The 72089-nt window shown below is 46.1% G+C and overlaps 2 protein-coding genes across 6 annotated transcripts; one reads left to right on the top strand and one right to left on the bottom strand.

Moving 5' to 3' along the window:
- Positions 1-21901: 21901 nt before the first annotated feature.
- On the bottom strand, positions 21902-45989 carry LOC142796305 (uncharacterized). 5 transcript variants are annotated; one of them, XM_075886614.1, is made up of 4 exons: positions 45789-45989; positions 45590-45726; positions 40787-40970; positions 26540-26882 (listed from the first exon to the last, which is right to left on the bottom strand). In XM_075886614.1, the coding sequence occupies exons 2-4, from the start codon at positions 45683-45685 to the stop codon at positions 26764-26766; spliced, it is 399 nt and encodes a 132-aa protein (XP_075742729.1). In that variant the 5' UTR covers positions 45686-45726; positions 45789-45989; the 3' UTR covers positions 26540-26763. The 5 variants fall into 5 exon arrangements, with proteins under 5 accessions (XP_075742731.1, XP_075742729.1, XP_075742728.1 ...); XM_075886616.1 differs by lacking the exon at positions 26540-26882 and adding an exon at positions 21902-22188 and having other exon boundaries at positions 45590-45988; XM_075886613.1 differs by having other exon boundaries at positions 45590-45988.
- Positions 35180-37201, top strand: LOC119171768 (piggyBac transposable element-derived protein 4). The gene is made up of 2 exons (XM_075882629.1): positions 35180-35446; positions 35500-37201. Exons 1-2 carry the CDS (start codon positions 35180-35182, stop codon positions 36916-36918), a joined length of 1686 nt encoding a protein of 561 aa, XP_075738744.1. The 3' UTR covers positions 36919-37201.
- Positions 45990-72089: the final 26100 nt, after the last annotated feature.

The raw sequence follows: 72089 nt of genomic DNA, 5'->3' as shown, positions 1-72089 counted from the left end.
CCGACGACTCGCAGGAGACTGTTTCTCTCTTTGTTATCGAAATGATTGTGCATGGGGCTCCTGACACGTTGTACATCACTTCAAGGAATGGTTGCTACTTGCGTGATAAGCCACGTACCACGCCACCACACAAGAAGTGCGTGCCCGGGTTGTTCAACAGGAGGAGGCTCATTACTTACTCGGCTCCGAGTCCTGTAAGCCCGGCTGATTTAAGGAAATTGTTGCTCCACTCTCCACACAGAGTTGTGTATTGAGTTGCCTCCTTGTTGCAAAGAGCATGTAACTTCTCTACGTCTGTCTAGTCAAGTTTAGGCAACCTGTGCTGCGGTGAACCTTGGGGTCAATCACTGTATTTTCTATGGCCAATACCATTACATCACCGCTGTCTCTTTAGCCTGTGAGATCCACTGTAATAATATAAAGACTACATGCATGTATGTTGGAGACACGATTACTTATTTTTTCAGTTTCTCAGCTATTTTGCTGTTTTCTATCTTTCTATGTACATTCTCTAAGGCTTTGAAAGCAGGCCTGAAAAGTTCACTTTGAATGTGTGGGTGTCATCTTGCATGCCTTGTGCATGTATTAAAAGCAATGTAAATTTCTCAGACAAAAATTAAAGACAAGGCTTATTTTTAGCCATAAAGTTTGACGCAGCTGTTAGCAAAAACCTCTTATTTTTTATCTATGAATGGGGGCTTATAGTCCTGCTGTACTGTTTCTACCATAAAATTAACTTCCTGCCTTTTAAAAGGGGCCTTGTTGTAACAAACTGTTGAATACTCGTTAATAAAATGTTAATTAACCGAGATTGGGGACACAAAAAGGACATAAGCACACTTGCAGCTTGTCTGTGTGTCCTCTGGGTGAGAATTGACCACAATTGAAGTGATGATAAAATTTACCATTACTTTTTGTGATAGTTATGAACGATTCATTGCATTAAGTAAACAGACTGTGGAAGCTCAACTATGCTCAGCAATTTTTTTGTAAATCAAATAATTTTCATAACATAACTACCAATGATAACTAGAGCTTGTGCCATGGCAAGCTCGACAAAGTCTGTACTGTCTGTATATAACAGTCGGCACAAGAGCAAATGATACAGGTTTTAACCAAAGTGTAAAGAAATAATCAACATTAGAAAAGAGCGTACCACAAATTAAAAAAAAGGGACGAAAATTGGCAAAATGTCAGAAGTATAGCCATTCTCACAGAAATTGTTATTGCCCTTGCTTGCGGCAAGTCTTTGCTATACCTTTTCAGGTATGTAAAAATTGCCACATAGAATTCTTCACTGAACATCCTCACATCCCCCTTTATAACTGATGTCTGTAATAAGCATTAATTTTCTGACAAGGTTTAATGTTCATGCCTCAAGTTTTGCTATGTTATTGTAGTTCTTTTAACAGCTGCTAGTGAATCTATAGGGGCCACAAATGTCGTCTGTGATGCAGGGAGGGTCCCTTTATTTTTTTAAACCCTGCAAATTCAAATATAGTATTGTGCTCAGGAACTAATGGTTATGATTTTCTTGTACCATTTCAGATTTTTATTTTAGATGATGTTGCATTCACTACTGGTTACCTGCTGCTCAGCAATGAATTGATCAATCATTCATCATTTTATGCCAGCTATGTACCTTTTATGGGTGCCTTGGCAAAGAGATGCCTTTTTTTAATGTCTCAATATCATGACGCTTATTTACATTTGTCATCCGATTTATATTTGTACAAGCACTTGTGCGCTGCCAAAGTTCTAATTTCTGATTATTGCACTGCCATTTAGTAGCAGTAGAGAGCTTCATCTCACAAGATATTTTTTACCACAATTTTTTTCTGCTTTTTGCCATGTTTTCTCGTAAGCCGACACGCGATCGCAGCTACTAATGACTTCATTGCTTATGCAATTTTTCGGTCTTTCAGAAGTGCTGCTGGAATATTTCTCTTCTGGTCCATAATCTCTCGCTTGTATTGTACTTGATGCTAATTTTCTCATGTGCAACTGAATGCATCTTGAACGTCACAGGAGTTTATTGTTGTTCTACAGACATACTCACATGGAGAACTTGGGTAGGGGGGGTATCTGCCAATAAATCTATGGCATCCTGTTCTCACCGCTTTAGTGCGCCTTGACATGTAGCCTCAATATTATAACAGTTTGTATTTGCTCTCATTTCTAAGTTTTCTTCTGTAGTCTTCCCTTTTTTAACTGTATGAAAAGGACAGACCTTCAGAAGGTATTTTTGCACAAGACGTGAAATATATTGTTGGTTTTAGATCAGATGAAGTTATATTTACCTGCCGGTGATGGCGCAGTGGTCAGAGCATCCGCCTCGCATGCAAAAGGCCCGTGGTTCGAATCCCGGCACCGCGCAGCTCCCAACCGGATAAAAAAATTCCACGTGATGATGGAACTGCATTATAAGGCACGGGTGCAGCCTCACCGGTAACCACCACCGGAAACGCACTCCCTCACCAGAGAAGGATTGGCCACCCTGGTACAGTATCTGGCCACTACCTCCCACATGCATACGTCAATTAACTCACGGCCCTCAGTCCCCAGCAGCTGCGAAGCAACTGACCACGGCGGCGGTCAGATCTGCAACTCAGCAGAGGGTGCTAAGGAATCTCTGGATTCGGACAGACTGCCATTAGAACCTGAACTTGGCAACAATTAATGCTAAAACCTTATTTAGTGAGGGAAGTCTAGCTGTACTATTCGAGGAGCTAGAGGATGTTAAATAAGATGTATTAGGGCTAAGTGAGGTTAGGAGGACAGATGAGGCCACGGTGTAAGAAGGAGAAGTGACCGAACGACTGCGGCGAGCGGCCGCGACGAGCGCACTCCGTAGCGCTCGCAGTTGGCCGCCTCTCCACTAGATGACGGGCGTTGTTCTAGCCCTCCCGAGCAACCGCTTGTTGAGCGCACCCCGTAGTCGAGTGTGACAGCAGCGTCGGCTTCGTTGCTTTGTTCCCGCTATTTTATTTGCCACACCTCGCATGCGTGCTTTATGGCCTCATAAGGCATCAGTGACATGGGGAAGTGCTTCGTTCCACAGTGCAACAGCGGCTACAAGTCGTGCAAGAAGAAATTCTAGCTCTTCAAGCCGTCCGCAGACGCCGAGAAACTCGCGGCATGGAGGCGGGCGATCCCACGAAAGGATCGTGTTCTGACCCAAAAGGACCTTGTGTGCGAGCGGCATTTTGCGCCACATTTCGTGGTGAAGACGTGGAGTGCCGAGTACAAGGGACATATCCTCATGCAAGGTGAGCGTAGAGCTATGTTGGCGAAGGACGCAGTACCATCAATTTTTGATGGATGCCCCGCTTACCTCACGAAGGAAATGAAGCCTTCGAGAAAACCGGTGAAGCGGAAAGCTAACACCAGTGAGCTGCCAGCCAAGTCACGCCGCCTGTCTCCCGGGAATGGAGAATGCAGTCATAGCGCAGCAAATGCACTTGACAATCCACCGGAAGGTGATGACAACACGCTTGACTTAACAGAGAACAGAACTGGAACTGCAGAGCTTCGCCCATCCGCCTTTGACGTACTTTTTGAAAGTGCACAGTCCGCGCGTCTTCCCGAATCCTCATGGGCTGTACATCGCGTAGATATGGAGGTCATTCGAGATATTGTGTACTCGAAAATGGCTGTGAAGCAAGATTCTGCGGCAGCAAATCTCTACATATCTAAGGCAGTGCACATCAAAAGTGACATGAGTGTGAACATTGTTCTGCTCGGGAAGCCCCTCAAACCTGCTGTTGCTGGGCTAATTGCGAGCGTGACGACCCTTTCTGATGTGGAACAAGTTGTGAACGCTGTAGAAGCAATCAAGGTTTGCTCAGGAGGACCTAGCACCAAGGAATATCCCAAAGCGGAGCCCGAGTGTGCTTATGGCGATCTTCTAGGAAAATGGAGGCATTCAAGGTGCACAATGACAGTGGCCGAAGGAAGTGTCTGCAAGGCTTGCAGCTCTCTTTGTGACACCCTCCGCATCCATACGTCTCGTCAGGTGGCCAGAAAGAAGGGACGGAGGGTGCTTCAGCGCATTAGGATACCGGTGCAGTCTAAAGAAAGGGGAAAAATTGAAACACTCTGAAGGGCTAAGACGTCACTGACAAGGTCAAAGGCGCGCCTTTTGGCAAGGAACAAGGTGCTATTGATGGAATTGAAGCAGTCGAAGAACAAGATGAAGTCGCTTCAAAATGAAGACCTCCAGCACCGCCTGCAGCAGCAGGACATTCCGTCAGCACAGCTACTTCTCATTTCAGAGTGTCTTTCAGCAGCAAAATGCACAAATAAGAGAAACCGAAGATACACAGATGACTGGTTGTTACTGTGTCTCCTTCTTCATATCTGCAGTTCCTCTACGTACTCGTTCTTGAGGAACAATGACATCCTCCCGCTGCCCTGTGTCACCACCATCAGGAAATACGTCAGCATGATGGGACTGAAGTGCGGCTTTGATGAGCGGTTTGTGGCAGCCCTCACAACAAAGATGGCAACCAAGAGTCCTATGGAACAAAGAGGAATGCTGGCGCTTGATGAAATTCAAGTCAGGAAAGAACTGGTCGTGAATTGGAAGACCATGACATACTCCGGGTTGGTTGACCATGGGAAGGACGATGGAGACTGTAAGGAGCTTGCCGACCATGGACTTGTATTTGCTTTCGCTCCATTGGCTGACAGCTATCTCCACCCTGTTGCAGTTTTTGCATCGAAAGGACCAACGAAAGAAACTGTGCTTTCACAGCTGCTCCTCCAATGCATCCTAAAACTTGAACAAGCTGGAATACGCATCGATGGAGTTGTTTGTGATGGTGCATCAACCAATCGTAGCATGTGGAAGCATTTCGGAGTTAGTGGTGTTTTGGGAAGTACCACCAACTCTTTTGAGCACCCATCTGACAGTTCAAGGCAAGTTTACATGCTCTCAGATGCACCGCATTTATTTAAATGCATTAGAAACTGCCTCTACAGCAAGGAGTTCTACATCAATGAGAAGTGTGTACGGTGGTCACGCTATGGCGCTTTGTATGTAGCAGATACAAAGCACGCAGGGGATGAAAGAGCATGCCCGAAAATCACATACAATCATGTGAACCATTCAAACATGTTGAAGATGAGAGTAAAGCTGGCAACGCAGATATTTAGCGAGTCTGTTGCCAGGGGCTTCAGTTCTGCGCTAAGCGGGGTGCGCCCCGCTTGTATGATGTGGAGCCCACAGTGCAGTTTACTCTACTCATGAACAATCTGTTTGATGCCTTGAATCATTGGTTTCCGGCTGAGGGAGTGCCACTGGGTGGAAATGACTTCCAAGTCATTGAAGACGCATTACAGTGGCTTGACAAATGGGAAGAAGAAGTTGTCAGTGGAAAAATTCACAAGGACTTCTTTTTGACTCCCTCTACTGCAGAAGACCTCAGGGTGACTTTAAAGTCAGTTGTTCAACTGTCAAATTATCTACTGACTGAGTGTGGCTTTCACTACATCCTAACAGCAAAACTGAATCAAGACCGCCTCGAGTGTTTCTTCGGAACGATTCGGCAAGCTGGAGGTCAGAACGAACACCCCACGTTCACTACATTTTTCCAGTTTTATCGCATGCTTTCTTTGTACACCCTTCTCAAACCACCAAAATTTGGGAACTGCACAGTAAATGCCGAAGAGAAAAGACATTGCATCACTTTTGGTGATATGAGGTTGGCATTTGAGCCAGATGAGCAGCAAACGAGCAGGCTTGACAGCCTGAGAGCAAGACTCGATGGATTCATTGAGGAAGGAAGTTGGGAATGTGAAGATGTCCTGGAGAATGACTACAGGATGGCAGATATGGTAGATTGCATAATCTACTACGTCACCGGTTATCTTTGCAGAAAGATTGGTAAAAAGATCGTGTGTGCTACCTGCAGAGATGGACTCATTAAACAAACTGGATTCTGTGGCATTCCAGAGGCAGATCTGGTGAATTGCAAAACGCGTGGTAAGCTCATCCATCCAAACTTGAACATATACTGAAGGCAACGGAAAAGGAGTTTGCAAAACAGCCCAGCGACAACTGTGTGTACAGTAAGACACTGAACCATGTGCTGCTTACATATCCTTTCAAGTTCCCATGTTCCCTGCACAAAGCAGACGTAATGCCGAACGTGCTGCACTACTACATTTGCATGAGGATGCGGCAGCACTGCAAGCAGCAGCGACAAAAGGAGGCAAAGAAAAGCCAAGAAATGAGGAAGCGGTCCAATCTTGTCTGAGTTGCTCTGTGCTTTACAATGACCTTGTGAAGGTGATCTTTACAGTGACCTAGCTGTGCTACAGTGACGGAAGTGACCTTGCTTTTTGCTTTGAAGGCACATTCAGGCAATTAAAAGCGAGAGAATCTGTCCTATTATTTATATGCCACCAAAAGCATAGAATAAAAGTCCACCATTTCCTTATTTGCATTAACAACAAGTGAAACCCGCCAAAATACTATGGTCGGATGATTGATTCACGATACTTGCTAACATTCAGGAAGTATATGTAGCTTGTTAGTCTTCGTAAATTAGACTCGGAAACCAACAAAAGCGTCTTCCCAGAAACCCGCTAGCGGTAGCGTATATATTTATTGTAAAACTGAAGTAGGAAGTTTTAGCAGACGATGTTTCGAGCGCAGAAGGCGAAATGCGCGAGACACCGCGAACTGCCCGTTGCGACTGTGCTGATGATCGTTGTGAGCGCCAGCAGCTAGCGAGATCTGTGGAACTAGTTGCGCGGCAAGCCCTCGTTTGCGATGTAAGGAAAAATCTACGATCATAATAAACCCCAATGGCTTTTATTTGCGGCTTAGCAAGCCGCAAGCCCTCCGTCCTGACAGGGCCGCTTCGCGAAGCGATGGGCCGGAGTTAGTGGCGCCATGTGCTATCACGCCGGAGAACTCCGTCCATCACGGGGCCCCGCTACAGGAGCGCCGTTCGGTCACCTCTCCTTCTTACACCGTGGATGAGGCCTATACGGTGGTACAGAATGGGCATGTCCTTTGCTATCGGGACTTGGCTGACAGAAGAAAACTGGGAGTGGACAAGTGGACTATCATAAGCATCTTCCACCTATTTGACATTGTGTTAAGCAACTCATGGATGCAGTACATTCAAGACATGCGAGCGCAACAAAAGTGCCAGAAAGAGATCGTGAAATTCCTGGAGCTTCGTCTGTCTGTTGGTAAGGAACTAATCGCGCAAGCTCAGAGTCAAAATGAAGCGGAGAGTGACTCCGACGAAGAGTGGTGCCCACCACCAAAAATGGCTCCGTTGCCTCCAGTCGAAGCAAGAGCAAAGACCCTAGGCAATTTCCCATGGCTGACAGATGTTCCGAATGCGGCCCGCTGTAGGCTCGAAGGATGCAACAAGAAGACGAAGTTCTTCTGCACAAAGTGTGTCATTTGTTCTTTTGCATCACCAAAGACAGGAGATGCTTCAAAAATACTCACACCAAGTGAATGAAGGAGCTCGCACGAAGTGAACAAAGCAGTTTGTAAATAAAATGTTCTTCCGTTTACCTGATCAAAATATTTATCACAAAAAAACATCTTGCGTGTAACAATACCACTGCATTAGAAAAGACCGCATAGAGTCCCAATGTCCAATATAAAGGACAACGGCACACACGTCCGAAAGTTCGCAGTGAATAATAAGTTGTTATTATTATATCCAGGGGCCCTCACAAACTAATTTTGAAAGTTTCACAAAAATCCGTTGCACTAAAATCAGTCTGGGACTCGGCAGGACATTTGCCACAGCTTGCTTTATATGCGAAAAAAGTAATTCGTCTGGTTTGAGACCCAATACCATGAGCGTTGAGTTCCAAACTGGTAGCTCTTGCTGGATTTTGACTTTTGGATACAGACACATGTAGCTCTGTACATAGTTCAGTTTTAGGTCAACGTTCATGGCATGTAGTCCTGTAATGTCCTTGTTAGCTCCAGTGATTCTGTGTTGTCATGAAATGACATGTGTGCTGTTTAGAGCTTATGAATGGCATTTGCACACCATACTGCCGTTTTTCACAGAAAAGCTTTTTGAAAAGGGGGCCTGTGTAATGAGTGCAGTGCGCACGTTATGTGATGTGCACACAAAAGATTGGCAGTTCTCTGGCGTCAGGTGTAATAGAAGATGAAGATATTGGTTGTGCTGGTGCAAAACAGCATGAATACGGCGAGTGGCCAAAAGTAATAAAAAAGACAAGGAGTACACGTGCAAAGAGAAAAGCCCAGTGAAGACAACGACGGTGAAGAGAGGCACGAGGGCGCTACATCAACAATAGAAGAGCAAAGTGGCCCAATCAAAAGTCAACACGAAAGTTTTAGGGGCCAATTACTTGCTGACGCAGCAACCCAGCAAGCCCCAATGAGAAGTCGACGATTCTACCGGAGGAGTGCCACAGCAGTCAGCAAGGGGCTCTTGGTTCGGGCGGAAGCAGGGTGGAGGCAGCTCGCCAACATCACTGTCGTGGTTTGCCCCGAGCGCCTGGAGGAGGTCAAGAGTTGTAGCGGGCTGCTTCCCTTGACCTCGTGCTTCGACGGTCCAGGGAGCCAGCAGAAGCTACCGCAGTCACTTGGCCCATTGTCGGGCGTTAGCCACAGTGCTTGGCTGTGGCCCCTTGGCTGTGGCCCCTTGTCTGCGCGTGCCAGAAGACTGCCTGCCTTTGTCGGTACTGTCTTCGGCACTTACCTGCTCCATCGTGCTCTCATCTGTGCGTCGTTCTGCTCCTCGCCACATCCCTCCGACGATAGCCGTCCATGTATGTATGTGCTCGCCATAAACGTCTGCCACACCTTAGCATACTAGCATTCACTGGTGAGACTTTAGGTTACGGCTGGACTAGACTGATTTTTACGACTTAGAGCTCTGTACATAGGTGTTAAGATGTTTTATTTCCATTAGTGTGTGTTGTGTGTTTCATGTTCGTGGGTTCTTATCATAAAGTGGGAAGAACAGAATAAAGCCTTGCCTTTCTTATTGAGAGTGTTGCTGTCCCTGACGCGTCTACTTATTACAAAGAACCCTATCACAATATTGCACGGCAAGGCAAAAGAGCAGTGAAGCACTTCTTAGGTCTCTGCACATATTTTTCACGATTCACTGACAACTTTTTGACTTTTGTGACACCTTTCCTATAGCTCACCCAAGAGGATGTTCCATTCCTTTGAAGCTAAAAGGAACAAATGGCATTCAACGAGTTACACCATTGCTGCCACACCAAGTTCTTGCCCACTTTGACCAAGAAGCACCAACAGCCCTTCACGCTGTCGCCAGCAATGTAGGCCGGGCTTTTAGTTTACGGACGCCGCATTCTTTAGGAGTCGTGGACACGGACACTATTTCACAAGAGATGCGCAGTGACCCTGACCTGCTTCCGCTTATCGACTTTTTAGAAGGACAACGTGAAGACGTGTTGCGAGTGTTCACCAGAGAACTGCAGCCTTTTTGTTTAGAGAACGACGCTCTATACAAGAACTTTTCTCTCACCAGCAGCTAGTGCTTGCTCATCTTCCCTGCATCGCTTCGAAAAGAAATTCTGGAAGCCTGCCATGAAGTGACCTCCAGTCATCTCGATACATCCGGACACTATCCCATCTGCAGAGCGATTACTACTGGCCGAAGCTACCTGCTGCTGTAAAGCATCATATGCAAACTTGTCAACTGCCACGGATGCAAACCACCCCTCCGACAAACCGGTGGGTCTGTTACATTTCGTCGCCGGCTAGTCTATTACATTTCGTCGAAGTACCAGCAATGTCATTCGTTGAAACTGGTATGAATTTTCTGGGCCCATTTTATACTTCTGCTGCAGGGAACCGATGAATCTTTGTCGCTACCGATTACTTCTCTCGCTACACTGAGACTAAAACCATGCTGAGGGTGCTGATCTAAACGAGTCATTTGTAGCATAGAATTAGCGGCTTTGCTGTTTTTCAGTAATAAAGCACGCCGACATTACAGTATGTCACAAATAAAGCCCCTGACCAAGTGACTATGCTAAAGAAAGCAGTCTTCAATTGACCATGCTGAGACACTTGGCAGTGAGCTTCTCAAACCAATCTGTCTGCTAGCAGTTTAGCGAATGAATACAATACTTAGCGTGAGCAGAAACCACTATGAGAAACCTTTGCAGCAGCCACGATTTCACATAAGTTGTGCGGTGCGAGTCTTGTATTCCTTTGCGAGTCAACATTATTACCTTGGGTGAATCTCTTTCATTCTACAAATATGCACATGCATGGTAAGATTCCATGCACATGCCATTATTTCAACTGGGTGTGCTTCGACTTCACAAAATATTTGCTTGCACAGCAGCATGAGAGCATAAGAGAGTTTTACAATTTACCAGCAAACACTGGCTTTCGAAAGAAAGCTTCCCCATATGGGATGCAAGTAATTTGTGAAGGAGATTTGTGAAGGGTGGCGATCAAGGCTGGCTGTGATCTATATGTTTTGAAGGCGCGATCACGAGCTGTTGCTACAACAGGGAGATCAAAGCCTTCAGGGTCCCAGATCGAGCAAAACTATGACAAACGATGCCTGCATGTTGGCTAGCCATCTGCACGTTCCATACAGATTCGAAGTGGGCATTGTAGAAATAAGATAGCTTAGTGACCTGAACACGGCTGCAACAAGCACGTGCTGACGAACTAACCATGCACAGCTATGGTGTATAAGTAGTCTTACAGCTTTGCCTCAGTTTTTCTTTTTGCGAAGGCAAGTCATGTTGGCAGCGAGGGCTTTCTGAGGTGCGGAAACACATAAGGAATTCCATCACTGTTCAGTCGCAAACATGTGCACTTGATTGTCTCTACCAGCGCCTGCATGAGAGGCAGTCATCGTACTTAGTCGTCGTCACAGAAGTCACTTTTTGTCATAGGTTTGAACTGCAGAGACCCATTCTTTGAACTGCAGAGACCCAATTTGCAGCTGTCTTCTCATCCCAAGGAAACCTGTGAAAAGTGACCTCATCGCAACCGTAACTGCTGCGGCAGCCATATGCCACGCAGTAATTCAGCATCGCGAGTCCACCTTATCAACACCATACACACACGACTAGCAAATGTCAGGTGGCAAAAAATTTTTAATCAGAAGGAAACAATGATGCAATGGCAATAAATCCCTACGAACAGGCAGAACTGCTGCTTCATAAGGTAGCAGATCGCAGCTGAAACGAGGCACGATCCCGAAGCTACCAGGCTGAGCAGCCCCAGCGGCCTGGCTTGATCCCGCCTCTGATGTCACCACCCCACTTGTATTTCTCTCCCACGCTCTTCTTCTGTGTTCCTCGTGCGCTGAGGGGAATGGCGCTGAGGGGAATGACGGGAGGGGAATGTTCAGTGAAAGTTTTCTAACTTATAGGGCCATTGTTTAATCGAACATCACAAAGAAGACCTTCGTAGAAATGTTGTAAAAGGTCGCAGCTACCGAATTCGCAATGAATTCACGAATACAAAACTGCTTTAGTGTTCGTCTGAAGAAGTACTTACACAATTTTGGGACATCGCAAAACGAACGTTTGTTTCCATGGTAAGCAATGCTAACACTGTCCCCACAGCAGTGTTGGACAGCATGTGTCAAATATTTTCCTGTGATTATAAGTTTTTACTGTTGAGCATTTACAAACCGGCCCCAACACAATGGCCATTATTCCAATGAGCCGACACAATAGGTGTCTGATGAATCAAAGAGCGAAGAATTATTGAATGCGCCGTCTGCTAACCGTTTACGGTTCAAGGCAAGTACAGTGAAATCTCGAAATCTCGTGAAATCTCGTAGTGAAATCTCGTCGTGTCATTCAAGCTCAAGTTGCAGAGGCGGTTCCACCTCCTGTACCACCAACGCAGCCTGCAGCGCCTCTCACCTGAGCTGAGGCCGTTACCCGTTCCTATGCTCGACCGTCGCCAACACCATGCGCCCCAGTCACCAACTTCTACTCGCCACTACGCCCTGTTCACCCAATACCCCCGGTACCCAATACTCCCAATACCCCCGGTTCACCCAATACCCCCTCTCGCCTCCCGGACCACCTCACAACCCTTGGCGCACTCCAGACAACAGGCCTATCTGCTACGCCTGCGGCATTCCTGGCCATGTTGCGCGTAACTGTCGTCGTCAACGCAGTGTTTATGCTAATGATTACATCCTATATGCCACAGCAGCCAGTATACCCTGTTTCCGCTGACTCATCCGGCACTTATTCGCGCCCTGCCAGTTCCCCCTCACGCTGATCTCCTCCTCTCTGGCGCCGCTCCATTTCTCCTATGCTCCGCCGTACCAACCTTACGCAAAAGGAAAACTAAGAGCCCCAGTTCCCAGGGTTACCAGATTGGGCTATTAATAGCCAAATTGGGCTACTTTTTGTTCGAGTTGGCGTCGAATTTTTCTGTTTGGCTATGTGGCTATTTTTGGGCTACATTGCTCTCGACTAGGCAAAAATTCCAAAAAGCTACAAACTGTAGATAATTTTAGTATCGGGGACCCCAAACAGCTTACGCACGCACGCTCTTGTGTTCGTTTGTACCTCCAGCCGCCGGGAACCCCCAGCAGCTGCAACCACGGAGAATACAAAGGAAAGCAGGAGCATGCGTACTAAAACTCTCTAGGAACTCTAATGCACCTTGTCAACGACGGCCCCCTGGCCGCCGCCATAAGCCCCTTTTGGCTGTTAACAAGCGTGACCCCCCAAAAATGCAGTACCGTGGCGCGACGTCAGCTTTTGTACTCCCGTGCAAAAGCTAAGAAAGGTGGTGATGGTTCTCTCTGTTAAAAAGCTCTATACAAAGAACGCCAAGGCTTACATGCATATCCCGCCATCAAAACATTCCAATGTGTTGAACGATCCCTGCACCTGGAGTACGTAGCCCAAGAAAGGGCTTCGCGTGTCTTCAGTTTGAAACCGTGTTGATGGCTACGTTTTCTCTAGACTTTCTTGACTTCTACTACCGTAAAATGCCGAGCAAGCACCCCCTCCCCTTCCCCGCACCACACAGTGAAAGATAATAAGAAAGATGTGGAGGGGGCCCTCTAGCTCAGTCCGAGACCAAAATCCAAGATAGCAGAGGAAGTGCCTCTAAGTAGAATGCACACCTGTGCTTCTTATGAAATGCTTTGTTGAATACGCGAGCATTTACAGTTTTTACTGAATCGGAGGGTGTCCGTCTGACATTGCATGTGTTATGACAGGAGTGGAAAGACGTTCTTCAAATACCCCAACAATTTGCGACAACCCGGAATGTGACCCTCAGACATCACACTGTACAAGTACTAAGAAATCGTGCACAAGACTCGCAGGAACCGCTGCTGCAGGATTATGAGGCGGAGAACAGATTTAAAAAAAAACGTCGAGGGGGGGGGGGTGGCGCTTGGTCAGTCATTGGCGCATATTTTCAAGTCTCCCGAAAAGGGGAAGGGGGTGCATGATTGTGTAAGCTATGACACGTGGGGAGCACCCATCCGAAGGTTGCAGGTTCAGTGACTCTGCCAGTAGCAGTTTGTCATTTCGTCCACTTAAATTTCATTGCGCTTCGGGTCTGAGGGGGCGAACGGACCCCCCCCCCCCCCCCGCTTCCTTGGATACACCACTGAATGCGGGGCTTGTTGACTACAGCTCTTCGTGTCGTTACACGTCTGATCACTCTTCGATCATTGTATTTGGAGGTATAAATTCGCGCTTCTTGCCGAGTGCTAGCAGTGCGTCTCGGGTCTGAGGCTCTGAGCTTGAAGAGACGAGCTCCAGGATGGGCAAGTGGGCCAAGTACGCGCGCAACTACAAAAAGGAATGGGAGAAGGAGCCGGACTTCAAAGGTAATATATTTTCTATCCTCGGCACAAATTGTGTCAGAATGCTTTTGTATGTAATTTAATGCCCTGTTTAGAAAAAAAAATGTTCCATTCATACGCAAAATTGAAATTTGAGGCATATGCATATGTGCAGTGAGTACAGTACTATTTTTTGTTTGTTTCTGAACGTGCAGACTGGCTATCGCCATCCAATTCAGGCGATATGGCCTATTGCCGAGCATGCAAGGTGGAATTGCGGCCCCACGTTCAAGACCTAAAGCTGCACTCCACTAGGGTCAAGCATGCAAACAACATGAAGCGTTCCGCTGGTCCAGCAGCGGGGCCTCTGGCATCGTTTGTGGACAGAAGACCCAGGGAGCCATGTTCCAGTTCTTCTGACGACCTCAAGGTAGCAGAGCTGCGCTTGGCTGCTCATTTGGCTGTTCACGGAAGCTTCCTGACGGCGGACCACTTGACGCCCGTGATCAGTGGGTGCTTCAGCGATTCGGTGTTGGCGTCGGCCGTCACCTTGGGGAGAACGAAGTGCGCTGCGCTAGTGACAAAGGTACTGGGGCCAACATTTAGAGAAGAGCTCTTGAAGGACATGACTGCTGCACAATATTCATTGATTGTGGATGAGAGCACGGACGTCTCGTGCACGAAGGAGCTAGCCGTCGTGGCGCGCTTTTTTTCTCGCAGCAAAAGGGATTTTCTTACAGCCTTTCTCGGCTTGGTGCCAGTGACCGATGCATCCGCGGAAGGGCTATTTTCTGAGTTGAAGGCGCTGTTAGATGCTTGCAAACTGAACATCAAATGTTGTGTGGGTATCGGGACAGATGGAGCGAGCGTAATGTGTGGGCAGCACAACAGCCTTTACACAAAAATGAAGGCAGAAAATGCGCGGCTTGTTCTTGTGAAGTGTGTGTGCCATTCCTTACAGCTTGCCTGTAGTGAGACAATAGATGTACTTCCCACGCACATTGACTACCTAGTACGCGAAACCTTCAACTGGTTCGCCCATTCACCGAAAAGGCAGCAAGAATATAGAGTAACATACGCCGCCATTACTTCGGGCGATGTTCCGAATAAGCTCATAGGCGTTTGTGCCACGAGATGGCTTAGCATTGCGCCTGCCTTGAGATCAGTCTTGAATCAGTGGGCTGCCCTGCGATCTCACTTTGATGCGATGAAAAGTAAGGAACGCTGCTACGCAGCAAGATTACTCAGCGAAATGTACGCTGATGAGCAAAATTTACTTTTTCTCCGTTTTCTAAGCCCAATAATCGATGAATTCGAGCGAATGAATAAGCTCTTTCAGTGCGAGGCCCCGGACCCTGTGAGACTCAATGAAGAATTGATTTCTTTTGTTAAAGCTTTAATGACAAGAGTTGTTATGCCTGGCTATGCAGAACCTGACAATGCGGAGTGGGAGCAGCACATATTGCATGTGAGGGCATGCAGCTTGGGCGTTATTTTTCTCGACAGTTTTGAGAAGTCTTCACTCAGCGAAGGTGAAAAAGTTTGTTTGTTGGAAAGGTGCCGCAAGTTTGTGATAGCATCTATTCGGAGTGTGCTCAAGCGGCTTCCCGCGAACATGAAGCTTCTCAGTGACCTCAAGCTTCTCGAGCCAAAGAGCATTAAGAAATACTCTTTCGATTTCGTGCATCGTTCATTCAATGCTTTTGTAGAGCCAAGTTGTATTTCAACAATGGAATCTGAGTATCACCTACTCCAAACCAGAGTCGACGATCTGACAGAGGGTACCCACTCCATAACCGAATTCTGGGTAACCGTACACAATGCAAAAAATGTTGCCAGGAACTCGATGTTTCCACTGATGTCAAAGCTGGCGCTCTCTTTGCTGTCACTACCAGTGTCAAACGCTGCTGTTGAACGAGTGTTCAGCCAGGTCTCGCTTACTAAAACTGACATTCGAAACAGGATGTCTAACGAGACCTTAGAAGCGCTGCTCCATGTAAAATTTGGTCTGGGGAGGAACGCTGGCTGCTGCAAAGATTTCAAACCGGGAAGAGAATTTTTGTCGCGTTTTAACTCCACCGTTTTGTATGGGCCGAGCAGTGCCTCGGCATCCAAATGAAGTGTTTAAGTTATCATGTTTAAGTTATTTCGCTTCTCCACTTTCATCTCTTTTGTTGTATTTTCTATTTCATGAGTTTTTGTATATATCTACTTTTTTGTAAACGCTACCTATTTCTACTTTTTGTAAATATGCTTCTATATTTCTTTGTGATTCCATTCATTTGTTTGTTATTAAGTGACAATAAACTTTTGTCTAGATTCTGCAGCCATCGCTCAATCATTGTGGATTGAATAGCAAAAAAAATATTACGCAATACGACGTATTCACACATACATTTGCTGATTTTGGCTATTTTTGGGCTACTTCAAATTTTCGCGTTTGGCTATGTTTGGGCTACCTCGGAGTCCAATTTGGCGGTTTGAGGCTCGCACCATCTGGTAACCCTGCCAGTTCCTGAGGCACGAACTGCGCCCTCTTCAAAAATTTTAAGGCGTCATCTTTCGCCTCCGAACGAGATCGCGGTTATTATTGATAGTGTCGCGACGAATGCTCTTGTCGACACAGGAGCTGCCGTTTGCAAAAGTGTACTTTTGTGCCGCAAACTGCAGAAAGTGACGACACCCGTTTCTGATCTTTTATTACAGACGGCGAGCTCGCAGCACATTAAGCCCAAGGCGGCGTCCACAGGCTTAACGCTTGTGGACGCCGCCATGGGCGTGAACGGGCGTAAGTTAAGCCCGTAGCGGCACGTCTTTTTATCAACGACGCATTCTACATTGTGGAATTCGTTGTCCCACCAGATGCGTCCCATGACGCGATCCTCGGCTGGGACTTCCTTTCTACACATGATGCGCTCGTTGACTGCGCTGGAGCTGGACTCGGTTTGTCCCCTTTCAGTACCAAAGTCATCGAGGTCCCGAGCCCACTGCCTAAATTTGTTATCGCTGTTGACGCTATAACTTCTTCGTTCTCTGCCACCTTAGTGTCCGTTTCCTCTGACTCAGTTTGTGATTTGACCGCCCTGTTTACACCGTCTGAAGACTGTGCACGCTGACGGAACCTCATACTCCCATTTGCCGTAGTTACCCTTGTGCATGGTGCCGGTGTGGTCTACGCGTGCAATCCCTTTCCTTGCTCCGCAACTCTGTTACGCGGCGAGTGTTATGACAGTTTTGAGGCCATCGTCCCTTTGAATGCAACGTGCAAAAAAACACTGTTGACGATAAATGCTGTCACCTCCGCCCCGGCTACCACCTCCCCTGTCGAAAACATCCTTCTGTGTAGCATCGATAACGCGCTTTCGCCAGTCCAGCCCACAAAGGTTGTTCAACTGCTTCAACGCTTTCTTGCCTCTTTCGACGTTGGCCAACCATTATTGGGGCGCACGTCTGCAGTGGCTCAGCGTATTGACACCGGTCATCATGCTCCTCTGCGACAGCGTCTCTTCCGAGTATCGCAGGCCGAACGCTGCGTTATTAGCGACAACGTCGATGACATGCTGAAACGTGGCGTGATTCAGGAATCAAACAGTCCCTGGGCCTCTCCTGTCGTGCTGCTGCGGAAAAAAGACGATTAAATAAGATTTTGCAATGACTACCGCCGCCTAAACAAGATTACATGGAAGGATGTTTTCCCCTACCCCGCATCGACGACGCCCTGGACTGCCTTCAAGGAGCCGAATATTTCTCATAACTGGATTTGCGCTCGGGCTACTGGCAAGTGGCCATGGCTAAAGCCGACCATCCAAAAACAGCATTTGTCACCCCTGACGGTTTATACGAATTTAACATAATGCCTTTCGGCCTTTGCAATGCGCCTGCTACCTTCAAAAGGATGATGGACACCATTCTCAAAGGCCTCAAATGGCAGACCTGTCTATGCTACTTACATGACAGTGGTTTTTTCTGCAGATTTCCCATCTCTTATCCCTCGCCTTGAACAAGTTCTCGAGTGCCTCACTAACGCCGGCTTGCAGTTAAACCTGAAGTATTGTCATTTTGGCGCCTGTCAGCTTACCATCCTAGGTCACGCGGTCTCCAAAGAAGGAATGTCACCAGATCTTGCCAAACTTCGAGCGGTTGCCAAATATCGCAAGCCCAGCACTCTAAAGGTACTCCGAAGCTTTATTAGGCTATGTTCATATTTTTTGCACTTCATCGGCAATTTCGCCTCCATTATATCCCCCTTGACTCAGCTTCTTGCCGGCAACAATGACCTCACAGCTTGGAGTGCAGATTGCGATAAGTCATTTACGAAGCTTCGCCTACTCCTCACGTCTCCTCCGATTCTGCGCCACTATGACCCCAATGCGCCTACAGAAATACACATGGACGCTAGCGGTGCCGGCCTCGGCACGGTACTCGCCCAGCAAAAACCAGACTTTGGCGAATACGTTGTAGCATATGCCAGTCCTACCTTCACACAGGCTGAGTCTAATTACTCCGTCACAGAAAAGAAGTGTTTGGCAATTGTTTGGGCAATCGGTAAATTTCGCACCTACCTCTTTGGGCGTCAGTTTCATGTTGTTACCCACCACCACGCGCTATGCTGGCTGTCGTCCTTGAAAGACCTGACTGGGCGCCTGGCTCGCTGGGGTTTACGATTACAGGAGTACGGTATACGTGTGATTCATCGCTCTGGACGAAAACACTCGGACGCTGACGCCCTATCTCGATCGCCACTGCCTTCCGACACAGCCGGCTCAGCAGTTTCTAGTTGTCATTCATCATCTCTGACCATCACCGACATGCCGAAAGAACAGCGCAAAGATCCCTGGGTCGCTTCCCTGCTGGACATTTTGTCTCAACAAGCCCAGCAAGCCTTCACTTCGTGAAGGCTTGCTGTATCGTCGCAATTACCTGACCGAAGGCTGCAGGTGGCTCCTCGTGATCTCTCGTCATTTGCGCACGAACATTTGCAGTGCCTTCCACGACGACCCTCAGTGCAGTCACGCTGGCTCGTTCAAGATGTACTCGCGTCTTCACCTCAGGTACTACTGGCGAGGCATGTATCGATACGTTCGCCGGTATGTTCAGTCGTGCCCTGCGTGCCAACATCGCAAGGTTCCCACTCACAGCACCGCTGGTCCTCTACAGCCATTGCCCTGCCCTGCCCGACCATTCGACTGCCTCGGAGTCGATCTCTTCGGTCCACTCCCGACCACTAGTGACGGCAACCGCTGGATAATAGTCGCTATCGGCCACCTAACACGGCACGCAGAAACATCTGCGCTACCAGCAGCCACTGCAAAAGAGGTCGCGTGGTTCCTTCTTCGTCATCTCATTCCGCACCATGAGGCCCCACGTGAATTACTTAGTGACCCTGGCCGCGTCTTCCTCTCAAATGCCATCAAGGCTCTTCTCAAAGAATGCCGCATTGTACACCGCACTGCTTCCACATACCATCTTCAGACTAACGGCATGACGGAACACTTCAATCGTACCCTTGCCGACATGCTGGCGATGTACATGTCGGAAGACCGCACAAACTGGGACTGCGTACTTCCTTTCATCACCTATGCTTACAACTCTGCTTCTGAAACTACCACTGGCTTCTCTCCCTTCTTTCTCTTGTATGGACGTGAACCTCCATGTTCTATGGACACCATTCTGCCGTACAAACTGGACGTTTCTGAGGACAAAGCCATCTCTCAAACTGCTGTTTACGCTGAAGAATGCCGTAAACTGGCTCGTTCGTACACCACGCAAGATCAGTTGCGTCGAAAATTCCGTCACGACACAGCTGCGTCTGATGCCCATTACTTCCCGGGAAAGCTGGTTTGGCTTTGGGTACCGTCCACAACTCCCGGACATTCCACTAAGCTTTTGTCACGGTACCACGGTCCTTCCCGCATACTGGAGCAGACATCTCCCGTAAACTACATCGTCGAGCCAGTCAACCCATCGCGCGATCATCGCTGCCGAGGCCGCGACAGTTCACGTCACGCGACTTAAACCCTGCTACGACCCACCTATAGCGTCTTTTCCTTAAGTCGCCGTCGCCAGGATGGCTTCTCTTTGTGCGGTGTGGAAATTGTACCGGTGCCCATCAGCGTTAGCTCTGTGCCATGGTGAGAAAAGACGGCGAAGTTCATGGGTCGCGCTCTCGGCCTCCTGTTTTCTGTGCTGCAGCTGTCATGCTTGCCCTGGCGAGTTTCTTGCTGAAACTCCTCTGAAGAACACGCTTGCTACAGTAGTTATTATGAATCACAACCTTATCTTCCCTTCAAGGTAATGAATTCGAGCTGTTCCTTGCTATGCATTGCAGGTGTACCTGCAAATTTCCAGGGCAATTGCGCCAGCCCAGCCCTCGAACTACGCCGCACGCCACCTCGGAGGCCATAATGGAGCAACCTAGCTACACCTCGTTGCTCGCGAGCCCGCAAGAAATGTGTGCAAGTGTACGTGACAGTGACAACGAAGAGGTGAGTTTTCTAGTTGTTGCCTTAGTTGCCTGCACGGGTTGTGTGTTCTCTGACGTCGCTTTGGGCAATTTGGATGTGTGCGGAACCAGCTGAACTTCAAGTGCGAATTTGTTCAACGTGCATATGTGGACCCGTATTGTGAAAGGACTGCACAATGCCTAATAGGCAAGTAAAGCATTGCCTGCTGAGTGTTGAGAAAAAACTTGACATCGTGACTGGCATTCAATGCGGAGCGGAAAAGTCTACGTTGAAACGGATCTGCGTTTTACCCTTCTTTTCTCATGAACATAAAGCTTATGTTTTTTATATCATTGAAAGTGTATTTTCCTGTGTTTTGCAGCAGCAACTGAATTGGGAAGACCAGTGTCACTGCTTCTAGCAGCATCATATTAACTGCATCGGTGATGCCCGGTTGCCTTTTTAGATCAATATAGGGCAAATTTAGGAGAGGGCGATGCGAGGATTGAGGCCAGCCAGCTGCCGTTGCAAGAGCTTTTTCACTTGTTCTGCAGTCCCATTGGTACGATCATGTCTTTTTTCTCTTTCACGATCCTACAGTGATGGGCAAGTGGCGCACGCGACAGCTGCTGCGATACTTGTCGCTGCTGCTGCTGCTGCTGCCACGCTTGCCAACACTGAAACGGCCAGCAGCTGAGGGTTTAACGGCCCGACTGCTGCAATTATGTTGTATTCCGTTACCCAATGCCAAATCTTGGCGACGCCGCGTGCCCATGTCGTGACACTCACTTGTTCTGCCGTCTAACACGTACGATCATGCCTTCCCTCTCTTTCGCAATCCTACAGTGATGGGCAAGTGGCGATTATGTTGTATTCCCTTACCTAATGCCAGGTCTTGACGACGACGCGTGCCGATGTGATGAGACCTTTTGCATGCAAGGTGGAAGAAGACTTTCTCTGGACAGCATCGACTCCTCTGCTTGGGCTCACCCAGATGAAGTTTGCTAAAGGTGCCTTGTGCCAACGACAAGCGCTTACCTACATTGCCCTTCCGAACCCTTCACAGAAGAGAAATGGGGTGAGTTCGCACGAGGTCATACTATCAATGATGCTACTGGCTTAAGGTGCTTTAGAGCATCTTCTAAAGCAGACAAAAATGGGTTTTGGAGCAGCAAAACTGGTTTTCTGAGCAGACATGTACATGCTACAGTTGCAGTTACTGCCCGGCGGTGCATGTACGTAACGTACGCTTGCATGCCGCTAGAATGTGCCAAGTGGCTATATTGGGGGTTTCAGTGCTCATTGTAGGTGTTGCAGTTGTGTTCCCACTTACAATCAAACCATGGCAGTGTTGAAAAGAATGGCGGTGTTTAGAACCCGCACCTCCCCTAAATATGTTATGAGAGGAGACCAACTCGGAAGAGTCGACACCAGAGTCGACACTTATATATTTACAGCCAGTTAAGCGAGCAACGCCAGCCATACAGATAAGCTTACGCCAGTCTATCTTCTTTGTCCTCTTGATCTGCATGCCACTGGTATGTAGCAGTATGCTACTAGGAAGGCTATCGAAGCAGTCGACATGGCTCAACTGGGGTAGCATGTATCGGCATGCTTGTTATCGATTTGCACAAAAGGGAATCGGATTACCTCTTTTATGTGAATACACTTGAAAGACAATGCATCGACTTTTACATCCATTCGATTTTAAGAGCAGTGCTTGTCTCTTGCTTATATTTTAATGCTTGCTTTTAAAAAAGAGGCTTATAGGTTATCAGTCGATTTTGCTGTTAAACATGGCTGGGAGTGAAAAGCTGCACGCCTTGTTATTGGCAAGGCTGAGTTGCTTCAAGGGTGGACGACTTTCATGAGGTGTGTTGTATCCCTTCAACACCAAGGCTTGGATGACCCCAAAAAACTATTTTAGGAATACGTGCTGCTGCTGAACCATCGCTTTCCTGCAAGCAGAAGAAAAGTTCTCATTGTTGACGACAATGCACCAATACAGGTGCAACATCACAACCTTTTTGACGTAATGCTGGAATTTTTCACAGCAATCACAACTGCACTGCCTTAGTCCTTGGACCAGGGTATCATTTGTTCGGTGAAGCACCTCTACTGAATAAACTTGCTACAAAGGATGCTTATTGCCATGAAAAATGGCAAAACATACAACATAAATAGGCTAAGTGGCATCTACTTCTTGGCCTATTCTTGGTAGCAGGCAGATTACTCTACTGCCCACAACTGCTTTGCAAGTGCACAATTCATTGCACTCACCCAGCAAACGAGCCCAAGCTAAGTGGATGCGACACAAGAAGACATAGACTACAGTGAACGTGAGGCGCTGATCACCAAAGTCTTGGAGCGAAAGAGGGCAGCGAGTAAGTGCCATTTGCTATGTTTTGTGACAAAAAACGTACACATTTATCCCACAGTGACATCGTCAATTCTGTCTGTGGCGAATCACCGTGGGCAAGAAACACTGAGGAACAGGACGATGACAACGCCAAGCTGCAGGATGTGCCAAGTCCTTGAGTGGCTAAAGCAACACGAGCACTGGATGTGATGCGAATGTTCACGAAAAAGACAGGTCTGACGAACCAGTTGGCCTTTCATCGGAATAGCTTTCAAGCTGCAGTCGTCACAGCGAGGCTGCTGAAGCAGGAAATGCGAGTGATGGGCTTCTGGCGTTCAATTTCTGCTGAATAAGTGTGTTTCTTGGTTTTCTTATGCAACATGTTTAATTTTACCCGCCAGTAGGTGGAAATTTCTTGCTTACATGAAGGCTGCGGGCCTGTTCAGCATCTAGTTCCTTCGCATCCTTGTCAGGTACAGTGTAATGAGGTTCCACTGTACTTTTACCTTTCTGAAGTAAACCCTCAGAAGCCAGCACTAATCTACATCGCCTGCCTTCCCCCGTTCATTTTCTTCCCACACAGTAAAATTTTCTTTCACGATAAACAATATTTCAAGAATTGTTAAAAAAATACAGAAGCAAACAACCCATTCTACTTTCAAGCAACATTTTTTTTTATCAATATTTTCTCTTTCTTGGACGGGGGGGGGGGGGGGGGGGGAAAGGCAAAGGGCAGCCACCTTAAATTTCAAGCAAGAGGGTCGCGTTTTTTGTGCTCCAGTGGTTACTTTTCTCCTCTTTATTGGGAGATCTGTGCCTCCACATCGCAGCCTTTTAAGGGCTACTAAGTGGTCCTTTACCAGCAAGACCCTCAACGCTGGGATTCAGTGATATTCACTTCAACGAAAAAAAAAAAGAAGGTTTCTGTGTCAGCACCTGCTTTAGAGGCGTCACCAACGCCCAGCTAGAAGTAACAGGAGCCACCAAGCCCTACTCCACAGTAAAGGCTGGTGCACAACGGTGACTAGCCGCGGTCGCGCGACCATTTGCGACTCGTCGCAACCAGTCGCGAACGGTCGCTTCCTGACCGATTTTTTGATGGCGCGAATGCAATCGCAAAACAGTTTAACCAATCAGCGAAGACCAGAAGTGACGTCAGCCTTTGTTTACATCCGGCCTCCTCGTAGGTTATATTTTTTTTCTCGTTGCGCTTGCCTACTGCCATGAGGTACAAACGACACGTACGTTCCTCCATGGATTTTTCCTCGCATCAGGCGAATGCCACCACGGCCAGCTGTGAGTACTCGGCCGAGCTCCTCATCGACGCGATTAAAATGTACCCATATCTGTGTGACAAGCGGCACCCTTCTTTTAAAGATCGGACAAGGAAGGACCGGGCTTGGGCAGAGATCGGAAGCATGTTCAGCATGTCGAGTAAGTACAGAGATTTTTTGTTTGAGTAGCTATATAAGCAAGAACAGGTGTGTACTGCATGGCTGGCGTTGCCAATGAATGAACAATGAAAATATTGGTATTTGTACTGCAAGGTTACATGGTTAGTTTGCATTAGATGTATTGACTGTGATGTATGCGAGCGCAGTTGTGTGCACATTTGTTCTCGTGACTTTCCGAGTTTAACATCGAAATCAACGTGACAGAACATTGTGTAGCTGATAATAAAGCTCAGACGTTCGAAATACTACTCGCAGTTGCCAACTCACCTAGCGCATGCTCTTTGCTGTGTTTGTACGTCATCGCCTGGCCAAGGGAACGTGTGCTTTTGTGAACGTGCGGCCTTTGCAATGCATAATATCTAGTGCGCGGTGAGGGAGGGGGAAGGGTGTTACGCTTTAATTCTGTCTATGTATTGCAGTTGTGCTGTTTTAAAAAAGAATGCAAAGTAGCTTCTGCTTTGAGCGCATTTCGTGCGCTCCATAGAGGAGCGTGTAATTAAGACAAACAAAACATGTTTAGCAGCACTCTCAAATGTCCGGATTTGGGAGTCAGACATGCTGTTGATGCCAAATGACATGAATCGTAAAAAAAAAAATTGTAGTGTTCTAGTAGCTGGGCGAACACTGAAGGAAAGCACAGATGGGGAAATTTATTCCTCTTTAATGTGGCCCATATCTAATCCTCATTTCTTCACAACTGTTCTTTTCCTCTCCTGTGTTTGTCTATTTGTGCCTTTATATTTCGATTATTCCTTTCTTCCCAGAGGTTATATCTCTTCGCTTCTAACTGCGCCTCGTTTTAGGGGCGAAACTCCTTATGGCGTGGCTTGTGCGTCCCTCGTAGTACGTAACCACCAGTGGCACATACCCGAAATAGCGGTCCTTACAATTTTGACCTCCAAGGTGGTTCCGATGAGAGATTTCTTCTGTGCATTGTTGAACAATAAAAGATAGTGCTCAATGCACATGTTAACGGCTGCTAAGGGGGAATGAGAGACAGCAGCATTCGGCCTTTAGGTAACGCGCACGCTGCGATCCCCATTAGCAGCTATTGGCATGTACATTGAGCATGATCTGACAAGAAAGGGTTGCTACGTTATACTCGCTGGGTGTGACCTCCTTGGTTTTAGAAAGATTTAGCGAGCGTTGCGCCGCATAGCCATGAATACAGTGAACTAGTATATACCATGAATTCGAGGTGGTGAAAGGTGGGAAGTAAACTCGAAGCGCAAGCCGTAAGAAAGTGTGCATGTGCCACCTCCCGTTTAGTCCTTGAAATGTCCGCTGGATTGCGGTGCTTCTATATGGAGAATATATGATGAAAAGATGCGAGATGGTGGTACTTGGAGTGCTGAATAGATGGACGAACGGACACACAGACAGATGCACGGATGGACGCATGAACGGACGCAGGCGCGAATGCATGGACGAACGCAGGGACGGATGCACGAACAGACGCATGCACGGACGGGTGGATGGACGCATGGACGGTTACACAGACATACACAGGAACGGACGGAAGCAAGAACGAATGGACGGACGAATGCTTCGCCCCACTCCCCATCATTCACTCCAAGGATATGCTGCCATTTTATTTGTTTTCTTTGTTCCTATATATATTAAAGTCAATTTTTCCTGTCTGCTTCTATGTGTTGGTGTGTTTTCATGTTTCGGTCCCTTTATTTTCTTCTTATATTTTCCTTCCTCTCGCTCTCTCTATGTTACACTTTGAGTCATATACTATGTTTGTTACATTTCTTTTTCTCAAAAATTGTCATCTTGCTCTAGTTAGTTTCCTCCTCCTTTTCAAGGTATTTAACATGTTAGCTTTTGTTTGACAACAATCACTCCCGCTGTACACAACAGTTGCGCTTGGCCGATACCAATGGTATATACTCACCTGTGGAGTTTTGCACAATGCAGTAATGCTTAGAAAGCTTCACTGTGAAGGTGATAAAGACATCATGTGCGGGTTCATGAAATACACTTTTTACAAGTGAACTTCAATTGCCGACAGTATAAACAGCCTCTTTGTTACAGTAGCTTGGCAGACATGCTTACCTTCAAGAAACAGTGTACATAACTCTTTGCTACATAACTCTTTGCACAACTAATCATTGCGTCAGCTGTGATGTCGTGCACATGTAGGTGGACGGTCCAAAACGCTAGGTGGGTGGCATTTCTGGAACCCTCGGCTGCAGGTTCCCTCAATCATGTCGTGGTTTCGCAATGTTTAAGCCCCTACCAATACTTCAGTTTAAATGGCATGTGATTCATTTTGATGCCCAATATTCAGATTTCTAGGGTGCTGCAACCGAAATGATCTGGGCAAAGAAAATAAAGATTGCTCACAATTGTGCTGAAATAAAGTAGAAAATTTATCAGCAATACAGTATGCACACGACATCCTTACAGCAAGGGTTTTGTTTTCAGGTGTCCTTGTTGAGAAACGATTTAAGAACCTGCGTGATATCTTCAAAAGGAAACAACAAGATATACGTGAAAAACAAAGAAGTGGAGCCACAGCAGCCGACATTCCAACAATAAAATGGCCCCATTTCGAGGCCATGCTTTCAAGCAGGAGGGTCACGTTTTTCGTGCTCCAGTGGTTACTTTTCTCCTCTTTATTGAGAGATCTGTGCCTCCACATCGCAGCCCTTTTAAGGGCTACTAAGTGGTCCTTTACCAGCAAAACCTTCAACGCTGGGATTACGCGACATTCACGACGACAAAAAAAAAAAGAAGGTTTCTGTGTCAGCGCTTGCTTTAGAGGCATCACCAACGTCCAGCCAGAAGTAACAGGAGCCACCAGGCCCTACTCCACAGTAAACCAACTGGCCTGCACAGGAGAGGGGGGGACAGTAGTTAATATGAATCACAACCTTATGTTCCCTTCAAGGTAATGCATTTGTTACCCGCTTAATCCGTAGCCGTTAATCATGTACACGCGAGTTAATGCGTACTATTGACTTGCAGGAACGCCGGTCACAGTTTTCAGTTGCAGTCTCGCATTCTCATGACCAACCAAAAATGCACGGAATTCGCGAAATTCGAGCTGTTCCGAGCTATGCATTGCATGTGTACCTGCGAATTTCCAGGGCCATTGCGCCCGCCCAGCCTCCGAACTACGCCGCACGCCATCTCGGAGGCCATAATGGAGCAACCTAGCTACACCTCGTTGCTCGCGAGCCCTCAAGAACAGTGTGCAAGTGTACGTGACAGTGACAACGAAGAGGTGAGTTTTCTAGTTGTTGCCTTAGTTGCCTGCGCAGGTTGTGTGTTCTCTGACGTCGCTTTGAGCAATTTGGATCTGTGCGCAACCAGCTTAACTTCAAGTGCAGAATTGTTCGACGTGCATCTGTGGACGCGTATTGTGAAAGGACTGCACAATGCCTAATAAAAAAGGAAAGCATTGCCTGCTGACTGTTGAGAAAAAACTTGACATCGTGACTGGCATTCAATGCGGAGCGGAAAAGTCTACGTTGAAACGGATCTGCGTTTTACCCTTCTTTTCTCATGAACATAAAGCTTATGTTTTTTATATCATTGAAAGTGTATTTACCTGTGTTTTGCAGCAGCAACTGAATTGGGGAAGACCAGTGTCACTGCTTCTGCAGCATCATATCAACTGCATGGGTGATGCCCGGTTGCCTTTTCAGATCAATATAGGGCAAATTTAGGAGAGGGCAATGTGAGGATTGTGGCCAGCCAGCTGCCGTTGCAAGAGCTTTTTCACTTGTTCTGCAGTCTCACTCCTACGATCATGTCTTTCTTCTCTTTCGCGATCCTACAGTGATGGGCAAGTGGCGGGCGCGACAGCTGCTGCGATACTTGTCGCTGCTGCTGCTGCTGCCACCCTCGCCAACACTGGAACGGCCGGCAACTGAGGGTTTAACGACCCGGCTGCTGCAATTATGTTGTATTCCGTTACCCAATGCCAAATCTTGGCGACGCCGCGTGCCCATGTCGTGACACTCACTTGTTCTGCCGTCTAACACGTACGATCATGTCTTCCCTCTTTTTCGCGATACTACAGTGATGGGCAAGTGGCGGGCGCGACAGCTGCTGCGATACTTGTCGCTGCTGCTGCTGCTGCCACCCTCGCCAATACTGGAACGGCCGGCAGCTGAGGGTTTAACGACCCGGCTGCTGCAATTATGTTGTATTCCCTTACCCAATGCCAAATCTTGGCGACGCCGCGTGCCCATGTCGTGAGACTCGCTTGTTTTGCCGTCTAACACGTACGATCATGTCTTCCCTCTTTTTCGCGATCCTACAGTGATGGCCAAGTGACGGTTATGTTGTATTCCCTTACCCAATGCGAGGTCTTGAAGACGATGCGTGCCGATGTGATGAGACCTTTTGCATGCAAGGTGGAAGAAGACTTTCTCTGGGCCGCGTCGACTCCTCTTCTTGGGCTCACCCAGACGAAGTTTGCTAACGGTGCCTTGTGCCAACGACAAGCGCTTACCTACATTGCCCTTCCGAACCCTTTACAGAAGAGCAGCGGGTTGAGTTCGCACGAGGTCATACTATCAATGATGCTACTGGTTTAAGGTGCTTTAGAGCAGCTTATGAAGCAGACAAAAATGGGGTTTGTAGCAGCAAAACTGCCTTTCGGAGCAGACATGTACATGCTACAGTTGCAGTTACTGCCCGGCGGTGCATGTACGTAACGTACGCTTGCATGCCGCTAGAATGTGCCAAGTGGCTATATTGGGGGTTTCAGTGCACATTGTAGGTGTTGCACTTTTGTTTCCAGTTACAATCAAACCATGGCGGTGTTGAGAAGAATGGCGGTGTTTAGAACCCGCACCTCCCCCAAATATGTTACGAGAGGAGACCAACTCGGAAGAGTCGACACCAGAGTCGACACTTATATATTTACAGCCAGTTAAGCGAGCAACGCCAGCCATACAGATAAGCTTACACCAGTCTATCTTCCTTGTCCTCTTGATCTGCATGCCGCTGGTATGTAGCAGTATGCTACTAGGAAGACTATCGAAGCAGTCGAGGTGGCTCAACTAGGGTAGCATGTATCAGCATGCTTTTTATCGATTTGCACAAAGGGGAATCGGATTACCTCTTTTAAGTGAATACACTTGTCGGATAATGCATCAACTTTTACATCTATTCGATTTTAAGAGCAGTGCTTGTCTCTTGCTTACATTTTAATGCTTGCTTTTAAAAAAAAGGCTTAGAGGTTATCAGTCGATTTTGCTGTTAAACATGGCTGGGAGTGAAAAGCTGCACGCCTTGTTATTGGCAAGGCTGAGTTACTTCAAGGGTGGACTTCCATCAGGTGTGTTGTATCCCTTCAACACCAAGGCTTGGATGATCCCAAAAAGCTATTCTAGGAATACGTGCTGCTGCTGAACCGTCGCTTTCCTGCAAGCAGAAGAAAAGTTCTCATTGTTGACGACAATGCACCAATATAGGTGCAACTTCACAACCTTTTTGACGTAATGCTGGAACTTCTTACAGCAAGCACAACTGCACTGCCTTAGTCCTTGGACCAGGGTATCATTTGGTCGGTGAAGCACCTCTACTGAATAAACTTGCTACAAAGAATGCTTCTTGCCATGAAAAATGGCAAAACATACAACATAAATAGGCTAAGTGGCATCTACTTCTTGGCCTATTCTTGGTAGCAGGCAGATTACTCTACTGCCCACAACTGCTTTGCAAGTGCACAATTCATTGCACTCACCCAGCAAACGAGCCCAAGCTAAGTGGATGCGACACAAGAAGACATAGACTACAGTGAACGTGAGGCGCTGATCACCAAAGTCTTGGAGCGAAAGAGGGCAGCGAGTAAGTGCCGTTTGCTATGTTTTGTGACAAAAAACGTATACATTTATCCCACAGTGACATCCTCAATTCTGACTGTGGCGAATCACCGTGGGCGAGAAACACTGAGGAACAGGACGATGACAACGCCAAGCTGCAGGATGAGCCAAGTCCTTGAGTGGCTAAAGCAACACGAGCACTGGATGTGATGCGAATGTTCACGAAAAAGACAGGTCTGACGAACCAGTTGGCCTTTCATCGGAATAGCTTTGAAGCTGCAGTTGTCACAGCGAGGCTGCTGAAGCAGGAAATGCGAGTGATGGGCTTCTGGCGTTCAATTTCTGCTGAATAAGTGTGTTTTTTGGTTTTCTTATGCAACATGTTTCGTTTTACCAGCCAGTAGGTGGAAATTTCTTGCTTACATGAAGGCTGCAGGACTGTTCAGCATCTAGTTCCTTCGCATCCTTGTCAGGTACAGTGTAATGAGGTTCCACTGTACTTTTACCTTTCTGAAATAAAACCTCAGAAGCCAGCACTGATCTGCGTCGCCTGCCTTCTCCCGTTCATTTTCTTCCCACACAGTAAAATTTTCTTTCACGATAAATACTTCAAGAATTGTTAACAAAAATACAGAAGCAAACAACCCATTCTACTTTCAAGAAACATTATTTTATTAATGTTTTCTCTTTCTTCGACGATGGGGGGGGGGGGGGGGGCACAGGGCAGCCACCTTAAATTTCAAGCAGGAGGGTCACGTTTTTTGTGCTCCAGTGGTTACTTTTCTCCTGTTTATCGGGAGATCTGTGCCTCCATGTCGCAGCCCTTTTAAGGGCTACTAAGTGGTCCTTTACCAGCAAGACCCTCAACACTGGAATTCAGCAACATTCACGTCGAGAAAAAAAAAAAAAGAAGGTTTCTGTGTCAGGACCTGCTTTAGAGGTGTCACCAACGTCCAGCCAGAAGTAACAGGTGCCACCACGCCCTACTCCACAGTAAACGAACTGGCCTGCACAGGAGAGGGGGGACAGGATACCAGGCAACCCCTCCCAGGCAGTAAGCGAGGATTCACACTCATCTAGCGTGCCCTCCTCCTCCTCAGAGCATACAACTTTTCTTTATTTATTGCCACGCATGTGGCATTCTGCGAGAAAGAAATGCCTCACATGAACACCTGGCCCATTTCTCTACACCTCCGGACTACCGAGCCAAAGGCAGCACCCCCTTGTACTGCCACTGATGCAACCAGATCAGTTTCATATGTGGCAACCGGTGTTTGTGAGTGTACCAACACTCCAGGCGACAGACACTCAACTCGAGGAAAAGTGCGACTTAACGATTTAGTCAAGGGATGCCATCACAGGATATCTTTCTGGATTTCCTGTTGCCAGACAAGTTCAGGTCAACTACAAGCGCAACCTGGTTGCTGTGGACACTTACTCTGCCTCCAATCCATCCACCCTATTGGCTGTGATAATTTGTGAAGTGGAAGTGAAAGCCAAACAACTTGTCGCCAACACCCGTGTCAGCACAGTATTTGGTGTAGACGTACGCATTGATGCCGAGAACATTGCGGCGAATATCACATCAACTGTACCCATGATGTCATATACAGTCAAACCTCGTTATAACAAGACGGGCTATAACAAAATAATGGATATAACCAGCAAATCCTAATTCCCCTTGAATGTCCCCATACAAACCAATGTATTCAAATCCTCGTTTTAATGAGGCAATATTTGCCTGTTATGGGATATAACGAACAAATTTTGCTAGGAAGTAAAATTTTGAGCCGATGTCACGGCAGTGCACAACGCGAATTGGAGACGACGCGCAACGCGAGAACTGTATCTAGCAGTTCAAAACTCCCGCCACGCGCCCTCCAGCAACGCGTGTAAAACAGACGGCACGCGTTGTTTCCGGAGGAGAGGTCGCTGCACGTGCGCCACTTGGCTACCACCGACAGCGGAGCAATTCCGCAGCTCCGCGAACGTCTCGCCCTTTTGTTTTGTGTCTTCTTTATATTCTCCCTCTCCCCTTTCTCATGGCACTGAGGCGCACTTTCTAATCTTACATACCCCTTCCCCTTGAGTAACCGGTTCCTAGAGGGCAGCGCAAAAGAGCGTCCCCTTCTGCCCCTTCCTCTTCACAGTCACTTTCTCTGCAAGTGTTGTCGCTCGCCGACGTGAGCCGCGTTGCTTTTGCGTGCGTGTTTCTTCTCTCTTTCGACTGCTTCCCCCTTATCTTTTATCGTGCTGCGCTCGTGATTCCAGCAACATGAATGCGCCAGGCGGGAAGCGAAAGCGCATAACGCTAGATCAGAAGGCGGCTATGATAAGAGCCGTCGAATCGGGGAACAAGAAAGGCAACGTGGCAAGAGACTTCTGCGTATCGACGAGCACACTGTCAACCATCTTGAGCAAGCAGGAGTCCATCATCGACGCTGTTGCACGTGGCATGAAAGGAAGCGCTAAGAGGATGAGGGCACCTGCCTTTGAAGCGGTCGAAAGGGCCGTTTTTAAATGGTTCTTGGACACGCGGGCCGTGAATCTGCCGGTGAGCAGCGCCTTGCTGCAAAGAAAAGCGAGAGACTTTGCCTACATCATGAGCTATGACAACTTCATAGCAAGTTCGGGTTGGCTCGAACGCTTCAAGGAGCGCCACGACATTGTCGGGAGAGCGGTCTGCGGCGAATCGCAATCTGTCGACGAAGCAGAGGCTAACAAGTGGGCGAAAGAAAACATTGTGCGGCTGCTAGAAAAATACAGCGCGGAGGATATTTTTAACACGGACAAAACCGCTCTCTTTTTCAAGATGTTGCCGCACAAGACGTTAGCACTCAAAGATGAGCCGTGCCATGGCGACAAACAAAGTAAGCTGCGAATCACTGCGCTACTTTGTGCAAACATGACCGGCTCTGAGAAGCTGCCAATTTTCGTAATTGGCAAAAGTGCATCCACTCGCTGCTTCAAGGGGGAGAGGCAGCTCCCAGTCAAGTACGTAGCCAATCGCAAAGCCTGGATGACCAGGGAGATTTTTTCAAAATGGCTTTGCGAATGGGACGAGAAGCTGGCAAAGGCCCGCAAGGTGTGCCTTGTTTTAGATAACTGCATCGCCCACCATACCGCTGCCGTGCTTCGAAACATCGAGTTGCTGTTCCTTCCTGCCAACTGCACAGCGAAAATACAGCCGCTTGACCAAGGCGTGATTATGTCGCTGAAGGCAGGTTATCGCAAGCGTGTGATAGACAAGCTCCTGCTCAACATGAGGATGAAGCGAGACACCAATGTTGACTTGTACGCTGCGCTCGAAATGCTTCAGGCGGCGTGGATGAGTGTGACGGCGACCACGATCGCAAACTGCTTTCGACACGCCTCATTTGCCGCCGCACCAGACGCCAGCGATGAGCCATCAGACGAGCCCACTGTGCCGGACGGTTTTGCCACATCAGACGAAGTCGCTGCATCATGAACGGCACTTTGTGACGCTGGTGTCGTGCCTGACAGCGAGTCATTTTGCGACTATGTGAGTGCGGACTCGGAAGTGGTGGCAACGGAGCAGCTCCTGGATGACGATATTGTGTGCCCTGTCAGTGATCGTAACGAAACCAGTGACGATGACTCTGTCGATGAACAAGAGACAAACGTGCCGACGACGTTGGAGGCATTAGACGCGGCGGACGTACTGCGCCGCTACTTTGGCGCTCACGAGGGCGGCGAAGATGGCTTGAACATTGTGGCCGCAGCTGAGCGAGCCATCGTTCGCATCAGAAAGATGCATCAAGGTCCAATTACAGACTTCTTTGCAGCTAAGTCTGCCTGAAATGCAAGCTGTGTATTTTGAAGTGCATTAAAACAGGTGCATGACTTTTTCCTTTTTATTTGGGAATGCGGTTATTTTGTTGCATACCACCGTGCGGCGGGATGCTATTTCGCCCGCTATTTTTTTAGGGTAAATAGAGTGCATAACTTTTGCGGTAAATGCCCGCTACGACTATAACGAAATATTGGTTATAACGAGCAAATAGCGGTGGCCCTCCAATTTCGTTATAACGAGGTTTAACTGTACACGATAAGACGAAGGCTTCACACTTCACACTAACTTTATAGGGCGTCAGCATCCCTTTAGAAATTTGTTTTGTGTGTGGCAACGAAACTGAAGTCTTTCCTGGTAGAGTACCAGACAGACATACGAATGTTTGTTTTTTTTGCAGGAAATTAAGAACTGTTCTCATGAAGCTACTGACGAAGTTTTTGAAGTGCTTGACCCTCTCCCCCAAAAGAATAGTTGGCTTGATGATGATCGATATTGATAATGTCGAGAATAACACACCACTTGAAGAGGTGATTTTACGCTACAGAGCCAGGCAAATTATTAAGAATACTCAAGTAAGCTCAAAGGGTGTGTTTCAGTTCCACATGGAATGTAAACAGTTTTTGAGCAGTGCTACAAAGAAAGTCTTAGAGCCAAGCCCCTTGAAGTTTGCAGTCGTTGAGGGCCTTTCTTCACTAGACCCGACACAGGTGTGTTAAAAGCCCAACGAATGCCTTACACCTTTTAGAAAACAGTTCGATGCCCTCATAGCTACAAGTAAAAAAAACTAACACTTTCGAGACGCTGCGTTGATTGAGTACACAGAGCTTCTGCAGCAGCAGAAACATAAGCTTAGACAACAATATAAATATATAAGACAAGTGTCGGAGCATCGTAAAGCTTCTGCTCGTCCTTAGTCATGGCCATGCAACATATGAATGAGGATTCAATGTGAACCGATAGGTACGCATGGAGAATCTTAAGTACCTTTCCTATGTGTCACAGCGGGCTGTGTGTTTTGCAGCTGAGACAGCAGGTGGTGTTCTGCAGCTTCCAATTATCAGGGAACTGAGGATGGCAGTGTCAGCTTCTAGACACAAATATGAAGCCAACTTGGAAGCCCAGAAAAAGCTGTACCTTGAAGCTTCAAAGCCGAGAAAAAAGCACTGCATAGAAGATATTTATGCAATGAAATAAAAAAAAGGGCTAGAATCGAATATTTATGATCTCATGGCTTCTGCAGCTGCCTATGCTCAAAAAGCAGAGGCAGATATTGATTAGCCCCTTAAGGGCTTATGACGACCTGCGCTCGTCAAGAGCAGTTGCCACTATTTTGCTTATGACGAGTTGTGGTCGTCATGAGTTTTCCGCAATGCTCCTACAGGCTTTTGACGAGCCCGGGTCGTCAAACGGGGATTTACGGAACCTGTGCTGCCATCTATGTTTAAGCACCGCAAGTTCCGTCATTGGCGGTGGTTATAGTTTGCACACTAGATGGCGGAATGTGTGCGCTTGTTTCCCGCGCGTTTTACAAACATGGCCTCATCCGTGCGGCGTTCTGATGCGGAGAATCTTCCTTCTTCAGACGATGAAAGCGAGAGTGATAAGGATGCCACCGTAGTGTTTTATTCTTCAAGTGAAGAAGACAGTGATGACGTTTTTACGGACAGTGACTCTGAAGGAGAAGACAGTAGCGATGATACAATGGCTAGCTCCCATGAATGGTTTCGCATAGACCTCGACAACATCCCAGCCAGACCTCCACGGTTTGATTTCAGGGGTTTCACGGGACTGAAGATCACAGTAAGCTCTCCCCTCATCCACTTGAGCTCTTTGAAGCTTACTTTGATGATGAGCTGCTTGATGTTGTCGTCGTGGAGACAAACCGGTACGCTTCTCAGCTTCTGAATTCTAGCAAGCTGGGACAACATTCTCGCTTCCGAAAATGGTATGCACTTACGCGAGAAGAACTTCGCGTTTCTCTGAGCCTCCTGTTGCTGCAAGGCATTGTGCAAAAACCAAATGAAAGGATGTACTGGTCTAGGAATCGGCTGGTTGGGACTCCGGTCTTTGGCGAGATAATGTCCAGAAACCGCTTCGAACTAATAATGAAAATGTTGCACTTTGTCGACAACACGACAATCGAAAATTGTGAAGGACACCCTCAACCTCATCTGAGGAAAATCTGGCCGGTTTATCAGGCACTTCTTGAAAAATACCGGACATTGTATGTGCCGGAGCGGGACGTCAGTGTCGACGAGAGCTTGCTGCTCTTCAAAGGCCGGCTCAGCTGGAAGCAGTATATGCCCCTGAAGAGAGCGAGGTTTGGCATAAAGTCATTTTTGCTGTGCGAATCTTCAAGTGGGTATATATGGAACTCTGTAATTTATACAGGGAAAGAAACGAACATTGAGATCTCGTCAGAAGAAGCAGCAACCTTCGGAATGGCGACGAAAGTTGTTTTGAAGCTTCTGGAGCCCCTGCTAGACAAAGACTACTGCGTCACAACTGACAACTTCTACACCTCACCAGAACTGGTTGACTTTCTTTTGAAGAGATCAACTGACATCTATGGCACGACGCGAGCCACTCGCAAAGACCTTCCGCCTGGTTTCGCCAAGGCAAAGCTCAAGAAAGGCGAGATGGTTGCCTTTCAAAGGGGCAAGTGCTTGGCTGTTCAGTGGATGGACAAAAAACTGGTGACGGTTCTATCTACAGTACATAGTGCTGAAATGGCGCGATTCATTGACAAAATGGGCAAAGAAACCCTGAAGCCAGAAGTTATACTTGATTATAACCATACAATGGGAGGAGTTGACAGAGCAGATCAGATGCTGGCGAGCTACTCAGTGCCACGGAAACGAAAAAAGATCTCCTACAAGAAGATCTTCCAACACCTCTTGGATGAGGCGACCTACAATTCATTCGTTCTGTACCAGAAAGGAGGAGGCCGAGCATCTCATCTGGAGTATAGGCTAAGGCTTATTGATGAGATCATCACGAAGTACTCTCCCAACACCGGCACCAAGAAGAAAGGACGGCCAGGGCGCCCCCTGAACGCAAAACGGTTTGGTGAGCGCCACTTTCCATCGCACATACCACCAACAGAGAAGAAGCAAGAACCGACACGCCGCTGCGTAGTCTGCTACATGAAGCGAGATGTAAATGGCAAGAACATCCGCAAGGAAACCAGGACCTGGTGCAGGTGGTGCGAGAAGGCTCTCTGCGCAGTGCCGTGCTTTGAACGCTACCACACGGATGGTAGCCTCAACTAGCTTCAAGTGAACAATCAAGAAATTGTTTGTTTTCTGCAAGGCAATTCAAACCCGACCCGTGCTTTCTGGAGTTGCAGAAATTAATTTGTGAATACACCAGAAATGCCCCAAATATAGGGTATTATATGGGGTAAAGAATGACCAATTAAACATGATTATCGACTATAAACAATTTTCGCAAATATTTTTGTGTTTTGAACACGTTTCTGAAGCATATCACATCATTAAAAAATTTGGCCATATTGGTGCATAATATATTTGTTTAATGAGCCCTTAAGGGGTTAGACACACTGTAAAGTCCAAGAGCTTGAGGAAGACAGTAGAGGGCAAGACTGCTGAGCTACTCACTCAATCTCCAAATTCAGCAAAAGCTACTGGAGCTCACATGATGTGGGCAGCCATCACTATTTTTGCACTTTGTGCTTTTTGCATTCATATATTCAGTAAACCTCACTTTACTTTTTTTATGGCATGCAATACAAGCGAAATTTCATCGTGATGTGTACAAATAGGCAGCTGTCAGCAGCTGCTTCCCGAAGATTTATGCGCATTTGAAGCAATTTACATTGAGAAATTCGGCAAACCTTAATTTATTTCTTATTGCATGTAATACAAAATATTTTCACTGTGATATGTATTTTTATTTGTAGAATATTTGTGAGATATTTTGAGAGCACTGTTTGAAAATTTCTGAAATGAAAAAAACCTATCAAGGAGGGCATTGAACATTATAGAGCCTTGAAAGTTCTTGAATATCTTTGTAGTTCTTGAATTTGTTTCCCCTGAAATCTTTACAAACCCTGCATATGCATTTGACATCATCCACGAGGAATGCTAGTGGCAGTTGCCAATTTGAAGTAAGCTCCACACACTCGTCACACGCACAAGCAATCTGCACATGCATTTACCAAGATTTATATGCCAGCATGGATAAAAAAGACCTCCAGAACACCTCCTACACACCGACCCTTGGAATGCATAAACGGTGCACACAAACGGACCTACCAAATGGCATGAAGATAGTGTTGCAACCTTGCAGATCAAGGCTGAACACATACCATAAAAGCCCGTGTATAGGTCGGACCCGCATGTAGTACAAGATGCATTTCGGGCATTGCAAATGCCAGAAACAATGTTTTCACACAAATGTAGACCGAAGAAAACAGAAAAATACATTTATTTACACTCAATCACTCACCCACATGTGACAAGCTCCCATCCGAAGCTCCCTTATCGGACATGTCCAGCCACAGCTCCTCGTCTTCAGTGCCAAGGGGAGCATTTTGAGATAGAGCACTGTTTGAAGGAACGAGCTCCTCGGGAATCCAGGCCCAAGCTGCTGCGATTCACTATCACAGCACTGCTGGCGAGGCCCACTTCACTCATCCGGCAGGGGTCACTTCCGGCTCTGCAGACCTAGTGTGTTCAGCCTTGATCTGCAAGGTGGCAACACTATCTTCATACCATATTGTAGGTCCGTTTGTGTGCACCGTTTATGCTGTCCAAGGGTCGGTGTGTAGGAGGTGTTCTGGAGGTCTTTTTTATCCATGCTGCCATATAAATCTTGGTAAACGCATGTCCAGATTGCTTGTGCGTGTGGCGAGAGTGTGGAGCTGACTTCAAATTACTCTGCAGACCTCATGCACCCCATTTACAGGTGATTGATGTGGTCCATAAATGGCTTATTGAGGCACACATCAAGCGGCTGCAGCTGGTATGTCATCCCTCCCGGGATAGCGACGAGCTCGGTGCGAGAGTCACACAGCAAGATCTTCACAGAGTCTGCCGGATGACACCAAATTGCGTCGAGCACAGGCATAGATGGGAATCCTAGCAGTGCTCCAGGTAGTCGACTCCACACAGACTTGATTCAGTCAATTACGAGCGATTCGTCCATCTACCCCTTGTGATGACAGCTGACGACATTTCTAGAGAACTTCTCTCCCTTCGGCAGCGTCTTAATTCAAATACGATCTAATACCGTACATAGTTATATCTAAGCTGTTGTTGTTTTTTTTTAATGATGTGCGCAAGTCCAGGGGTCGGCTTAGATTCGAGTACTACGATTTGGCCACCGCTGCCACCTGCCTGAAGGCGCCGCCGCGCTAGCGGCATTATGACTCTCGATGCGCCGATCTCAAGGTACCAGTTTTGCATGTCGGAGGCTCATTTTCGCGACATTCTACGGTTGTTGCACAATGACGAGGCTGCTCAGGCCTGTTTAGAGTGAGAATAAAGATCCCCATCACTTTTGTACGGTTCATTGTCCTGAAATCACGTAGTCCCATGTTCACGCAGCGAGGGAGCGAGGGTCGTCGAGCCAGCGAGATTTCATGGTCGACTCGTCGAGCCGGCGAGATGATGCTCTCTGGGACAAATTTAGCAAGAAAAAAGACAGCGATGTTGACGACAGCGGCGATGAGTAAACTTACGTACTACATGCCTACGAAGTGTGCGCTTGCGTAAGAAAAAGGGCATGCCTACGGAGTGCCCTTTTGAATAAAATTAAGGGCTGTGTTTTCTACCAATAAAATGGTGTTCGCTTTTCTTTTTCCCTTCAGCCTACATTCGACGAAAGTTTTTTTTTTTTTTTTCTGGCCTTGCCAATAAGGGGTCGGCCTAGGTTCGGGTACATAAGGTAATATGTAGGAATCAACGTCCCAAAACCACCCTATAATAATGAGAGACGCCATAGAGGAGGGCTCTGGAAATTTCAACCACCTGGAGTACTTTAACATGCACCCAAATCTGAGCACCAGGCCTACAGCATTTTTGCCTTCATTGAACATGCAGCCGCCACAGTCAAGACTCGACCCTGCAACCAGTGGGTCAGTAGCTGAGTCTTAGCCACTAGACTAATGCGGCGGAGCAAACATGACGTAGGGTGGCAGCTTGCGCCCATCTACCGTGCAGGCCAGCATTACAATCACCCGTGTTTTCTCATTCCCAGTTGATCGCACGGTAACTTGCCTTGAGCCTTTTTTTTGTAAAACTGTCAGAGCTGAGGGCATATCGAGGTATACAGGCATCATATCAGCGTTTCTAATCTGGCCCAGCTGAAAGGAGGCTGCCTTTTGCAAAGAAATCACAAGCAACTCTTCGCAGCTTTCTGGCAGCTTCTGTGATATCATAGTACGCCGATGTAAGAAGAATACAGCGCAGCGCATGCAGCTGGACATCAATGCTTGCTCGCCTTGAAGACCGCCTGCTCAATGCCTTGATCTCGCGCAATCTTTTTTACCGTTGCTTCCAACAGCTCGACGTTGACAGCAAGCTGTGCGGCCCATTGCTTCCGAAAAAGTTCGCCAATTCTAGTTCAACGTCAGAAAACGCTCCGTTTTTCGGCTCCATGAACTTCTTTGCTGACCGCTGCATACAAAGAAGACTCCTTTCTGCTTTCTCCAGCCACGAGTGCACCGCTCGTTGACGCCGAAATGTCGCCCGACAGCACAGTTACAGTTGGCTTCAGTAGCTAAGATAGCCTTTCTATTAGGGCAGGCAAATACTGCCTTCGCAGAGCTGGCATGGCAGGAAGTCACAGAGGTAGAAACGTGGTCATTGTTATGTGCACTGAGTGGCTGTAATGCCCATTGTTGCACGCCACTAGCACATGCAGATCTAACATAACTAGAGCTACCTACCGAAGAAGCGTGCAGACACCTTATGATGATGGCGATGATAGCACCGTGTATTGCCGAAACCAAAACCAATAATTCGGGCCAGAAATTATTAGGATTCACATGCAGTTTGAGGAAGAATGTTGGCATAGTAAAAATATAGGAAACGAAAAACAGGCTATATGCGAGTTTTCATGGTACCTCCTATAACACGGCAGAATATAGTACTAGTGGATGAAAAAGAAACATACCTCTTGAATGAAGCCAGAAGAGCTGCCTGAAAGTGGGCAAACTCACCTTCCAGCTGAAGCACGGCTTCACAAGCCCAAGGGTAACCGGTTCAATAGACGCCCCTCCTAACATGTGGCAATGTTTTCCTCTGAATTGGAGAGTCAAACTCCTCCACATCAAGGAACGAAGTGTTTCTACAGTCACCTGCAGGCAGCAAACTAAATTTACAATTTTGTCAAGGACTTCACTGACACACTTCAAAAAAGATGCATAAGCATTTTGCTGAGAGATTTAGTGGAACACAAAACACACAAACAAGAAGTGCAATCAATTCAGAGCACTTGGTTTTCTTTTAACACAGCCTTATGAGGCCAACCACACTCTTGTTCATACTCACATTTTGACAAATATTTGTGGGTACTCCCTACAGTCCATCCTTGAGTCTTATCACACTTGTTGGTACCCAGTAATGTTCACCCAACATCCACTCAAATATATGCACACTCTTCAGGGGCATAGCCATATTTTTATTAAATGTGGGGATGGGTGTTCAATCACATTTTATGTTTGTATGAGTGCACACACATATGCACATTAAAATCGAAAATTTTCACGGGGTTGAAGGTGCGGTCTGAACCATCGCTACAATAGTGTACTACGGCATGTGTTAGTGCATGCGATTTATATTACAGAGAGCTGAACTAATTGGTAAAAATTTATTCTAAAAGGCCTAACACCACAAAGCAACTCAGGCTACGAAAAATACCCTTGACAAGGTCTGTAGATAATTTTTACCACGTGGTATTCGTTAATGGGAACTGATGTAAAGCACTGAAAAAATGTAAAGTAGGGCCAATTATATCCATCCAATTGCCTCTCATCTACTAGTAGCTGCAGCAGTACCTCCGCAGTATTCACAAGGAAACTAAGACCTTTTTCCACAGTGGTGAAATCAGCTTATTTGTGCCGTTGTGAAATTGAAAGGCTGTAAGGCCTCGCTCATGTAAGCAACTTGTGCCCCCCAATGTCCTTCATTTTTTTTTCTTCCTGCACGCGCTACACTTGCTGTTATTAACACTCTTGGACCATTACTTGTTCTGGGTGCATTTACAGAAAAAACAAGTGCTGTTTAGGCCATGTGAAAACTGTGCTGCTGCTCCCTAGCTCTGCACGACATATACCCATATTTCATGTGTAAAGAATTTTTTTTTAATACTTTTGCTGGTGAATGTTCTGTACACAAAAAGTCACGACATTCTGCGAGAGCGCCATTTCGATGTTTTATTCTCAAGATAAACTAAGCACGACAGGATTCATGAAAAGGTATCTAGCTTTGTTATAAAAAAGAAGAGAGTGTAGTCACCTATGTACTTGATGTTCAAGCACTGCCGTGATTAAGGTGATTTTGGCCGTAATAAAAGCCACCATCGCACCGCAAACTATCGTAATGTTTTAATGCTTTCTTCTAAAGTGAATGATTAAATCCATTAAACAGAGGATCTAAATATAGAAGGGCACCGCAAGCTTTCATTGTAATATTGTAGTATGTGCAATACCAGTTACAGAAACATACCATTTTGCTATCATCAGTTTTCACTTGAAGCATTACCCTGGCATCACTCCAATCCTGCAGTAGCCGCAGCTTTCAGTCCCTTTTTACATTTTGTATGCACGAGTGTAGATGTCAAGCATGTGGCGCAATCATTGTTTGTGTGTTGCTGCCAAGCCTCACAATGCCGTAGAGACAACACCGACATGCTCAGAGGAGCTTTCAACACCGGGCAAAAGGATTGCTCAGAGGCTTACAGGGGCTACCCCACGATGCTCCCTACCAAGGCAGAACTTTTGACAGTGCACCTGAGAATCCTATCGAATAAATATTAGTGTCCTGCACCTCAGAACCGCTTTATTAGTTTTGTACTACTACTTCGGAGATATTCAATGCTGTGCGTGACTACAAATTTCCCAATCAACATACTCAGCATGAAGCATATGATGTTAACAGCGTAGAAAATAGAAACGTCTTATAGGGTGCTTGCATGATTGGCAGCGACGCTATGCACTCTGGATGGGCAGCCATATTTTTGTCGGAGGCGGTCGGAAAGTGCAGCAGTGCAGTCGTGTTAGCGAGCCTTGGCATAGCTTGCAGGCGTGATCGAGTGCGATCGCGACGCAAATTTAACTCCAAGAAGTTTCGTGCACGATATCAGCCTCGCCGCAACGCTGTGCCCGAAAGACCTCTAGCGGCACGAAGAAGAGACGAGAATTTGCTCCGAGTAATCCATTCAATCACACTTCGTGCGGGCGACTGTGTAATCGACGTACGTGCACTTGTGGCCGCGCGTCAACAGCTCCGATACGCATGAATTTCTCGTTCTGAGGACGAGTTTGATTATTAAAGAGCTGTTGAATTCGATAAAGGCAATCAATGGCCACAACATTGTGACGAGTGGCTGGTAGTGGGAGTCGTGAATGAAGAATTTTACCGCCGATACCGTGATTATCGTCACTCAAGTAAGAGGTGTTAAATTACTTGACTTTGCCGTGGATTCTAATGTCTGTTCAGGTTAAACTCCCAGTGTGTTAACAAGCCCCGGTCGTGTCTTGTTCATGGGCAAGAGTGATGGTGAGGTCCTTGCCGTGCACTGCACATGCATGGCCAGGAACAGCGAAGCCTGCTCGCATCCCACTGCGCTATTATTCTACGAGTATGATGCTCGTGCACGAGAAGAGCGCTCCTCAATTTAACACGTCTTGCTTGAGTGACGATGACCATGGTGTCGGTGGCGACTTTCTTCACCCACAGCTCCCGTACCCGGCCACTCTACACAAACTTGTGATCCTTGAGGGCCTTTCTGAGCTTCATCTGCTCCCGGGTTTTCAAACTCGGCCTCAGAATGAAAAATTCATGAATGTTGGAGCTGTCGACGTGCCGCCACAAGTACACGTCGCTTACACAGTCACCCGCACGAAGCATGATTGAATGAATCACTCAGAGCAAATTCTTGTCTCTTCTTCGTGCCGCTCTAGGTCTTTCTGGCGCAGCGTTGCGGCATGGTCTTGCGGTCAGGCACGAAACTTCTTGGAGTCAAATTTGCGTCGTGATCGCACTCGATCACGCCTGCAAGCTACGCAGACGCTCGCAAACACGTCGCCGCTACTGCACTCCCCGGCGGCCTCTGACAAAAAAACGGCTGCCTAGTCAGAGTCCATAGCGTCACCAACGTTTATGCAAGCTCCCTATAGAGGTCATTCCACGCGAACTATCCCAACCAGGGCACTCACCAAAAAATCCTTTCAAATTGATTCCAAAAACGGCACACATATAGGCATTAGCTCTAAAGTATTCCCCCAAGATATTTTGAGTGACGAAAAATTGTTTGCACCCGTGACCAACATTTGATTCAGGAAATGGTTGAAAACCAGGCAAGAAAAAAAAATCTCGATGATTTGACCATTTCACAAATTCTTTCAATACTTGCTTTTTTTTTTAGCAATGTGCTTTCATTATAAAACAGTTGCTCTAGACAGCTTGAAAATTTTCACATTATAGCATAGACAAACTGAGTAAATTATAGTGTTTTCGACAATTTTCTACAAAACAGAATCATTGATTGAATCCATAATGTACTTTTATCAAACTTTACAGAAAACGTACCATTAACAAATATATTTGTTTTGCCAGTGTGTCGCCCATGGGCTCTAAAAAATAAAAACCTGCACTTGGCAAAAACGCCACTTTGGTCAAAGTTGAGAGGTTTGTAGCACACTAAGGTAGTCTAAGTCGAGAAAAGACAGTTTTTTTTTTTAAATTAAGTCCCACCATTGACATCATTTTGCTATGGGGTCAATACAAGCCAACTGAATTTGTTGCATAAAAACGAGTGGCAGTGCACTTACAACACATAGTTGAAGTCCTTCTTGTTAGTACTGTCTTTTGTATGCTACATATAGAGGTGATAAACAGTGCTAAATATATAACAATGCCAATGAAATATATGCCACAATGCTTCCTAAAATGAATTGCGTTACATTTATTGCATGTGACGATGAGAAACCATTGATGTCAAAAAACATGTCAGAATGTTACTGTAGGTTGGAGGCGTGAGCGTGGTCGTTTGAAGCTGATTCACACAAAGCTAATCTATGTATTCCGCATGCGGAATACATACATGGAATACATACCTCCCTCATCCCTCAAAGTTCAGCACACGTGTTTGTATTAGCACCCACTCACATGTACGAGTACTCACTTTTACACGTTTATAGTCATGCTTACAATAAGCGACACTCAATCGCGTTCATACTCACGCGTGATCACGCTTGTCTGAGCTCCCTCACGTCTACGCGCGGTCACATATAAAGTCGCACATATAAACGCACGCATAACGTATCGCTGAATCATATAACCCTTCCCCCCCTCGAAAAAAATTGCGGCTGCGCCACCACACCCTAACTTTAACTGCGGTGTGATACTGCGCCACGGATAAGGCACACAACTCGGAACAGCTGCGCAGAACGGGGAGGTACAGAACGACGCTGACAATCACACGAAAGAAGGGTACAAATTCCGTGCCACACGACGACACTGCAGCGAGGCGCAATCAGACTCCAATGGGAACAAAGAGCATATACCACTCACTTCAAAGGAGCCGATTACAATTCTGCGAAAAAATATTTTTTTTCCATATTTATTCACTGACATTCAACGGCCAAACATTTAGGATTATCGTCACCGCAGCTTTGTTCCCGAGTGTAATTTCGAATAGCTAAGGCGTTCCTCTGTTCGCACGGAGGGTCTAGATCACGAAGTTTGTACTTACTGCAATCACCAACATCCCTGCAGATCCCCGCAGCGTGGGCACGCGGATGATGCCGACGGATGTATCCACGGTTCCTTTCTCCCACGTCGTCGTCATTGTTGAATTTCACCAAGAAAAGATTGTGTTCTGGTGCCGAGCTAATGACGTTTGCTCTTGAGCATCACAGGAGATCGCCGCCGAAGAGTACAAACTCACATACCTGTTGCCACTGGCAGAAGGAAAAGAAAAGACGCTATCAAACGTGCTCGCTACGCACAGCAACCGCCTGACTCCAGTCAATTTAAGCATAACGCGCACATGGCGAACCCACGAGCCCACCATTCCGCTCGGCGGATTGAAATGCACCGGCAGTTGCCCCCTTTCAGCGGAGCTCTCCAGAGTTGAGAAAAGCCCAACCAACGCCTCGTCTAGAAAGATGCCTGAGGAATGGCTCGCGCTCCCAGCGGAGTTGGCCTGCCTTCAGTTTTAAACAAGCTCCGCGCAGTGGCGCTCGCAACCGACACTATTCGCGTGGGAATATTGTAATAGAACAGAAGGCAGCAGAAAGGGGGGTGGTATTGGGTCATTCATTCATAAAAGTACAGACTGGCAAAGGGTCAAGCAGGAGTGCAAGGAACATTTATGGCTAAAAAAGAAAGTGGCAGGTCAAATGACACTCCTTGGTTTCGTGTACTTGTGGACGGGAGCAAAGGCCAGAGAGGAAAACCAGGCAATGGTAGAGTGTATATCAAAGGAGTCAGGACATTCAGGAGTTAGGAAGAGAGTGCGAGATAATTATACTAGAAGACATGAATGCGCACATAGAAGATATTGATGGGTATACCGACCTGACAGGCTAAATGATCATGGATATGTGTGAAAGGCTTGATTTGATCATTATCAACAGTACCGAGAAGTGTGAAGGGCAAATAACATGGGAGGTAGGAAGGCTTCAGTCGACGATAGATTATGCACTGATGTCATATAGAATGTATGATAAGCTCAGGGGAATGCACATAGATGAAGGTGGCTCCAGAACTCTGGGTAGCGATCACAAACGTATCAAGCTAAGTTTTGGAAGACCAGTGAAAGTGAGAAGGAGACAAGATGAGCAACTACAGGAAAATTTTTATCCAGAAAGGCAAATTGAAATAGCCACTAAACAAATTGAGAAAGTAATCACGGAGGATAATAAGACAGTGTGGACATACACGAATCTAATTAGACTCTTTGAGCTAGAGCTTGCTAAGACGCGTGACAAATCACCCCGGAAAAGAAGACAAAAACCCAAAAGTTGGTGGGATGAGGAAGTTAAGAGAGCCATAGCAAAACGTCAGGAAGCCTCTAGGGAACACAGACATGCTAAGCAGCGGGGTGAACCAACAGATGATGTTGAAAGAAAATGGGCAACCTTTCTAAGCTGTAGAAGGGATGCATCCCTTCTGATCAATGAAAAGATTAGAAGGAAGGGAGCTCAGTGGCTGGCAGAAGTACATAAAAAAGATAGAAAGACAGCTGCGAAATTTTGGAACCATCTAAACTCCCTAAGAAATGAGACGAGCCTAGAGCAGAGTTTTATAACTACAGCCCAAGGTGCTAGGCTAGAAGGGGACGAAGCTATTGAATATATAAGAACAAGGGTGACAGAAAAATTTCAACAAAGAAGTACTTTATGTACCACAATAGACAAGGACGAATCAAGTGGTGCAATGGCTCCATTTTCACAACAAGAGTGGGAAAGGGCTGAGAAAAGGGTTCCTGGTAGTACATCAACAGGCCCAGATGGCATTCCAATTAGGCTGATAAAGACATTAGGTCCGAAGTCTAAGCAGGCTTTGAGAGAGGCAGTGAGCAAAATAATAATCGCTGGTGAAGTTCCCAATGGATGGAAACTTAGCAGAATGAGCATGATCTATAAAGGAAAGGGGGACAAAGCTGACATAAACAACTATCGTCCTATAACAGTGACATCAGTGGTCTACAGGCTGGCGATGCAAATTATAAAGGAAAGACTGCAGGCGTGGATAGAGGATGAGGGGGTGCTGGGGGAACTGCAGAATGGGTTTCGGAAACACAGGAGGTTGGAAGACAATCTGTTCTCACTGACGCAGTGCATCGAAATAGCAGAAAAGGAACACAGGCCCCTGTGGCTAGCATTTTTGGATATCAAGGGAGCGTACGATAGCGTGGTTCAAGAGGAATTGTGGGGAATACTGGACACACTAGGTATGGAACATGTAGTCACTAATCTTTTAAAGGGTATCTATAAAGGTAACAAGGTAGTTATAAAGTGGGAAAAACAGGTATCCAAGCCTGCAGAGGTAAAACGGGGGCTTAGGCAGGGGTGTCCCCTGTCACCCTTATTATTCATGATGTACCTACAAGGATTAGAGGCAAAATTAGAGGGAAGTGGACTGGGCTTCAACCTCTCTTTAGTCAAACAAGGAAAACTTATTAATCAGGCACTACCAGCATTAATGTACGCAGATGATATAGTGCTAATGGCCAACAACAAGGAAGATTTGCAGAGATTGCTGGACATCTGCGGTAATGAGGGAGATAGGTTAGATTTTAGATTCACTAAGGAAAAATCAGCAGTCATGATTTTCAATGACAACGAAGGTAGTGAGCTTAGAATACAGGAGGTCACGCTAGAGATAACAGATAAATACAAATATCTGGGCGTATGGATAAGCAATGGGACCGAGTATCTGAGGGAACACGAAATATACGTGACGACTAAAGGTAACAGGAATGCAGCAGTCATGAAAAATAGGGCACTGTGGAATTACAATAGGTATGATGTTGTGAGAGGAATATGGAAAGGGGTCATGGTTCCTGGGCTGAAGTTCGGCAATGCGGTCTTGTGCATGAGATCAGAAGTTCAAGCAAGATTAGAAATTAAGCAACGTGGAATAGGTAGGCTTGCTTTAGGAGCTCACGGGAATACACCAAATCAGGGAGTACAAGGTGATATGGGATGGACATCATTTGAGGGCAGGGAAGCTAGCAGCAAGATAAAATTTGAGAAACGATTGAGAGAAATGGGGGAAGAGCGTTGGACTAGGAAGGTTTTCAGCTACTTGTACATGAAGAATGTCGATACAAAATGGAGGAAGCGAACCAGGAAGTTGACTGGTAAATACTTAGAAAACAGCAGGTGGCCAAACCAAAAAGAACTATCGGTTAAGAAGAAAGTGAAGGAAACGGAGACTGACATGTGGAGAATGGGCATGATTAAGAAGTCCGCACTAGAGATCTATCGAACTTTTAAGCAGGAAATTGCCAAGGAAAGGATCTATGATAATACTCGGGGTAGTTCTCTACTGTTTGAGGCCAGGACGGGAGTACTGCGAACCAAGACATATCGGGCCAGATACGAAGGGATAGACACAGTATGCAGTGCGTGTGGAGAGGACGAAGAAACTGCCGAACACTTGATAATGTTCTGTAAAGGGCTTCACCCTATAGTTCAGGATGATGGCGCAGAGTTTCTCAAAGCACTGGGGTTTAGGGACCGGGAGGACAAAATAAACTTTAAGCGGGTAGACTTAACCAGAAGGAGGTTATCTGATTGGTGGCTAAAGTCAAGACACGAGCGAAAATTAAACTCTTCACTGCAAAGCACGAATCCTCAAACTCACTTTTTAAGGAAAAAAAATAAATATAATTTTGAGTTCATTAGGTATTACGGCTTGGTGGCGCTAGCCACCGCCCGATCTAAAGGGTACAGCCATATGCATCCATCCATCCATCCATCCATTCCTGGCTCCATTTTCACAATGAGAGTGGGAAAGGGCTGAGAAAAGGGTTCTTAGTAGTACATCAACAAGCCCAGATGGCATTCCAATTAGGCTGATAAAGACATTAGGTCCGAAGTCTAAGCAGGCTTTGAGAGAGGCAGTGAGCAAAATAATGATTGATGGTGAAGTTCCCGATGGATGGAAACTTAGCAGGATGAGCATGATCTATAAAGGAAAGCGGGTCAAAGCTGACATAAACAACTACCGTCCTATAACAGTGACATCAGTGGTCTACAGGCTGGCGATGCAGATTATAAAGGAAAGACTGCAGGCATGTATAGAAGATTAGGGGGTGCTGGGGGAACTGCAGAATGGGTTTCGGAAACACAGGAGGTTGGAAAACAATCTGTTCTCACGGACGCAGTGCATTGAAATAGCAGAAAAGGAACACAGGCCCCTGTGGCTAGCATTCTTGGATATCAAGGGAGCGTACGATAGCGTGGTTCAAGAGGAATTGTGGGGAATACTGGACACACTAGGCGTAAAACATGTAGTCACTAATCTTTTAAAGGGTATCTATAAAGGAAACAAGGTAGTTATAAAGTGGGAAAAACAGGTATCCAAGCCTTCAGAGGTAAAACGGGGGCTCAGGCAGATGGTCCCCTGTCACCCTTATTATTCATGATGTACCTACAAGTATTAGAGGCAAAATTAGAATGAAGTGGGCTGGGCTTCAACCTCTCTTTAGTCAAACAAGGAAAACTTATTGATCTGGCACTACCACCATTAATGTACGCAGGTGATATAGTGCTAATGGCCAACAGCAACGAAGATTTGCTGAGATTGATGGACATCTGTGGTAATGAGGGAGATAGGTTAGATTTTAGATTCACTAAGGAAAAATCAGCAGTCATGATTTTCAATGACAACGAAGGTAGTGAGCTTAGGATACAAGAGGTCACGCTAGAGATAACAGATAAATACAAATATCTGGGCGTATGGATAAGCAATGGGACCGAGTATCTGAGGGAACACGAAATATACGTGACGACTAAAGGTAACAGGAATGCAGCAGTCATGAAAAATAGGGCACTGTGGAATTACAATAGGTATGATGTTGTGAGAGGAATATGGAAAGGGGTCATGGTTCCTGGGCTGAAGTTCGGCAATGCGGTCTTGTGCATGAGATCAGAAGTTCAAGCAAGATTAGAAATTAAGCAACGTGGAATAGGTAGGCTTGCTTTAGGAGCTCACGGGAATACACCAAATCAGGGAGTACAAGGTGATATGGGATGGACATCATTTGAGGGCAGGGAAGCTAGCAGCAAGATAAAATTTGAGAAACGATTGAGAGAAATGGGGGAAGAGCGTTGGACTAGGAAGGTTTTCAGCTACTTGTACATGAAGAATGTCGATACAAAATGGAGGAAGCGAACCAGGAAGTTGACTGGTAAATACTTAGAAAACAGCAGGTGGCCAAACCAAAAAGAACTATCGGTTAAGAAGAAAGTGAAGGAAACGGAGACTGACATGTGGAGAATGGGCATGATTAAGAAGTCCGCACTAGAGATCTATCGAACTTTTAAGCAGGAAATTGCCAAGGAAAGGATCTATGATAATACTCGGGGTAGTTCTCTACTGTTTGAGGCCAGGACGGGAGTACTGCGAACCAAGACATATCGGGCCAGATACGAAGGGATAGACACAGTATGCAGTGCGTGTGGAGAGGACGAAGAAACTGCCGAACACTTGATAATGTTCTGTAAAGGGCTTCACCCTATAGTTCAGGATGATGGCGCAGAGTTTCTCAAAGCACTGGGGTTTAGGGACCGGGAGGACAAAATAAACTTTAAGCGGGTAGACTTAACCAGAAGGAGGTTATCTGATTGGTGGCTAAAGTCAAGACACGAGCGAAAATTAAACTCTTCACTGCAAAGCACGAATCCTCAAACTCACTTTTTAAGGAAAAAAAATAAATATAATTTTGAGTTCATTAGGTATTACGGCTTGGTGGCGCTAGCCACCGCCCGATCTAAAGGGTACAGCCATATCTATCCATTCATTCATTATCACGGCGACGTGTGGTATCAGCTAGAGGTGTGCGCCGACTGGTCGGCGCGCCGCCGCGAACTGATCGGCGCGCCGCCGTCGCCGATGATTTTCATCGGCGCAATCGACGCGTCATTTATGCGCCAATACTGACTTTTCATATTTGTCTTTTTCTTTTTCATCTTAATTTATAGTTTCGTTTCACATTTTATGTAGCCAGTAAAAACCAGGCTTCTTAGTTATCTTCATCCAGCTTCAGAGACCGAGAGTACCACTATGAACGGCGGCACAAGTTCTGTGGCCGCTGCATGAAATGATATACTAGACAAATTGACAAAAAATAAATGTAACAGTTACAGTAAAGCATAGACGCTGCCATCTTAGGCTTAAAAGTAGTTTTTGCTGGTTTTCTATGTCGTAATTAGCAATGATTATGGTCATACGACGTTGAATGTACTGGCTCAGCGTGTTGATGCATGCGAGTTCACCGTAGCACTATTCGAATATTCATATGGATGCAAAATGGCGTCATTATCAGTCCAAGATGGCAGTCTATGATCGTGCCCGAAACAGGGCGTATATACCGAAGAAATGAAGTAGTAGCAGTGCAGCACGAATGCAGTGCGTTAGGTGAAGAACTATACAAAGCCCCGAAGGATGAAATCGAGAGGGAGAAGTTTAATAGAGATTAAAAGCGTCGAGGCATAATACATGCTCGAACCTACTCAGGGTATATCATCACCTGTCCGTGGTGTTAAAGTTGATGATTTTCGAGGATGACCACTCATATGCAGCGTCTCAACATGCCGCAGAGAATATTCACCATCTGTTTTATTCTTTAACCTCCGTTGGTACCGGCCTTTTCAGGCATCAGATATCCGGGATGAAGATGCCAAGGCAGTAAGATGGCGAGAGAGAGAAAGGAAGGCTGGGGGATCAACCAAATATTGGCATCCAGTTTGCTGCCCAGCACTGGGGGTGGAGAAATAGGGGCAAGAAAGGGGGTGTAGAGAGACAGAAAAGAAAACGCATGTGCACTCAGGCGTAGGATGGCAAAATTAACAGAGGATTTATTACATTCTGTACAGACAGGGCGAGAGATCTCTTGCGAATGAGCTGGGTGGCTCATTATAAAGTGTGCGTTTTGACTAAATCAGGGAATGGGTCCAGAATGAGCTGTTGAATCACGGGAACACACCATTTCTGACGGTGCCGCTCACACTCGCTCACGTCAACGTCTTTGATTGGGGCGTGGCCACCACGCTGCACCTGTGACACCAAGAAACCACTGTGGTCGTAATTTCGAACGTCTTATGGTGTCGGAATGCCACCTCACTTCCGCGGCTAAAATGGACAAAACACGGCTGGCAGCCCTTCGGTGACTTGTTTGACGAACAAAGAACGCCACTCTCCCCCGTCGGCCCAGGCGCCGCGCGTAACAACGCTATCCAGTGGTGAGCAAAGGCGTTAAGCTTGTCTGAGGCCACCAGTTTTAAAAAGAACAAAATAAAATTTAAAAAACTTGCCAGCAGAAAGTTTACAAGAGACGGCTATAGGTTCGTCAATAATGCGGAGACAGACACTTAAGCGGCATGGCATATATGACGTAGTCCAGCAAACCTATTTTCATCAGGTAACTTGAACGGACCTACTGGCACTGGGAAAGATGAATAATAATTGTTATGGGCAGTGGTGATGTACTTCTGTTGCGAAGGTAATGCTCAGAATCAACCAAATAAATGTTAACATTATATTCAGGTCTTGATAAACAGTAAGTAAAGTTAGAAAGCTCCTCAGGTGGCCAAGTAATAAATTACTTCACCATACTTTATGGTGAAGTAATTTGCAAATAAATAATGCAACTGCTGTTTATTTGATATTCAATGACGTGACCGCAATCAACGGTGTGTCTTCGCCATAAAAACTGGAACGTTATCTGCGGGCGAATGCAGCGGAGAACGAATATGTCACGTAATAAAAGCGATGTGATGTTGCACATTTTCACCTGTACAACTCCGTGCCCTTTTGCTTGCTCTTGATGTATTCGAAGGAGCTAGCCAAGTCTCGGGTAGAAGTCGAGCAGAGTAGCCGGGGCTGATAACAGGAATGTTTATATACACTATTTACACACTAAAGGTAGCGTAATACCACATGTTGATGGTAGCATCATGGAAGCTTGATGGGAGCTTCTGAGAGCTGTATAGAGCGTCTCTGTGCTCGCGTTTTAAGCCCTGGTTTTCCTAAAATTCTCTGCAGGAGAAAACAATGGACTGTTTGCAATAATCTGCAAGGCAGCTTTTCTGTAAGGTTAGTTTTTCAAAACTCTCATTCACAGACTGCTTTTCTCGCTCATTTCATTTTTGCCATTCCCCTTTTTGAGATCTTGTTGTACTCGCGTGCTTTCGCTGGAATTTGGAGAGGTGACATTTTGTTGTACTCGCGGGCTTGAAATGAGAAAGAAAAGCAGTCTGTGAACGAGACTTTTTGGTTGGAAAACAAACCTTACAGGAAAGCCACCGTGCAGATCACTGTAAACTGACAGACTGCATGTTGTTGTTAGTGGTTCATGAGGAAAAAGAAGAAGGCACCTAATTTCTGTCTGCCTACAGGCAACAGGGCGCACCATTCAGTTCAGGGCACTCCAAAGAAATAGACCTCTCCCTCTTTGTAAACAGTGTGACGTCACTGCGGGCCCCCCGCCCCCTACACCTTCTCTCGAAACAGGTGCTGGTTGGCAAGAAAGTTCCTCCGGCGGCATCTTTATGCATAGCAGAGCTGCTTGTCTGCATTTTTTCGACAGAAATTTCTACATTGCAATGTTCTAAAGTCACAGCTTTTGAAAGAAAGGGGTCGCTGAAGGGTTACTGCCCATAGTGTGGAAATTTGCTCATCGCAGTTGGATGGACGGAGAAACTGTTTAGAGTACTGAGGGGCGCGACTAACATGCAGTGGGCGTCACCCACGTAGATAATAGACATAAAAAAAATCTGATCTTTTTTGAAAGCGAACCTTTTGAATGTACACGATTACTGGCACTTTGAGATATATTTGCATGGCATGGCTGTAAACCTACTCAATTTCCATCGTGGCATGTGCAATACGAGGTACAGCATTGGCGGCAGCATGGTTTTGAGCTGCTGTGCGCAAAGTCACGGATAAGATTCTCACTCACTGCCCAAAAGTCTCATCGGAGATGAATGAAAAAAAACACCACTTCTTTCCGTTGGTTAGGCTGAGGTTAACATATCCTCGTGAAAATCAATGTGAAGTTCTGCCACTGCGTTTCTCAATAACCTAGTGAAAATTTATGTTATGTAAAACCCGACATCTTGATATTATATATAATATTATCTGGCACAGTTATCTTGCTGCATTTGACACCTATAACGTGTTTTCGTACCTATCGCTCCTTTAGGCCTGATACACTAACTTCTAACGCGCATTTTCACTTCATAAGGATCGAGTCGTAAAAGTACAAAGTAGATGAGAAACCAAAATCTCCGCTGTTTCCATTAATACGTATCAGGTATCCGATATTATGAATTATAGCCGTGGTGAAGCATATATGCAGATTCGACAACGCTACAACATGCTAATAGCTTATGCGTAGTCGTATATATCACCAGGAGATCATGCACTTTTATTTTTCTGCAAGCCGCGCATACGTTCAGATGTACCCACTCACGGATAATCGCGTCAAATGCATTTTTATCTTGACTAAAATGTCAGATCGTAAAGTTACATCGACAATCTGATACTGAAACCGGCCCACAATGAATACCAGTGTTTTCGCAAACAGGACGCATCGCATTATACACACTACACACACCATGCACAATATTCCCCATTTTAACGTCTGTTGAGATGAACCAATATTGTCGATGCCTTTTAACGCACACTACACGCCACCGTCAACACTGCACATTTTCAAAGAAGATGCCGCTGTTCCTCACGCAGACCGCCACGTGTGTTCACTTCCCGTAGATAAACAGCCAGCCGGCCAGCGTGGCGAACATTTCATCACGCACTTTATCACACACCTAGATGTTCTCTGACACATGCCACAGCTAATGTTGCCACTGTGAGATGAAGATTACGCTTTCATAAAGAAGAAAAATCGCCCCAAGCACCGAGCGACTGCACCCACACAGGCACCGGCAGGAGTGTTTTGTCTACCACCACCTTGCACGTGCACCGGTGACGTCACATGGTGACGCACCCCGGTAGAGGTCGCCGAAATGGGGGTGGGGGGGTGGGGGTAGTGGTTAGAAGAAGGCGCCAGCAGGGAGCGCAGGGCGCAGCGAATACGGATAAAAGAACGAGAGAGGGAGAAAGCGAGAAAAAGTCAAATACTGCCTTCTTTTCAACCCAAAAAAGAGAGAGAATGCACGTTCAGTTCGCCACACGGCGAGAGAGAAACACAACGTAGGTCACAGTGCAATAATACGCACAACACAGCACAGTGCAATAACATTGCATCGCACGTGCAGAATAGGGTCTGCAGTGCTAGGCAGGCTAGGGCCAAGGAGGATATATAAAAACTTGCTGCAGTGGAAACGACGCCCGTCAGGTGACGCCAGCGGCAGCCATCTTGCCGGAGGCAGAAAGCGCGCTGCCGGTGTGTCGCCTCCACGCTTCGTTGCTGGTGCACGCTGTTCTCTTCAAAGTTTTCAATGAGGGCAAGTCTTGCTCTTGGATAATGGTTACCTCCTGCGTTGCCTACGGATGCACAAACAGGCTGAAGAAAGGTTCTGGCCTCACATTTCACCTGTAAGTACATGAAATTTAGCGTGTTCTACTCGCGGTCATTTCAGCCGCATTGTAGTTGCTTGCAGGCCCGCGCATGAAAGAGCAGCAAAATGGCATTGTGTGTACGTGTGCCGCAGTTGATTGTCGTATATTTCTTGACAGGTTTCCAAAGAATGCAGAAGTTCGGAGTCTTTGGGAGCGGGCAGTTCGCCGTGAAGGGTGGCGCGCTAAGGATAGAGACCGCCTGTGCTCTGTACATTTCAGTCCTGAGTGCTTTGACCGCACTGGGCAAACGACGCGACTGCGGGTGGGAAGTGTGCCCACGTCGTTTCCAGCTTTTCCGCCTCATCTGCAGAAACCTGTGAGTATTACTGCCATCGTTGGACGAGAAGCGTAATGTTTAGCGTGCATAACGCTTGTGGCGTTACGGCCGCTACATAATACTTGTTCCACGAAATGTTGTTGCGAGTATACGTGGCATTGATTGCGTGCCGAGAATTGGCGGTACTGTGGAGGAGTAGCTGTAGTTTTAGCATATCGTTACCGTGTTTGCGTTACCGTTTACCGCATTACCGGACGCCGCCGGCGAAGGTGAAGTTACCGGTAATGGTAACTGCTTCACCTTCGCCTTAACTGGTGATCAAGATACATATTTATTTATTTATTACTGCTGACCTGTTTACCAGGTCTTAAGCAGGAATGGGCATGCAGGAATGTTCACTACAAAAACATTATTGACATCCACAGCATACTGACAGTGGTTACAATTCAATACTTAAAGGCACATCCGGCGAATGGAAAGTATTACCAGAGCGGGTGCATGTCCTTTTTGCTGGCATACAATGTCTCGTGCACGATTATGAAAAAGCTTGTTACTTAATACATTTATTATTTCTTCGAAGAAAATGTGTAGCTTAATTGTACCCACATTATACGTGTGAGGTTTCATTTAGTTTTTGCGCTTGCTGCCTTTTTAGCTCGTCTGAGAAAACGTATGCTTTCAAACCCAGGTCAAACGGAAGCGTCCCGACCCCAAGTCTCGAGATTTCCCGGCCCCGCCTGGTCCTGAGTGTTCTGGGTTGTGCGACCTGCCTGGAGCTGAAAATTTTCCTGAAGACTCGCCAACCAAACAGTTCTACAAAGACAAGGTCCTTTCCTCACAAGAAGAGATAACCCAGTTGAAGAAGAAGGTCAAAACACTGCAACAAACTAAACGAAGGCTGGTCAAGAGAAATGAAAGCGCCCAAGAAATCATCAAAGAAATCAGAGAGCAAAAACTCTTGTCAGAAGAAGGCTCACATGTGTTTTCATCTGTTTTCTCGGATGACATTCAGCAACTACTTTGCAGGGTGGGCAATGAGCAGAAGGGCAAGTACCCATCTGAGCTGCGAGCATTTGCACTGACTTTGCATTTTTACAGTCCAGCCGCGTACGAGTATGTACGATCCAAGTTCAACGAAGCCCTCCCATCCCAGCGAACACTAAGGGGCTGGTACAAGTCGATTCAAGGAGCTCCTGGCTTCACAGCCGAAGCATTTGCTTTCCTTGAGAAGTTTGCGGAAGCACGTGATGAACCCTTCTACTGCGCTCTAATTGTAGACGACATGGCCATCAGGAAACACGTAGAGCTAGTTGGAGATAAGGTAGTAGGGTATGTTGACTTTGGAACTGGGCTTGACGATGACGGTCTTCCTGAAGCTGCAAATGCGTGTGTCTTCATGATCGTTGGAATCAACGTCAGATTTAAGATGCCAGTTGGATACTTCTTAATAGACTCACTCACAGGAGCAGAGAGGGCCGAGCTGGCCAAACAGTGCATTGAGAAGCTTGCGTTGGTGAAGGCTGAAGTAGCCTCTCTCACATTTGACGGAGCCTCGTCGAATTTCACTATGGCCAGGTGTTTAGGTGCTCAACTTCGTGTTGACTGTGAACAAATTTCTTCAAGCTTTGTGAACCCAGCTGACGATGCTAAGAATGTTTACATTATCCTAGACGCCTGCCACATGATTAAGCTTATCCGTAATTCCTTGGCGAACTTAAGCTACATTGTTGATGCTGAAGGAAAGCACATAAAGTGGGCCTACATAGTGGCATTGGAGGCATTGCAGCGTTCCGGAGGGCTGCGGCTGGGCAACAAACTCTCGAAAGTCCACGTGCAATGGGAAAAACAAAAGATGAAGGTGCGATATGCTGCGCAAGCATTGAGTTCCTCTGTGGCCGACGCCTTGGACTTCTGTGAAAATGTGCTGAAGCTACCCCAATTCCGGGGCGCCAGTGCAACATCGAAGTTCGTGAGGGTCTTCGATCACCTGTTCGACCTTTTTATATTCTAGGAACCCTTTTGCAAGGTCGTACAAGGCTCCTCTGCGGAAGCAGAATGAAGCCTGCTGGAAGCCATTCTTTGCCTACACCCAAGCGTATATAAAGGGATTGAGAGATCCGGCTGGGCGGCCAGTTTTAGAAGGCTTGAAAAAAACTGGTTTTGTGGGCTTCTTGATCTGCATGGCGAGCACTGAAAAAATGTTCGACGAGCTTGTTGGCCAGGGTAAGCTGAAGTACTTGTTGACGCACAAACTGAGTCAGGATCACGCTGAGAACTTCTTCGGATCTGTTCGTGGCCGAGGTGGGTATAACAACAACCCAACCGCTGCTCAGTTCATGGCAGCATACAAGCGTTTGCTGGTGCAAACAGAAGTGACGTCTTCTAGCTCGGGAAACTGCACCAAAGACATGGTTTCCATCCTGAATGCCACTACTGTTGTCGCCCAGGTAGACGCAACAAGTGCGCTCACAGACATGCACAGGTCCTCGATCTTGGAGCCTCACGATGACCACGACTACACGCACCCTGAAAACCTTTCTGCCGTAGTTGTTGCGGTGGTGCCTTATATCGCAGGCTTCGTTGTACACCAAGTGTGCAAGACAACAACATGCGAAGAGTGCATTGCAGCCCTGTACTCAGATGAGCTAGTTCCCCTAGTTGAGCAGAAAAACAGAGGTGGGCTTGTGTCCCCGTCCAAGGATGTCATTGGCTTGTGTGAAGCCGTTGAAAAGGGGCTGCGACGGCTACAGATTGAGTGTGGAACACTTCAAGCAGTTAACTCCCAGTCAAAGCATCTCGTTTTGGAAGTGCTACGACTGTCTGTAGAGGAAAAATGGTTTCAGAACCTAGAGCAGCACATTCTTGACCTTGATCCCCTCGACAATCATATCTACAGCTTGTGCAAAAAAGTTGCGGAGCTGTATGTGAAAATCCGCATCCACCATATGACAAAAGAAAGAAACCGCGAGATCATCAAGGACAGGGTCAGGCCAGTTCTTTCAAGAATGATCATTTTCAAACATCAGTGAGTCTCCCCGCACTGCTCGTTTCGGCTATACTGTTCGCATATATTTTTAATGTTTGTGTGATTGTGTTTTTTCTGCCATTTTCGAGTTTCTCAAAGCGTAATCGTAGGCCATTTCGCCACCAAAAAGCAAAGAATAAATGCTTACAACCTGACACAACTGTTTTTATTGCTTTGAAGACGCGAGAAACTGCACCTGCTGCTTAGATAAGCGCGAGCGCAGCTGTACTCGGCTGTTTCTTGCCTCTGCCAAGATGGCCGCCGGCGGCTCGGCGCGGCTTCACCCCCTCCCATGGGTAAGCATAGGCGGCTTCCACTCCAGCAGTTTTTTATATCCTCCTTGGCTAGGGCTCGAGGGAATGGAAGACTTGCAAGCACCACAGAGTGTTGGAAACATACCTGACGACAGATCCCAAGCGCGTCTCGTGGCACATCGAACAAATGAAGCAGCCTCGATTTTGGACAGCTCTTCTGGGCCGTCGTCAGTCAGGCGTGTCCAAAGAGTTTTTGACGAGGGGAGCCAACAGCCCTAAAGAATTCGAAGTATGACTTTCGTGCTGTCCCCACTTTGGGCGCACCTCGAGAGCGTTGACCCGGAACAAATCAGGGTAGGCTTAGCTGCAACCATCCCCCGCGACCAAGCGGCGCCCAGCCAGGGAGGCCGATCTTAACATCTACAGACACACGCACACAAGCACGCACAGTTTCACTCCGAGAGGAAATTGGTAGTAATCGCATTGACGTACGTAACGTGCATCTGCTATAAAAAGGCGTGCAGTGTATGCGATAGCTTCTTTTCTTTGAAAGTCTTGTGATTCTAGTATATTTTCATTATATAGCCGAAGTATGAGGTGGTTGTTAGTCGCATTTATTTTGGTTAAGGTACTACAAATATTTACTCGCCGCGCATGACTTCTAGAAATGATACTCCAAGAAAAAGTAAATCGCTCCAACATTTTTTAATCTAAGTTCTCACGTGGGAGTATTTGTTTTCTCTCGTTCTTTTCCATGGTTCATGAGTGTTAAGCCCCGCTACCGCTTCTATAGAATGGTGTACAATAAGCCATATCAACGCAGTGACAGAAATTTCTACAGACTACCAAGCATTCGATCAGCAGGCATTTTTAATCCGGCATATTTTGATTAAAAGAAGCGACATATTTTTGCTGAAAAACCGGTTTATGCACTGGGGCCCGGTGCACAGATGTTGCAGGTTGCAACTCTTGATCATCACGAGCGTGAAAACGGCAAGTAAAAGCCTCTATGCTATTGTCTGTACGTACAGTGTAACGAAACCCTCTAGTCTTGATGGTGTTGGGTTAAACCATGCACTTTGCTCATTGATATTTTTCATCATGGCGTTTGTCTATTAACTGAGTGGGGCTATGTGGAGCACGCGGCAGTATAGCGCTGGTCTGCTATTCGGTGCTGGTACAAAAAGAAAACTAGCTTGTATCTCTTCTTCAATGAGTCCTTCAATTAACCCTATTCTAGGGGGCTGCATAGAAGACTATACGCCTGACACACTTGGAAAAGTAAAGCACATTGTAAGAGACCACTTCTGCTAATTGAAGGACTTTTAGACCATCACCATCTAGACTGTGGTGTTCTGCAGAAAGATGTTGAGCGAATGACGCACTGCATTAGGTTCTAAATTTAACATTGATGTGTCCAGACATAAATATACTAACAGCGCATTTGCTAGCAGCCTGCCCTGTGTACCGACTGTAAGTTTTTTCAAAAAAGCTTTTTTTTGCTTCAAGTGAGTGAAATAATTTTGAATTGGCGTTCTACCGATTCCAGTCCTCGCATGTGTTTATATGAAGGTGGTTGATTTATACTTTAAGCAATGCATCCTAGCATTAAGTGCAAGCTGAGCAGACGCGAGAAACATCTAGACAGCATATCTCACTCTCAAAGTACTTATTCAAATTATTTCCATGCAAGTATCAGTTTTAGTCATCGAGGAATTCGAATACCGTTAGAGTGCACCTCGTGGATATCTTGTGACACTGTGAAATGATACCGACGTGTCAAGCACCTCGTTAATTACACCCGAAGATTTATAAATCGATACAGCACAACGATCATGCAAAGAATCCGCCAAAAATAAAAAAGTATGCTTCACGGCGGATAAGTTGCAATTATAAACCAACACATGATTAATGGTTAATTAAACATTCCGTCAAATACTATTCAGTCAGTTCACAAGTGTGACTTTTCTGCCATGGGACGCTTTTTAGGATTCTTTGCTTTTATCGCACAGGTTGGTATCACTTCCCGGTAAGCGGGGAGCTGCATCTGGGTAGGGTTCGGGTTTATTGTTGACTAAAGCTATAATAATGTGGTACTCGAAATGCCGAAAATCAAAATGACGAACTTCTGTAATGCCGAAATTTAGAAGAGCGAAAAATCAAAAAGCCGATTATACAAGATACCGAAAGTGTAAGATGTCAAAAAATCAAAACACCTAACTATCTAAACGCCGAAATATCAAAATGTCTGCGTCACCTAGCTATACTGGAAGATGAAGCACCTAGCTAAATTGGAGGTTACGCCAGCACACTCGTTCACCCTCATTTCCAGTTGTCCCTTTACATTTATCTCAAGCCTTCATAGAAATAGCAAACTATAAACTTTTCCACCTCCAATCGCACATCAGAGTGATTTCTTGCTTATCGCAAACAGCTTGTGTGCAATTCATTGTCGAAAACTTGAACGTCGTCATTGTACGGGTTGCCCAGAGCAGCATCAATCGATTTTGCGTAACCCTTGTTTCTTGCTCTGAAAGCGGCGGGGTTGTCACTCCCTTGACGATGTCTTCGAGTCTGGCTTGCTTCCTCTTCATGGTAGCAATAAGTCGAAAGTGCATGACTGTCGTAGATCACTTTCTTCGAGATTGCCATGCGAGTACCTTCTACAGGAAGGCCGGTAGTCACTCTGCCGTTGCAGTCTCCCACTTCTCGCACCTCCAATTGTGCCTAGAATACACCTTCTTGTCAAACACATGAACATAACCACAACTGCAACAAAGTATTGGCTTTCCTTTTTGGGAACACACCCCGCCACATCTTCGTCCATTTCCCTCTGAATCGGGGGTATTCGCGTGCATTGTTCAAGGAATTTTCTTCAATACGTCTTTTCGGCATTTTGATTTTCCAGCATTTTGCTGTTTTAGGTGTTTCAATTTTAGGGCATTTAAAATTTTCAGCTTTTTGACATTCGACCTTTTAATAAATCGGCGTCTTGATTTTCGGCATTTTGATAGGAACCGAAGCTAATACTCTCTAATAAATCACTTCAATTAGCCTGAACAAAGCTTAATATGTTCTCTAAATGCTCCTCGCTTCCCCGCAGCGTGTACTTCATGCTAGGATCTATTGTTACAAGGTATGAACACGTGCAAGCACACAGATAATTTACATAAGCCGAATATAACTAGTGAATAATTTTTTCACCTAGAACAAAAAGTAAACAAGAACTTCCAGTCAGTACGCAATGAAAATCACTACTAAATCGACAGTTCAGTATATTTTTACCTGGAACACGTCAATGTTAAACTTACGACCACTCATGAGCAAAAAAAAAAAAAAAAAAAGGTTTTTAGCAAATTTGACGCCAGTTGTCCACACTATTTTGCATTACGTGCGTTTAAAATTATTTTTTGCCTACAGAAAAACTACTTGACCATTCGTTCATACAATCTATTTCATTTCACCATTATCTGTCTATGGAAAAAATCTCCAATATGAGCCATATTTCTCTTCCTTAAGGCAGCAATAAACACCCATGAAAGGGTTCGTAAAATGTTTTTCAAGTTAAAAGGACACCCCTGTTCAATTGAACAAACTTTTCTCTATTTTAATATAGGAGTTAGTAAAATTTTTATTGAGAATGTAGAACGGAATTTTGGCAATACATTTTACGAGTCAAGCTTCAAGCTTTCTGAAAACAACTCGTATGCGTCTTAAGGTACTAAAAAATGTATGTCAAGAAACATTTTAGGGGAAAATCCCCTGTTCTATAAATAGATGATCCTCAGTTTTAAAGCTAATCTCTAATGGCCATGCGCCAAGGTTTGGAGAGATGGCGTGGAATAGCCCAGTGATAACACTTGCCACATGAAGCTGCTTGTTTGCTCTAGATTGAGGTATAAAGTTAATTTTCACTTGGAGCCCCACGTGTTGTAAATTTCGTCTCATGTGGACTCAAATTACGATTTTTTTAAGCCCATGTTTTTTCTCAAAAAATAAAAAAAAATTAATCCTCTTAAATAATATGCATAATATACCCTCCCCAGAGCAAGCATTTTCTTACTCAGGTATTTATGCATAGCGCAACAACACAAAAAAATAAATCAGAGGCAGCGTCAGGATTATTTTACTAGTAGGGCACTCATTATAAGTGAGTTCCTGAAGGGTGGGCAGAGAGGCTGGGAACTTAGCCATTGTTTTGTGACTATGCTCTCTCTTGTGGGGGGGGGGCAGTGGGGGGCGAGTAAAAATTGAGGGGGGGGGGGGCTCCAGCTCCCCCGTGCCGACCCCTTGCGCCGCTACCTGGAAGAAATGCAAATAGAACATTTCGGCAAGGTTTCTGGATGCATGTATGACAGAAAAGTAACAGCGATATTGTTCAGCTTTTAACACCTGGAACAAACGATTTTGCTTAATATCAAAACCGAATTCGCCATTCAAACGAGCAAGGTAATAGTAAATTTCGCAAACAACACTCAGACTATGCTCTGCGAAATACTAAAAAGAGTGCACGTACGGCATAGGTAGGCAAAATAAATGGAACTCATTCAGCCTAACTCAACAACCATATATAAAAATATTTTGCTTTGAACTCACTCGGACTGAGACTAACTTGGGAGATGTCGTGGGGAGGAGGAGGGGCAATTGCAAGTTTGTGGCACCAGATGTGCCTTGCAGACGCGCAAGTCTAGAAAAATCACGAAGGGGGACACACATCTTGCAATAGCAGCCATTTTGTTTTTTATGTTGCAGGTGTTTTTTTTGTTTATATAAGAATTAAAATCATGCCTAGAAATCAAATTGACAAACGAACGTAGGTTCCCAGCACTAGTAATTGCATTCTTCTATTGAGTCTTTTCCGGAACCAGTCGAGAGTGGCAGTTGCGATTTCAATTGTCTCACACAGCTGATGGATATTGAGCACGTGTACACGCTACAAAAAAGCATTAAAAAGTTGAATGTTTTATACATACTTATCAAGCATTCTTATTTGTGACGTTTTTAAGAGAAATTTTAATGGGGCCCACTTACAGGGGGTGTCCCCCTCCCCTGACCAAGCACAAAGGGGTCGGGAGTCAAGGTTCTCTGCAGGCGTGGTCAATGGGCGTCCAGGTCGTGACCAGTATGGACTGTGTATCTGAGCAAATATTGCATTTGCTCTCATCTGCACATGTGACCATCGACAGGTTTTTGTCTTGGGGGTGGGGGATGCAAACCCTTTTTTCAACTTGCAGTACGGCAGAGGGAGGGGGTCGTGTTGGTGTCGCTAGAGTGGGTAGCAAGTGCTGGGGCGGCTTGAAGGGGTCAAGTGCCCCTTTTGCACCACCCGCCTCGCCCACGACCATGTCTACACTTCATTCATTGAACACTGCGGTGAGGACTAGTTGACTAAATGCACAAATTTGTTTTCTTCCGCATCTTATACCGCTGCATGAAACATTCTCACATTGTGAAAAGTAGGTATTTTGATTAGTTTTAAGGAAATAACACTCAAGGCATGACAGATAGTCAAAAGAGTGGTTTCCTGCAATCGCAATAAGAAAAGTCGTAGCATAGGTGCTTCTTTTTTTTGTGCAGCGTACAATGTAAAAGTGAGATCCGATTCGAAAAAATCGAACTGAGTGACGTGCGTCGGTGCTTGCTCAATGTTCGATAAAAGAAGGTTTCATGAAGTATGACGTAGCCAACAACAGAAACAAACCGCTACATCGTAAATTAAAAAAAAACAAGCAAAGTGCTGCACATTCGTGGTAGAACATGGATATAGATTGCAATACGCGTATTTTATTATGAAACCGAAATAAAAACTATTTTACAAAACGCTTTGCATTCAGCGTGATGTTGACACATCTGTAAGTGTCATTTACGCTATTTGGATGAAAATCCCTGAATTTCAACTAATTCAGTAACCTGTGGCAGAATAGCCTTTGGAATTTTTAGTTTCGGTTTCCGCGCCACCGGCGCCGCCACCGCCGATGAAAATTGGCCGCACGCCGCCGCCGATGAAATAACCGAATAACCGGCGTGCGCCGACAACGCCGCCGCCGCCGACTCTGGACGACCCCAACGTCGCCGCCGGTCGAAATCGCCTCGGCGCACACCTCTAGTACCAGCTAAGCGTTTTTCATCTGCGGCCCATAGGGGCGCGTAAGTCGAGAGTTGTTCGAGACCTGCAATTGTGCATTACTGTTTCGGAGGCTATGCAAAGTGTTCCGTTGTTGCACCATCCGCCACAGGTGACGCTAGCGACCGAGAACATTTTCAAATTGAAGGAGAGAAAAGGTGGAGCAGCACTTTTTTTTTTTTCATGCGGCAGGCATCTTCCTAAAGGAGGCGTTGGCCCAATACACCATTGTGAAAACCTGTGAGCTTTTGCCGATTGTGCCATCATCTGCTGGCGTACACAATAACTAAAAAAAAGTTAATGCAATGCGACAACTCAAAATTATCAAAAATGGCAGTTTCTTGTTTTTTTATTATTGATTCTAGGCGGCGCTTGCAAGTTTAAACAATTGCTTCAGCAGTGTTGGTTAGAATTTGTTATTTCTCTATTTTTTCTCTGCCTGCCACGGGAGCCATGGCGGAAGCGTGGCGGAAGCGCTGTCACTGCCTCCGTCGCCCGCGCACCGGCCTGTCGCGCTTGCTCTGTCGTTTGCTAAAAAGAATCACGAACGTTGTTCCGAGCTGTTTCGATCGCATTAAAAAAGGTAGTATTATTGTATAAATAGCAACAAAGCGAAATAAAGTTGAAAAGTGACTCTCACCGGATATTTCATTCCCGCCCCAGTCAACTTGCCGCTGATATTTTAAAACCATCCTTTGGTCACAGTGGCAGGTCTACGTTTTTTTCTGTTTGCTTAAAGGGCGCTGCTCTCCTGCCTTTTCATCGGTCACTGTTCACTGCTGTTGCGTTCCACTTTGTACCTCTGGCAAGCAAAATAAAGCAGCAGGGGTGTCATTTCACGAGATACCAGCGAACATGGCGCTTCGTGGACGATGGCTACGATTGATCACGCGGAAGAACTGCATGGTGCCGAATTCCACGTCACAAACTACCCGGCCGAGTGTAGCCGACATTTCGCGGAAGATGACTTTCCGGCTAATGCCAGTTGAAACCATTTGGATTCCCAGTAGCACATTGTCACCTTGGGTGCTTCCACATTACTTGGCGTACATGAAGACTGAGCATCCTTAGGAAAGAAGCAACAGCAAAGCAGCATATATATATATATATATATATATATATATATATATATATATATATATATATATATATATATATAAGGGAAAGAAGTGTATACCTAAGGGCTCGTTTTTCCCTGGGTTAACACAATATTAATGAGATCTAAGAGACAGTAGTGCCAAGGAATGTACAGGGGAAGTTATTAGAACCAATGCAATGTAAATAAGATGAAAGAAAAAAGAAAAGTGGATGAAAAAATAACCAGCCGTGAGCAGGAATCGAACCTTCGAATAACGCGAACGCATTATTCGAAGGTTCGTCAGCATATATATATATATATATATATATATATATATATATATATATATATATATATATATATATATATATATATATATATATATATATATATATATGTTGACGAGTGTGGTGGTAGCTTAGCCCCGCACTCGCCAAAGAGTTGGTACGCCACTGAGAGTCTCGAGGTGTTCGACGGCGGCGCCACGGAGCTCCACAACAATCGCCAGAGCTTTATTTTCAACTGTACAGCCATTTAGGGCAGCAAAGGACTCGAGCAGCACTGAAAATACTGCCCACGACGTGGTGCTATAGAAGGTAGGCGGTGGAAGGGTTGCTCCGAAAAACCGAGGCCGAGCTGACAGAGGAACATTTCGTTCGACCGCCCTAGAGCCACGTTGCTGAAGGCCAGACTGCTCCTCGATGACAAAGAGCCGCGCAGCTAGGTCGGCGATGAATTCCGCCGTCGGGGCACGTTGGGCGAAGGTGGCCTAAAGAGGTAGCAAGCGGGTAGTGAAGTGATTTTTGAAATCTTGCATAAGGGCTCGTCTGTCGGCCTCACATTGTGAAACAAGGGCTTGCAGGCAGTCAGGTATAGCTAGACAGGCCCCAGCACTTGACTATTGAGGGTGATTTGGAGTATCCTGGACATCAAACTCCGACAGAAGAAGCTGATGAGGCACTGGTGGCGGAATGTGTGATGATTCTGGGGCTCCCGCTGCCTATGCCAAGCTTTCCTGCCCTTAAGAGTTAACCATTGGAAAACTTGTGTGCTCAACACTGTAGATGCAATTAGGATTGAATTTGACGATATATATCCCAAGAATGCAAAACAATTTACCATATCAGTATGTAAATGGCATTTTGGAACATCATTTGGCCAATCAAGAAACATCCATTGTGATAGCGACTGACGCTTGTGTTTATGAAGAGAAAGCTGGCGTATTAATCGTATCATCCTCTCTAGATTTGGCTTTCTTAATTCGATTACCCGACTTTACACCTATTAACCCAGCTGAACTACTGGCAATAGTCCTAGCATTGCGTAAAGTGCCGCAAGATCTATCAGCGGTGATTGTTCTAACAGACTGTCTCTCGGTCTGTACTGCCTTAGGGCCAAACCTCATAAGCGCGAAAATGCACGCGACAGCGACGAGCGACGCTATGAGCGACGAAACAGGGCGTTCGCGCGACGTGTCGCGTGCTCGTTTTCGCGCGATCGCTTGGTTCTCCAGATTTGGAAACCGTCGCTCATCGCCCGGAAGTGCTGGGCTGAAGCAGCCAATAGCGAAATACCGGAAAAAGACAAAGACTACATAGTTGCACGTGACCCTGCCCGAGTCACGTATGTGCAACAAGAAATAACGCAATGTTTATTACGCATGTGCATATTAAAAAGTGCTGCGAAGCAATAATAAACACTTTCCGTTTCATTACACAACAATATATTTTATTTTTAAATTGCATACCGCTCGCTACGCGGCTTTCTTGGTGCGAGTAGACGGCCTCATGCCAGCAACAGTGGAATTCGCTCGCCGAAGCCGTCGCGTGAATGAGGTTTGCCTGCGCTAGCGACTGATCGCGCGAAGGCAATCTACGTCGCGCCGCTTGTCGCTGTCGCGTGCATTTTCGCGCTTATGAGGTTTGGCCTTTAAGCTCGCCAACTTTTTCGCGTACCTTAGAAACTTTCTGCTCGCTCATTCCTACACATGTGTGACTCGTCCGACTAGCAATCGGGTACCAGGCCATAGAGGTTTAGCTTTGAATGAGCATGCAGATGCACTAGCTGTATCTTCCCTCGACTGTCCCGTTTTACCCATTTTGCCTACTTCAGAATATATCACAGCAGCTCACTTTGAAAAACGCACAACGGCCAATAACTTTTAAAAATCACCCTTGTGTCAGCCTACCCACAGCTAAAGTCCCCTTGAAAGAACAAGTGGTGTTCATCAAGAAAGGAAGAAATAGTGATTACCAGACAGCGTTGTCGAGTCCCCTCATTGAACTTTTACCTTCACAGGTTGGGTCTGGCACAGTCGCTTTTATGTATTTATTGCAATGAGAAAGAATCTTTGGAGCCCGTCTTTTTGTCATGCCGAAAATTCAAAACTCAAAGGAAAAATCTACTAGAAGAACCCCTACGAAAGTTGGGCTTAAACTTGACACTTCCGGTGATTCTTTCATTTGGCGCAGTCGCATTTGGATTCAGCAACAGGAGCGTTTTTACCGCTGTTACAAATTTTTTACGAGAATCTAAAAGAATGGAATGCTAAGAATAAGTAACTTCAGTTGTTTTATGTATAACTTTCTTTCTTTTTGTGTGTTTATTATGTTTTCTTTTGAAGGTTTTTTTTTGTTTAGAAATTTAATACGTTTATATTATTACTTATATTACCTAATAACACAACCCTCTCTTTCAAGAAGTGAATTCATTTGAAAAACAAGGCACCATCCCATTCATGGCCTATCCCCCTAGGTGGGTCGCGCCAAGGTGTTAAAGAACCATCCAACCAACTTTCCTGCTTAGTCGGGACCGGAGGTTCCAGGGCCGTCGACGACGTGTCGTCTTCTGTAGGGTGCATCTGTGAAGCACCGACTGTTGCTGTCATGACGGCAGCCCTACTCCTTGTAAACATGGGTTAATGTTGTCACCGCTACCACCACATGTAACGTACAAGAGCCACTTGCTCGAAGAAAATCCAACACAACACTGTCTTCGTCGTTCTCTTTTCCTGGTCTAAGGTCTACACCTCACGCGCCGATCACACCGTTGCTATGATCCACTACAATATATATATATAAGACAGAGACGGCCACATCAACGGCTGAGGGTAGAAAACCATCTCAATGGCCCCGAGATGGAGAACCAAGACATTGGCCGGCAACCGACCACGCAGGGCTGGGAGCCATCAGAATCCGCTCCCGCACCCAGGGAACAAACATCTGCTCCCTCCTCAAAAAGGTACGATCTCCGGAAATACTTTGCTCAACTAGGTTATGACAATCTGATCGCTCTGACCCACTGAATATCTACCCCACAGACGACGCACACCCTACATCTCAGACACCCCGTTTTCTTAAACGAAGAAAAATTGTTGATAAAAACATCTGCGCCATGAACTTCATGTGCGAACCCTCAAAATTTATTTACGTTATGGTATCGCCCCTCGGGGCACTCAGCTATCATTTGGGTCGTCGATGCGTGACTTTAACAAAGAAGAAACTCAAGAATGTAATCTTATTCTAGAATCTGCTTCACTTAAATTAACTGAACTCGTTGTGGGGTGTGCTGTTGAAAGGTGCTTACGTCTCTGAGGGCGGCGAAATGTCAAGCGAGATCTAAAGCTTCCCTATCCTCTATCGAAGTTACTGGACTAGAACGTTTTGAGAAAAATCGGACAGCGGAAATTCTAAAAATAAGGAGAAAAATATAGCAAGGGATAAACTTCCGAACTTTCACGAGCCATACACAGATAATTCAGAGGGCCCACAACCAGCGGTTGTGCCACAAATTGGTAGCGCGCATAAAACCGTAAACTACCGGCCGGGAGGCCCCATTAATTCACAACACAACACAGAAGAAAACATAATTAACCTCTCCAACGTTCAACTCAGCAGTCATGAACGGACAGTAACCTCACGCGGACTCACTTTTTGCCCCTCTACTAGCCGATACGATCAGTTCTCCTTATTACAAGATCCCGATAACTTCGCACGGAATCTTCGCCTAGCGGAATACTTGTTCGACAAACCCCAGAAAGAAACCACTACCAAAGTACCTTTTAGTTCAGGGCAACAGTGGACACCAAGCTCTCAGCGGGAAAGGCATCTACATACCCACATTGAAGCCATCCAAGAAGACATACTTCGTGAATATAACACACACAAACCGGCAGCAGCCCAAAACCTCTCAAGAAAGGAGTAATAAGCACTTAAGGCAATCAGTGACCGAACAGACATCGTTAGAAAACCAGCGCATAAAGAAAGAGGAATTTTAATATGAAATAAATCCGACTGTATCCAAGAGGGCACCCGCCAATTAACCAACACATCTTCTACAAACCACTGGATAAAGGTCCAACCCTAGAACGTCAAGCAATAATAACCACCGCACTCCATGATCTGGTAGAGCTTAGAGAGTTAGATCCTAAACTCTCTAGGGCACTTACTGTAGCACGTGCCAAACCAGGACGGTTCTATATGCTTCCGCAAATACACAAAAAAGGAAATACCGGCCGACCAATAATTTCCGGAAGAGGTACCCTCACCGAACCAATATCAAGTTACTTAGACTCCCTAATTAAAAACATACCTCTTACACACCCCTCCTACCTACGTGATACCAACCAATTGATTAGGACGATCGAAGATTTAATAATCCCTGAGAGTGCCTCTCTTGTAACTCTTGATGTTACTTCTCTTTACACCAATATTCCACACAGTGACGGCATCAAAGCACTAGTAGAAGCATATAGTTCACATAAATATGATGACTCACCAAACGCTATAGTCATTGAAACCCTCGCTAAGTTGGTTCTCCATCTCAACAGCTTCGGGTTTTCTAAGCAATACTACTTACAAATTAATGGCACGGTACATTATGGGGACTCGCATGGCACCTAACTACGCAAACATCTTTATGAATGACCTTGAAACTAAGTTTCTATCAACTCAGAAAATTCAGCCATTTCTTTACAGACGCTTTCTCGATGATATTTTTATTATTTGGACAGACACACAGGACAGCCTAATTATTTTATATAATCATTCAATGAAGTTCATCCAGACATAACGTTCACTTATTCATACTCAACAGCTGAAATAAATTTTCTAGACGTCCACGTAACAGTAAAAGATGGGTCATTAGCTACTAACGTTTAAAAAAAGCCTACAGACAGG

Source organism: Rhipicephalus microplus, chromosome 2, assembly GCF_043290135.1.
Source record: "Rhipicephalus microplus isolate Deutch F79 chromosome 2, USDA_Rmic, whole genome shotgun sequence".
Classification (NCBI taxonomy): Eukaryota; Metazoa; Arthropoda; class Arachnida; order Ixodida; family Ixodidae; genus Rhipicephalus; species Rhipicephalus microplus.
This window is presented reverse-complemented; position numbering and strand designations above follow the sequence as displayed.

What these genes read in the sequence shown, in the direction of transcription:
- LOC119171768 (XM_075882629.1), top strand. Translation starts at nt 35,180, where the DNA reads ATGGCCTCATCCGTGCGGCGTTCTGATGCGGAGAATCTTCCTTCTTCA. An exon ending in TCACGGGACTGAAGATCACA is followed by an intron (nt 35,447 to 35,499) that starts GTAAGCTCTCCC and finishes TTTGATGATGAG; the next exon opens with CTGCTTGATGTTGTCGTCGT.
- LOC142796305 (XM_075886614.1), bottom strand. Translation starts at nt 45,685, where the DNA reads ATGACGACGACGTGGGAGAAAGGAACCGTGGATACATCCGTCGGCATC. An exon ending in CAGGGATGTTGGTGATTGCA is followed by an intron (nt 40,971 to 45,589) that starts GTAAGTACAAAC and finishes TGCTGCCTGCAG; the next exon opens with GTGACTGTAGAAACACTTCG. An exon ending in CTTCTGGCTTCATTCAAGAG is followed by an intron (nt 26,883 to 40,786) that starts GTATGTTTCTTT and finishes TCTCCTGTGCAG; the next exon opens with GCCAGTTGGTTTACTGTGGA.